General features: G+C 36.0%; 10 protein-coding genes and 1 long non-coding RNA gene across 16 annotated transcripts; 5 read left to right on the plus strand and 6 right to left on the minus strand.

Annotated features, from left to right (window-relative positions):
- Nucleotides 1-3852: 3852 nt before the first annotated feature.
- Nucleotides 3853-7984, minus strand: LOC109161720. Of its 2 annotated transcripts, none has more exons than XM_019310208.1 (5): nucleotides 7459-7984; nucleotides 5881-5993; nucleotides 5407-5781; nucleotides 4608-5292; nucleotides 3853-4294 (listed from the first exon to the last, which is right to left on the minus strand). In XM_019310208.1, the coding sequence occupies exons 1-5, from the start codon at nucleotides 7688-7690 to the stop codon at nucleotides 4230-4232; spliced, it is 1470 nt and encodes a 489-aa protein (XP_019165753.1). In that variant the 5' UTR covers nucleotides 7691-7984; the 3' UTR covers nucleotides 3853-4229. The 2 variants fall into 2 exon arrangements, with proteins under 2 accessions (XP_019165753.1, XP_019165754.1); XM_019310209.1 differs by lacking the exon at nucleotides 7459-7984 and adding an exon at nucleotides 6343-7433.
- Nucleotides 7985-11166: 3182 nt separating this feature from the next.
- On the plus strand, nucleotides 11167-13733 carry LOC109161730 (nascent polypeptide-associated complex subunit alpha-like protein 1). Its single transcript, XM_019310221.1, has 4 exons — nucleotides 11167-11336; nucleotides 12317-12395; nucleotides 12739-12866; nucleotides 13256-13733. Exons 1-4 carry the CDS (start codon nucleotides 11277-11279, stop codon nucleotides 13586-13588), a joined length of 600 nt encoding a protein of 199 aa, XP_019165766.1. The 5' UTR covers nucleotides 11167-11276; the 3' UTR covers nucleotides 13589-13733.
- Nucleotides 13734-14711: 978 nt separating this feature from the next.
- LOC109161726 (probable E3 ubiquitin-protein ligase RHC1A) lies at nucleotides 14712-16739 on the minus strand. The gene is made up of 2 exons (XM_019310218.1): nucleotides 16579-16739; nucleotides 14712-15870 (listed from the first exon to the last, which is right to left on the minus strand). The coding sequence occupies exon 2, from the start codon at nucleotides 15798-15800 to the stop codon at nucleotides 14877-14879; it is 924 nt and encodes a 307-aa protein (XP_019165763.1). The 5' UTR covers nucleotides 15801-15870; nucleotides 16579-16739; the 3' UTR covers nucleotides 14712-14876.
- A 3781-nt stretch (nucleotides 16740-20520) lies between these two features.
- LOC109161723 (3-oxoacyl-[acyl-carrier-protein] synthase III, chloroplastic-like) lies at nucleotides 20521-23373 on the plus strand. Of its 3 annotated transcripts, none has more exons than XM_019310214.1 (9): nucleotides 20521-20699; nucleotides 20778-20854; nucleotides 20991-21139; nucleotides 21274-21410; nucleotides 21587-21692; nucleotides 21911-22029; nucleotides 22507-22571; nucleotides 22635-22860; nucleotides 23006-23373. In XM_019310214.1, exons 1-9 carry the CDS (start codon nucleotides 20679-20681, stop codon nucleotides 23225-23227), a joined length of 1122 nt encoding a protein of 373 aa, XP_019165759.1. In that variant the 5' UTR covers nucleotides 20521-20678; the 3' UTR covers nucleotides 23228-23373. The 3 variants fall into 3 exon arrangements, with proteins under 3 accessions (XP_019165759.1, XP_019165760.1, XP_019165758.1); XM_019310215.1 differs by having other exon boundaries at nucleotides 20521-20622; nucleotides 20715-20854; XM_019310213.1 differs by having other exon boundaries at nucleotides 20521-20854.
- Nucleotides 23374-23427: 54 nt separating this feature from the next.
- On the minus strand, nucleotides 23428-27094 carry LOC109161725 (putative methyltransferase At1g22800). Its single transcript, XM_019310217.1, has 11 exons — nucleotides 26905-27094; nucleotides 26746-26826; nucleotides 26491-26569; nucleotides 25815-25956; nucleotides 25622-25691; nucleotides 25355-25419; nucleotides 25179-25257; nucleotides 24824-24911; nucleotides 24071-24135; nucleotides 23855-23944; nucleotides 23428-23713 (listed from the first exon to the last, which is right to left on the minus strand). The coding sequence occupies exons 1-11, from the start codon at nucleotides 27028-27030 to the stop codon at nucleotides 23594-23596; spliced, it is 1005 nt and encodes a 334-aa protein (XP_019165762.1). The 5' UTR covers nucleotides 27031-27094; the 3' UTR covers nucleotides 23428-23593.
- Nucleotides 27095-29422: 2328 nt separating this feature from the next.
- LOC109161722 (angio-associated migratory cell protein) lies at nucleotides 29423-34100 on the plus strand. Its single transcript, XM_019310212.1, has 13 exons — nucleotides 29423-29469; nucleotides 30102-30347; nucleotides 30472-30596; nucleotides 30692-30745; nucleotides 30910-30951; nucleotides 31343-31462; nucleotides 31625-31770; nucleotides 31850-31997; nucleotides 32094-32177; nucleotides 32575-32690; nucleotides 32851-32909; nucleotides 33427-33517; nucleotides 33645-34100. The coding sequence occupies exons 3-13, from the start codon at nucleotides 30491-30493 to the stop codon at nucleotides 33870-33872; spliced, it is 1194 nt and encodes a 397-aa protein (XP_019165757.1). The 5' UTR covers nucleotides 29423-29469; nucleotides 30102-30347; nucleotides 30472-30490; the 3' UTR covers nucleotides 33873-34100.
- Nucleotides 30871-50117, minus strand: LOC109161733. Its single transcript, XR_002050950.1, has 3 exons — nucleotides 50033-50117; nucleotides 45531-45542; nucleotides 30871-30881 (listed from the first exon to the last, which is right to left on the minus strand). It is a non-coding gene; the product is annotated as an uncharacterized LOC109161733 (long non-coding RNA).
- Nucleotides 34880-39314, minus strand: LOC109161724 (3-isopropylmalate dehydrogenase, chloroplastic-like). Its single transcript, XM_019310216.1, has 7 exons — nucleotides 38943-39314; nucleotides 37133-37453; nucleotides 36890-37051; nucleotides 36732-36806; nucleotides 36502-36611; nucleotides 36348-36420; nucleotides 34880-35415 (listed from the first exon to the last, which is right to left on the minus strand). The coding sequence occupies exons 1-7, from the start codon at nucleotides 39132-39134 to the stop codon at nucleotides 35224-35226; spliced, it is 1125 nt and encodes a 374-aa protein (XP_019165761.1). The 5' UTR covers nucleotides 39135-39314; the 3' UTR covers nucleotides 34880-35223.
- LOC109161718 (histone-lysine N-methyltransferase, H3 lysine-9 specific SUVH1-like) lies at nucleotides 42248-46818 on the plus strand. 3 transcript variants are annotated; one of them, XM_019310207.1, is made up of 4 exons: nucleotides 42248-42402; nucleotides 42491-42594; nucleotides 43027-45310; nucleotides 46501-46818. In XM_019310207.1, the coding sequence occupies exon 3, from the start codon at nucleotides 43153-43155 to the stop codon at nucleotides 45253-45255; it is 2103 nt and encodes a 700-aa protein (XP_019165752.1). In that variant the 5' UTR covers nucleotides 42248-42402; nucleotides 42491-42594; nucleotides 43027-43152; the 3' UTR covers nucleotides 45256-45310; nucleotides 46501-46818. The 3 variants fall into 3 exon arrangements, with proteins under 3 accessions (XP_019165752.1, XP_019165750.1, XP_019165751.1); XM_019310205.1 differs by having other exon boundaries at nucleotides 42249-42402; nucleotides 42968-45310; XM_019310206.1 differs by lacking the exon at nucleotides 42248-42402 and having other exon boundaries at nucleotides 42479-42594; nucleotides 42968-45310.
- On the plus strand, nucleotides 48307-50537 carry LOC109161721 (magnesium-protoporphyrin IX monomethyl ester [oxidative] cyclase, chloroplastic). Its single transcript, XM_019310211.1, has 5 exons — nucleotides 48307-48817; nucleotides 49263-49327; nucleotides 49425-49752; nucleotides 49888-49986; nucleotides 50086-50537. Exons 1-5 carry the CDS (start codon nucleotides 48356-48358, stop codon nucleotides 50347-50349), a joined length of 1218 nt encoding a protein of 405 aa, XP_019165756.1. The 5' UTR covers nucleotides 48307-48355; the 3' UTR covers nucleotides 50350-50537.
- A 169-nt stretch (nucleotides 50538-50706) lies between these two features.
- LOC109161693 (esterase CG5412-like) lies at nucleotides 50707-55366 on the minus strand. Its single transcript, XM_019310182.1, has 7 exons — nucleotides 55083-55366; nucleotides 53658-54028; nucleotides 52038-52187; nucleotides 51650-51742; nucleotides 51462-51560; nucleotides 51109-51382; nucleotides 50707-51024 (listed from the first exon to the last, which is right to left on the minus strand). Exons 1-7 carry the CDS (start codon nucleotides 55156-55158, stop codon nucleotides 50858-50860), a joined length of 1230 nt encoding a protein of 409 aa, XP_019165727.1. The 5' UTR covers nucleotides 55159-55366; the 3' UTR covers nucleotides 50707-50857.
- Nucleotides 55367-56230: the final 864 nt, after the last annotated feature.

The raw sequence follows: 56230 nt of genomic DNA on the forward strand, positions 1-56230 counted from the left end.
TTCCCATTCGTACAATAATTTTGCGTTAAAATTCTATTCTAATATTAAAAAAGAGTGTAATACAATCTATATCTATACTATGTATAAAAACAAAATCCTGAAATTTTAACCTCCCGCCCAATTCCTAATAAATCTCTCTTCTTAATAAAATCTACTGATTTCTACTTTCTCATTCGTTCAATAATTCTGCGTTTAAATTCTATTCTAATATTATAAAATAGTGTAATACAATCTATACTATATATAAAAACAAAATCCTGAAATTTTAACTTCCCGCACAATTCCTAATAAATCTCTCTTCCTAATAAAATATATTGATTTCTACTTTCCCATTCGTACAATAATTCTGCGTTAAAATTCTATTCTAATATTATAAAATAGTGTAATACAATCTATACTTCTATACTATATATAAAAACAAAATCCTGAAATTTTAACTTTCCGCCCAATTCCTAATAAATCTTTCTTCCTAATAAAATATATTGATTTCTACTGTCCCATTCGTACAATAATTCTGCTTTAAAATTCTATTCTAATATTATAAAATAGTGTAATACAATCTATACTATCTATACTATGTATAAAAACAAAATCCTGAAATTTTAACTTCCCGCCCAATTCCTAATAAATCTCTCTTCCTAATAAAATATATTGATTTCTACAATAATTCTGGGTTAAAATTTTATTGTAATATTATAAAATTGTGTAATACTATTCCTATTCTTATCTATATCTATTTTATATATTAGTGTTGCAAAAATCGTGTCGCTGGCCGCGGCGAGGAAGGCCGGAATTGGCATCCTCAGCGGCTGCCTCGCCGGCTGAACCGGCCTTTAATTTTTTATTTTTTATTTTTTTAAGTTGTAAATTGTCAAAAGTTCGGCAAGGCATAACTTTTGACTCCCTTGTCCGTTTTGGACAAATGTTTTTTTGAAATTGCGTATTTTTTCGAGATCTATCCACCGCAAACTGCCGTAGGCGGTTTGACCCACCAATTTTTAAAAAAAATACTTTATTAAAGAGTTTTTAAGAAAAAACTATGAGAACCTTATGTTTTATTAATGAATTTTTAAAAATTTTAATTAAACAATTGTCCCGTACATTATTTAATAATCTTTCTTTATAATTGGTCAAATTATTTAATTATGGTAAATTTAGGAATAATTAATGATGGTAATAGAAATCCTAGAAGAATATAGAATTGAACAATATTTAATTATTGTTATATTATTATTGTGACTCACGGAATACAAGAGTTAATGTCATTTTTGGTCCTAGACTTATTGGGGCATTGACACTTTTCATCCTCCATAATAAAAATTGTCACTTAGTAGGCACTGTTATTGATCGTTGGACAGTTTTGATCCTCCGTCAATGACGCCGTTTGTTGACCGTGAATGAGAAGGGTTACGTTTTTCTGTCTTTTTATGTTCTAATCCTTGTATTTCTCCATCCATTGGTCACTGCTACATCCATTTCTTCAAACTGAGGTTATCCGCTTCAGTCCTTTCTAACATTAAGAAACCATCTTCACCCAACTAACAATCACAAATTTTACATTTGACATCAATCTCAAGATAATGGAAACAAGTGCAGTTGTAATAGAAAGGGCGTTAGTCCATGCCTGTGGAAATTTTGTCAAGCATACAACATAACTAGCAAAGTCAGGAATATCACCCAACCTCTCCCTTAACCTTTCTGCATCAACTATAATAGGTATGTCCCTACTCTTTGCCTCCTACACTACAATCAAAGCAGTCCCATGCAGTCTTCCATCTAAGTAGACAATATTTACTCCAAGCGCTGAAGACAATTTTGATTTGGGTATGTAGACCCTCAGATATCATGGGCGGATATCCTGGAGTGAAAATGCACATGCGAGTTTTTTTTTTTTTTTTTTTTTTTTGGTTATCAACAATGACATATGTGAATGGTGAGTTTCCTCCTTTGGACACCGCCATAAAAGATGTATCAACACCATCCCTTTCAAGCTCATCAAGTATTCATTCGCCATGCGAGTCATCAGCAACATTAGATATGATCCTTGGATTAAGACCAAGACAAATTTTATCATCCGGATTTTATCAACGCATTGCTAGTGTTACCACCTCCTTGAACCTCAAAGCTGGTGCTCCGAATTTTATCATCCGGGTTGGGGAATGAAGCTATAGCAGCCAGGAAGTCAACACCGGCCATTCCAACACCTCAGACAATGTGATTTTTGGGGAGCGGCGGATTCCACATTTTCAGCTTGAAACTTCAATGAATTTCAGGTAGAATAACAGAGTTTTTGAGGTTGTGCACCAAGTAGTTGTGGTCAGAGAGAGAGAGATGTGAAGGATGTTTGTGGTCAATATGGAAGGGAGGACTTACAGGTGCAAATTCTACATCACGCCATCTACAACTACAACTGCTATTTACCATAGGAGGGTTCGCCGACCTGCTGCCCTCTCTGCTTCGCTGGAACCAAAAACCACCGGTGAAGGCCCCAACCTCGCCGGATCTGTTGCTGCACCGCCAGATCTGCCTTACAGGTCCGTCGCCGGAAGGAGTTACTGCCTCGTATGCTCGCCGCCGTACCCACAACTCGCCGGAGAAGAACCTCGCTGCTACTCACTACCGACGGTTACTACTTAGCTGCCAAGTCTCGCCATCTCACCTCACAGGAGTCACAGCAGCGCTGGTCTAAACAAGATTAGAAGAATAAGACATAAAAAGACAGAAAAGCCCTTCTAATTCATGGTCAACAAACGACTTCATTGACGGAAGATCAAAACTGTCCAACGACCAATAACAGTGTCTACTAAGTGACAATTTTTATTATGGAGGATGAAAAGTGTCAATGCCTCAATAAGTCTAGGACCAAAAATGACATTAACTCCGGAATACAATACAAAAATATTTAATTATGGTTATATTATTATTGTGCCCCACGACCATTATATACTAATAGTACTTGAAAAGAAACTAATAATAATAATAATAATAATAATAATAATAATAATAATAATAATAATAATAATAATAATAATAATATAAGTGGTAATAATAATAATATCTAAAAGTAATTAAGTGTTAATAATAATAGTAAGAATATTAACGTAAGAGTTGTAACATAGAATAAATTGTAATAATTAATAACTATAGTCTAGGATTAAATTTGGAATTGTCAGGAAAGATAAACGACCTCTGGTGAAATTAACTCTTAAATAATTATATATCGATTTAAATATTCTTAATATATTACAACAATTCCATTCCGTGCATCGCACGGGTGAAAATACTAGTTATATATACAAACAAAATCATCAACTTTAATTTCCCGCCTAATTTCTAAAAATTTTATTCTGATATTGTAAAATAGTGTAATACAATTCCTAATAAAATAATTTAATATAATATATTATTTTCTATCTTTCTATCCGTATTACAATTTTACATTTAAATTTTTATTCTAATATTAATTCTCTATTAAATTTACTAAATTTCAAACTCCCATTAAAACCCTGACTTAATTATTAAGATTTAAATAAAAAAAATACTTTAAAAATGCCTGTTTACTGATAACCCTGACTTAATTATCCCTTCATCCTTGGCGTTGGTTTGTTGCCTGTTTAGTAATCTATGTTACAAACGAACATAAGCCACTCTCTTGAGGAGCATAAGCCATCCTTTAAGCATCTTCATCCACACCACCATTCCGTGCAACATTTGAGGAGTATCAACTTGATGCCTTACACTCTACCCTCAATGTCTCAAATGAGGACAATTACACTTGGATTGCACAAATGATATATGAGTATATGATATAGCGTTCAATCTGAATGAACACTGAACAAAAGCTAACCACTGGACATGGAAGGTCAATGATGGAAACAAAAAGGGCATAGTTTTATACATTTGCTAGTTTCATTTCATTCCCTCCTTACATCTTACGTAGAAGACAGATCATACATAACAATTAACAATGCATGTCATGTCAGGCCCGTCACCTCTGTGACTTTGACCTGAAAATCCATCTACCACCTTAAGTTTTATCACATATTTACACGCACAAAATACATATATATATATATGGTATCTACTCAAAAGTGAGCTGAGGGGCATGCCGCATCATCGCTCTCACATTGCCTTCAAATTTCCTCCATTGTGTTGTACTGAACTCCTTCCCCGAATATAGGAGGTGAATTTGTTGGAAAAAAAAAAATTTTTTGCTTCTCTTTCCGCTGCTATAGATGTAGTGCAAGTAGAAATGGAGGAAGAGCCCATAAATTTGAATAAAGAACTGTGGATGCTGCAAGAAGAAGAAGCGCATCAGCTTAACAATCACACGGAGAAATGAAAGAAAACAGAATAAAATAGAATTTTGTTATACTGCCTGTAAGGCCAGAGACTTTTTTTTTTTTGGTCAGACCATAAGGTGTCCTGAGCTGGCTTTAATTGTAGGAGGCACCTTTAAGCCCGTACCATACTCAGACTAATCCATATTCGCACCGGGCCAGTCCAATTAAGGAGCACACTTTGGCCAAATTGGTTTTGCCATTGGTGAAAAATGAGCATTAGCTTCATGCTGCCGTCACTTTTCTGATAAAGATTACTGTACTCACCTGATGATGGGATGTGCGAAACTAAACGCAATTTGTCAGGAGGCTCTGCATCAGAATTACTTCCTGACGGGGGATGAACACGGGTATTAACTACATTTGGCAGTGGGCTCGGTGTAGGAACTTCATGTGGGCTAGGTGCTGGAGCCTCTCCATGTGGTTTCAATGAGGAAGCGGGAGCAGCATTTGGTGCATATACTGGAGGTGCCATATGATTTTGTTTATGTGTTTTACTCGGAGGCCTCCCCTTTGGGCCAAAAGGACAAGCGGGAGGCTTGACTTGATGAATCTTATGTAAGTGTGGAGAAGGCGCAGGGGCAGGTGCAAGCACCGGTGGTTTCTCCCCGCTCTTCCCAGTTTTCGTGGAAGGTGAAAATGCAGGAGCAAGATTAGTATGTTGGTTGTGGCTATGGTGTGGCAGAGGGGCCGGAGAAGGTGAGGGGCTGCCAGCATCGGGACCCCCAAGTAAGCGCGTCCAATTTGAAGAAAGGCTCACTTGTTTAACTCTACCAAAAACAGTGTTATTGAGGCCAAGGTTTTTGGCATGAGGACCAGTAATTGTTTGAGCCAACTGCTTCATTCTAGACCTTGAAGGCTTAATCCCAACTGCTAAAAGAACTTGAGACCGAACAATGGTGGGAGGATCAATAGTTGAACCCCTTAGATTTGTCAAGCTGATATACAAGTTCTGCACGAATTAAAGAAACAAATAAAACTGTAATTATCATGCCATTTATACCATATAAAGCTGATATTTTTTGGTGCATCTTATGGGGGATGAAAACAAATCATATTGACAGACCTCATATGCAGCAAGATGCAAGCCCGAAGTGAGCTGCCCCCGTAGCTCATCAAAATTATCTTGTATTTCCTTAATGGAAAAGTTCAAGGTGAAGTTGAAATGGAACTGCTGATTTTGCATGAGGAATGCACTCTGCGTCGGGCTCACAGTAATCCCTCCTTTGAACTTCAGCACATCAAAAGATAACGGATCCCCAAACAAAGATGCAGTAGTCAAGCGCAGATTTGATTGATGAACAAGTATAGATTCAAAATTGGCCCTGACTAAACTCTGAGCTGTCGGAGAGACCCTCATAGTTTTGACATCAGAATCAACAGCAAAGATAACTGTTGTTGTGTTCAATCCGGGTGAAGTTTCAAAAGATATTATATCGACCTGTTATAAGAAACCCCCGAGATGAGAATTGGAAGAAATAGCCAAAACTGACAAGTACAAAAAGGAAAAACAAAAGAAGGGTTGCAGGGAATACTATACTTTTGTCTGAGCAACATTTATTTCATCAAAGATATCATCTTCAAGTTGCAAGATATAATCTTCCAAGAACCAGTCTGGTTTATCGAGCATGAACCTAGCTACTATGTCATAACCTGGAAAATAGTACAATACAAAAACAAATTACTACACAAAAATGAAAAAGCAAATACCTTCCAAATTTGAAGAAAGGCAGATGAAATTCAGGTCACAGTGGGAATAAACTTCATGAAAGAAAACACCATTAACGGTCATAAATTCGTATCCAATCTCATTAGCAATCTACAGATAATTATCACTTTGTTTGACATGTTTTTTTAAAAGAAAGGTGAAGCAATAAGAACATTAACTACTTACATCCAACATCATCAGGAAGTCATTTATCATTATACCTTAACATCACCAGAGCGGAGAACTATGCATTAAGGTTACAGGGCTCCATACCACATTATTTGTCTCACTTACCTTCTTTCATGAGTCTGACTTGTCACTTGTGCTCTAAGGATGTCTTCATGAGGAAGACTGAGCGGGATTGAAATATTACATTACTTTTTTCTGAAAGGAGTGGGTTAAATATTGATTTTCACCATATCACCACAACCAAGAATTCTTGGAGAAGAGTACCACGATCATTTAGTCATGCAGATATCAAGAACTGCTAACATGATAAAATTATTAAAAAAAAATGATATACCTTATTGCTTGCACTAGTTAGTTAAATCCAGCTTTATTATTGGCATTCAAAACCTGTGGGAGTGAGCATACACCACTCGGGGAACCTAAAGAGTGCCCGGTTATGCACTGCTAATAAATCCACCAGTGAAGGCAGAAGAAGTTCTTGTAATATCAAGTATTAAAAAACAGATAAACTATCCCTAGCTGATTATTGAGTGTCAAATGAAACTTAGAAGCCAATTAAGCAAAGGGTCAAAATGAAATTTCGCAAGACAGAAACTGCGAAAATGTTTCAAATTTGCGTGATCTATCCTATTTATGTTTAAACTTCCACTCACAAGATTTAATGGCAATGCAGAAAAATTAATGTAAAAAAAGCTTTAATCCTACATTCACATGTCAATTTCAAATTTCAAGTTGGCCAATTTTCACTTTTGGGAAATCAACTGAAATCATACCCTGTTACAATATTACCCTCAAATATAGCTAAAGGGGGGAAGAAACTGAGCAAAACCATTATAAAAACTATCCTAGTCAATTCCATTTCTTGAAGCCCAGCAAAATGCAATCCACATCTAAATTCGTTACAATTTGGAAATAAACTGCTAAAACACCGACAAGGTTTATCACTTCAAAACCAGTAAAATTGACCTAATTTATCCCACTAAAACAAACTCAAAATTCAAAATGCTCTGCTTAACCCAGAAAAGATCAAGAATCCAACAGCAAAAATGATCACTCAAAATAGCAAGTAAATTAAATGAATAACTTAGCTCGCATTTGTAATTTAAATAAATACCCACTTACCAAAATGAAACCATTTTAAAAAAATAAAGGAGATCTGTCGGTATAGCGTGAAGTTCTGGAATTGATAGACCAAAAAATGGAGAGAAAAAAAGTGGGTACCTCCAAATCTGGAATCGGGATCCGGAGGCTCAGGATTTGGAGAGTGGAAGAATGGGAGCAAGAAGAGGGCAGAGAGAAAGACGGCCAGAGCAAGCAGAAGAGCAAACACACATCTGAAGCTCACCCACAGCCTGAATCTGCTGCAGCATCTATTGTTGGCTGCATTCGACCCCGTGCCCTGCTGACCCACTGCTGCTGTCGGCAATGACTGCTCTTCATCTACCTTCCCCATTGGGAGGAACAGTTGTAATGGTAATAGCAGCAATGCGGGTTTTTGTTAGTCTCCATAGCTGTTGTGGTTTGGTGAGAGAGTCTCCATCCCCATGCCTATCTTCTCGACCCTTCCTTCTCTTTCCCTTTTGCCCTTTTGTGTGTTGGGAGAGAGAGGGGAAAAAAGGCTTTTCTTGGTGAGAAACTAAGAATAACAGTCGTTGTTGGGTTAGAAATGAAGTTGGAACTAAGAATGGTAGAACTGTAGAAGTAACTCTACTGCTGCTAAGTGCTAATCTTTAGACATAAACTTCAAACTTGTATCTTTTGTTTTTCTCAATTGTCATGAAACACACGCCTTGATTTGCCTCTTATAACTGACAATTGTTTAATGTTTGATATAGACCTCCCAATTTTGAGTGGGTTAAACGGATCACATTTTCAATTTTCCTATACTAAATTAAGTTTTTTTTAATTATCCCATCCACCTTTATTTTCAATTTTGATATTCACATTTATTTTTGATGAGTGACTCTCACTATTGAAATTAAAAACTCCCTAAATAAAAAAATATTTCTATGGTGAGCTTAAGTGATATCTTTCCCACTATCAAGAACTTGCTTATAAAGAGAGTAGAGATTGATCCTACTTGTGTCATGTGTGGTCTTACTCACGAGTATACTATGCATTCTTTAGTGTTGTGTGATTTTGCAAGCTCCATCTGTGGCGTGAATCCCACCTTTCAATCCCTAATATTATGACAAATATTTTTCATTCTTGGTTTGATGAAGTTATGAATATTCTAGACACTAATGAACTCATGTTTGCTGCTATTCTATATTATATTTGGAGAGCAAGAAATTGTGCGATTTGGGATACTTACCTTTCGACGCCGAAGAAGTTTGTGGCGATTGCCACTGCCGCCATGCACACTTGGCGTCGGGTGCATCCGGGCAGCGGCCACCAGCCAACCACTGTCGGACCAGCCGAGACTGTTGCAACCCACTCTGCCGATCCGGATCATGCAGTTGCACTATCGTCACGCACATGCCGCTTCGACGCCGAATATCACCCTTCGACAAGCAAAGCCTCGGTTGGGGTGGTGATTCTCGACGAGAATGGGGGTTTTCTTGCCGCCTTCAATGCCAATCTCCAGGATTGTTTCTCTCCGTTAATGGCCGAGGCTTTCGCATGCAAGGAAGTCTTGTCTTAGCTGAGGGATCGCGGAAAACGGTCTATAGAGCTTCTCACGGGTTGCCTAACTCTTCAGCATTATCTGTCTTCCACAAGTGTTCCAATTCGTTCATACGCCGGCTATGCCATTGACAGTTGCAGATCTCTTATTTCTTATTTCAATTATTGTCTAGTCAAGTTTATTCCTAGATTGGATAATTTACTAGCTCACACTTTAGCTTCTATAGCATTTGGTCAGTCTACTGCTATGTATTGGGATGATATCCCTCCTGACTCTATTTTAGCTTATCTCTAATATATACCGACTTAGTTGCTTTAAAAAAAATCAAATTTTAAAAATTGAGTTTCATTGTTTCCAAAAGGTTGAATCCCCAACTTCAAGGGCACCATGTTCCGGCCTGACAGAGCATTTGGAATGATATAAATCATGGTAATTCAACTGAATACAGAGGTTAGACATTTGCTTATTGTGCACAATAAATCCTCCTACAAATTGAGTTTCACGTCTCTCCTTAGGCAAAAAGAAAAAAAAAAAATATTTGAGTAAACTTTTTACTTTGTGGTTAGATGACATGACATTGTTGTTATCTTTTATAAAGAAGATTCAAGTTTATGTTGAATACCCCTGCTTGTAGTAGGTTACAATAAATGCAGAAAGAATCCAAAAAAAAACAAAAACAAAAAAAAAACAAAACAAAACAAAAAGAAAAAACAAACTAAATCTATTATATTCGCAGATAAATCTTGCATTATATGATGTTGCAATGCAATATTTATCTGTCTATCAAAATAGGTCCGTTTACTTTAATTTCATGTCTCAGAATTTATATACAGCATTTATGAGGCATTCTGATAAATTATAGTCAAGTCAGTTGACTGTATAATTTTATTTTATTTTTTCAAATTTAGAAAAATGGAGACAAAATTTGGTCTACTTGTGAATAATAAATGAAAGTAAAAAAAAAATAAAAAATTATTAAGATTTTGGAATTGGTTGTGAGCTATGCTTTCTGATTTATTGGTTTACCTGCAAATGAGTTAGGCTCACAATCGAAATCGAAATCGAAAAGGAGGTTTTAGTTGGTTGAGCGTCCGCCTCAAAATAAATACAAAACTTGCCCTACCTCAAAGTCTCGGAAGATTTATTAATATTTGTTTTTTTGGAACTTCACACCTTAATCAAATTAAATTTCAACTAATCAACTTATTTATATACTATTTTTCCCTAATGAGTTAAATTGTAGATTACTCCTTGAAATTGAAGCAGAGAAAAGTACGATTTGCAATTTAGAGTTATACTATGCATACTCTTAACTTGTATATCCTTGTATTTTATGATTTGGTAAACAAAAATTAATTATTTTCATCAGGTGAGTCAACATAAAAGTGTTTACATCAAGAATTTGTAAGACTGCTTATCTAAACGGTTGAAATGTAAATTATTCAAATTACCATTTTTGACAAATAATACTCAATTATGATTTACATTACATTGTGGATCTTGATTTAAAATGACATTTAGATTATGTATATATAGTTAACAGATTATTATGCGCATGTAAATAAATTAAAAGCATATAAAATGTTAACTACAAACATATAATAATATGTTAACTAGTTAAGATATTATATGTATGTAGTTTATATATTATGTGTGTATAGTTAGTATATTATGTTTCATCAATTTATTTACATGAATATAATTTATTAACGAAAAATACATAGGCCCTGTTTGGTAAAATAATCAGTCTATAAGTCAATTTTAGCTTTTTCACTACTATTAATTGTTTGATTTCGTTAAAAAATCAATAAAAATGTTTGGTTAATTAGTTTTTTGTAAATCCAAAATGCTAAAATTTAAAAAACTGTTTAATTCAATTTTTTTCAATTAACTTTTAAAAAAAAAAATTATACCAAACAGCTATCAGCTAACAACTAATTTACCAATCATATTTCTACAATTAGCTAATGTTATCAATTAGTTATACCCTCTAATTAACACAACCAGTTAAAAGCTAACAGTCATTTTACCAAATTGGCCATAATATATTTAGTACATGCATATAATTGTTGGGCCATTGTGGACTTTAGTACATGGTATAACAATTGCACATTTCTTGGTGAATACGGGATGGCCCAAATAAAGGGTATAAGAAATGCACATTTCATGGTGAGTACGGGCTGGCCCAACTAATATAATTGGGCTTGATTCGTATACTAACATTTATCGGACAAAATGGTGATTTTCTTTTCCTACTCCAACCAACAGTCCACGCGCGTCCTGGCTACGTGGTCACCGCGTATATAGATAGAGATCCAGGCCGAAGGGATTACTGTTACTAGGGTTTTAGGATCGTTGTTGTCTCCATCCTTCCAGTCTTCATCTGCGCTCTTGCCCACTCTATCTTGTAACCATGACTGCTCAATCCCAAGAAGAGCTTCTTGCCGCGCATCTCGAACAGCAGAAGATCGAGGTGAGACCTCACTCTATTGCCGCAAGCTTCTGTATTCATGTTATTGTGTGTGTCACTTAACCCTAAGAGTGAAAAAAGGTTGAATCTGGAGGTTTCCGCTACTGATTTAAGAGCAATCTGTTAATTGGGTTCGATTGTTTGGTATATTTGATGTGAATTGAATGTCATTTTAGTTTTCGTTTGATTTGTTAAAGTAATGTTTGTTTTACTGTCACTCCATCCTTAACTCAAACTCCAGACCAGATGAATCTCAATAGTAGTGAGATCTTGGATGAATTCAGAGTATAGTTGGGAAGATTGAATAAAAAGATGCAGTTGTTTATTTTGTTTGGAAAATTATGATCTTTTGGTGAAGCTATTAGGGATATTTAACTCTCTTCTTGCTGACTGGAGGTGGGTGGTGAATGATTTTAGTAAAATTTTCTCCCGTTTAGGCTTTCTCTTGAACCAAAAAAGTACTGGAAAGGATGTTAGTTTTTAAACAAGTAATGACCTTTCTTAAGTTGTAAATGGGGAGTAGAAAGAAAGAGTCAATGATTGTTGTGTGAAAATTTGGGAGGGTGTACACAAATCTGTTATAGTATCTGATATCAGATTAATGTAATTTTAGTTTAATTATTTGAGCACTTATTATAACAAGTGCAAATTTTGTGCTCCACTTTATGATTTTGCATAGCAACTCACTTGTGTAATGGATTTTTTGAGAACCAGATGTTAATATCATGTAAGTAAATAAATACAAAGGAAAACAATGCATCATAGCACTCTGGCATTGTGTGCTCAATGATCTTCTTCAAGGATCTTTCACCCTTGTAGTTGCAGTGAATGGATGACAACATTATGCATCCTTTACAGGAAAATATAGACATATCAGATCTCATGAATGACCACTAGTAACTTTGAAAGTTTAATTTTTTTTTTGACAATATAGGCCTTAGGTTTAATTTTTTAAGATTATGTACTGAACATACCTCATGCAGACTGAGGTGCCAGTTGTGGAGGATGACGATGATGAAGATGATGATGACGACGATGATGATGACAAAGATGAAGATGAAGGTAAGAGTATGATAGTTTATTGACTGTTCATATCTATTTCAGCCTGAAGTGAGAATTTCACCTTCCTCTGGGAAGATAACATACTTTTTAAATTTCTTAATATGCAGTTTGACAGCTTAGTAGTGTTTTTATATTGGTTCATGTAATTTAATGTTGATCAGTATGCTTTGTTTCAGTATATATATTCATTCTCACCATTTCTTTATTCCTTTGTAGTTTATGTATAAGATAATGTTGGATGTATAAATCATTCATTCTCACCATTTCTTTATTCCTTTGTAGCTTATGTATAAGATAATGTTGGATGTATAAATCTAAGTTAGTTGTCTTTCATGGTTGGCAGAACACGGAGATGGTACTGGTAGGTCAAAGCAGAGCAGGAGTGAGAAGAAGAGTCGTAAGGCTATGATAAAGCTAGGAATGAAGCCCATTGCTGGCGTGAGCCGTGTCACGGTCAAGAAGAGCAAGAATGTTAGTTAATTATTTACTTATTGAAATGACATATACTCCCCGTCCCATTTTACCTGTCTTACTTTCCTTTTTGGTTTGTCCCAAAATAGTGTCATATTTCTAAAATTGAACATAACTATCACTCTACATTTTTCAATTTACCCTTTTGACTTTTCAAATTTCTAGAGGTAAGTACAATTGTACTTTGTACAAACAACACATACTTTTGAGGGACAAAATTGGAAAGTTAGTAACATTTGTTATGTTGTATTAAAAACTGTGCAAAAAGCAAGTAAGACAATCAATTAGGGACGGGGGGAGTATTATTTACTTATTGAAATGACATATTATTTACTTATTGAAATGACATCTTTCTTGGTGATTAATTCTTATCTCATGTTATTTTTCAGATTCTATTTGTCATCTCAAAACCAGATGTTTTCAAGAGCCCCACATCAGACACATATGTTATATTTGGTGAGGCGAAGATTGAGGATTTGAGCTCACAATTGCAGACTCAAGCTGCTGAGCAATTCAAGGCTCCTAATCTCAGCAATGTGGTGTCAAAGCCTGAGCCATCCACCGCAGTTCAAGATGATGAGGATGTAGATGAGACCGGTGTAGAGCCCAAGGACATTGAGTTGGTTATGACCCAAGCAGGTGTTTCAAGGGCAAAGGCTGTCAAAGCTCTCAAGGCTGCTGATGGGGATATTGTTTCTGCTATTATGGAGCTTACAAATTAGAAAATCCTCTTTTAGTTCTTTTTATAACATTCTGAGTGATATTTTCTTTTTATTATATAATGTGTTTGGATCCTTGAATTTTGAACTCATGTATTTCTGCCCTTGTGTTTGATATCTATTATGGTTCTTGTCTGTTGGTAGAGATGAGTTTGAGCATGAAATTAAATGTTATGGATTATTCTGTTGTTTGTCCCTTGTTGGGATTCTTAGTCCTATTCATAGTACTCAATCAAAGAGGGGTGAATTCAATCAAGATTTTTTATAAACTTTTAACCATTTTAAAAGTTTGGTGGTATCTGATTTAGATTTTAAAAAAATTCTTTAAAAGTTGTTTTAAAAAGAATTTATTAGAACTTTTATAAATAAAATGGTAAAATGGTTGTGGGATAATGATATTTGTAATAGTTGAACATTAAAATTTTTTAAGGTTTGTTGAACATTATGTAAAATTGTGGAAGTCATTTAAAATTTATCTATCATTTAAATGTTTTCAATGTATGAGACCGATTAAAGGAGATGAAGAGTTGAAGAGCTCTTGTAGGCGTAGGCAAAGTGTACTGATCGGAAAAATTACTTCATTCACAGAACCAAAAAATAGAGCTCTAGGATTCTCATTTATTTGTTCAGTCCTTTTATTAACTTTTAAAGATGGAAGTCACATGCTTAATGAAACAGATCAGACTGTAATGCTCAGTTGATCACATGTATACATGTGCAAATGATTCGAAAGGTAAAGGATTAGACAACAATTTTTGCATGTAAAAGTCCAAAATGTGATTCTAATCTAATACTATTATTCATATTTATATTTCTTCAAACTTAAATGGAAAAATTGTGGATAAGATTGGCAGCCAAAGAGCTTGTCTCTGAAGCAATGAAGGTCCCTTTTCAATTTTCATGCCATCGAGCCTTTAAATCTTGATACACAAGTAAGAATGGGAATAGTTTGACCATATGCTTTTCCCAAGAAAGTGGCCTTTGTTCATCAAACATTGCCTTATTTGTCTTTTTGTGCTGGCACATATTTGACACCAAATAAATGTAAAAGCAATGAACAACATGAAAGGGAAAGGGGAAAGGATCAAACAAGTATGAGTTTAATTTAATTTACTGGGAATCAAGATGAAATGACAAAAAGAGAAAACACATGTATCCATTGACAGCATGGGAACAAGGAGAGTTGTCTCTACCATTAGAGACTTCGTTCGACTAAAGGTACAATATTATTATCACAACAAAGAATTGAATGCAGTATACAAGAAAGTTTGATGCTGACCAACCTTGCTAGCTATTCAAATGGCCAATTAGAGTACTCGCTATAATGACTATATTCCTGGCTGGTCTCTATGTTGGTTTCAGGCACTGCAACTGCAGTATGGCGTGCATGAGAGCGAGACGAACCAAAGGGCCACAGGAAAGACCATGGTCTCCTCCTCTCTCGCTGGTTTTCGCTAGTGCTCTCCCTCCTACTTTCCCTTCTGTCAAATCTCCTACTGTTGCTTCTATTCTGACTCCTGGAGTTCTGACTATTACTTTCGCCCAATCTCTCGGGACCCAGCTCCCGGCGACAAACTGGGCATGAATTGCGTTGTTGTAGCCATGGAATGATACAATCAGAGTGATATAAATGCTTGCAAGGCAGTTTTCTTACTTCTGTCCCCATTTCATATTTCTCTTTACAAACAGGACAGTGAAGATCAGACCGGATGTGTTTCCTCGATATCTTGACTGTAGGAAGGGATTCAATTGAAGATCGTGAGGCCGGGGGAGGAACAGTTCGGTTGGTACTGATGATATCTTCGAAGAATTCTTCCACTCCCGGACCAATAAAATAATCGCCACCATGTTCTCTTCTGAAACCAAGAGCCTCGTTGAGAAACTCAAGAACTCCTCCATTGTCGGGTATCATTACTGGCATATCACCACTGAAGATCAGCAATGGATTCCACGAGCTATTGCGCTCAGGCTCCCTATCTGATATCCCCCTATTGCCAGAGCCACTACCTCTAACTGATCTTTGCCTCCTCAAGAAACTCGAGATAGCTTCCATGAACCTTGGCCTTTGGTTCTCGTATTCAGGGTTTGTCGTCGTTATCTCATCAAGCTCTTGCACAAACCCTCCATGGCAGTTCGGGCATGCCACGTTTTCTCTTGTAAGATATACCGGTTGTCTACAGGTATAGCACCAATGGCTGCATCTATCACTTGACATCCTTATTCCTTACTCTCCCTAGCTCAGATTTCGCTTTATCCAAGTTCCTCTCGGCCCCAGATGTATTATCCTATCGAGTTCCATCAAGATTAAAGGGAGTGGAAAGTTGAAGAACAATACAGCCAGCACAAAACATTACAATACTTGAAGCTACTAACACACATTATTCACTGTCTTGATCCATCCCAGATGGCATCTAGTTCAGTTAAAGATCATAGATTATTTTCTTTTTCAATAAATTATTCTTCCTAAAGACTATAGATAGATTTGTAGAATCATATCTAAAGCAGATGTAATAGCAATTACTAGCTGTTTTCAGTCATTCATGAATCACGGCACCAATCACACCAGAAACTCTGTACTTTTACAGATTCAAAGAAGCTAACAAATATAAAAAGAAATGGAAAGAGGATCAAGATTCAGCATTTGGAATAAACCAACAAGAAAGGTTATAAACAGAAGATTACAGTATCATCTACAGCACTTTAGGATTAATTAAATCCCGCAAACTTCAGTAGCATTTCATTTCACAAAAATGCATCAACCCATCACCCAAAGACCAAAGCTTTTTATGCCTTCATAACAAAACATCAACAAATCTGAAAGCTTAGAGGCTTGATTCACTAGTTACTTCATTATCATCGGAGTACCCATTTTGCACCAAATCTAAAGAATAACCATATACTAAGAGACCCACGAAAAAAAAGAGTAAAGAAATGAGGGAAGTACTAAAAAAAGAAGAGGTAAATGGCATATATAATATGGATAGCTATTATACCTTTAATTAAGATGCTGAAATTTCAAGAAGTAGAAGAACCCAGATTGAGAAAATGCATAGACACAAGAAGAGAGAGAGAGAGAGAGGAGATGAGTATGGAGATGTGAGAGTGGGACGCAGACAAAGGGAGTGAGAGTGTGAGTCGGCAAAAGTTATCGGGAGAGTAAGTGAGTAATAATGATGATGATACGGTTGTTTGGTGTTTATTAAGGGTCAAATAGGCCATCCAACCGCACACAATAATGCAATTAGGCCATTGAACTCAAAAAAGTAACAATTAGGTCCCTAAACTAACCCATTTCAAACAATTTGTCCAATTTACAGGTTTTCTCCTTTCTAACAGGTTACTCAATTTAAAATATATTTTAAAAATAATTTTTTTAAAAAAATTTAATCCAAATAAACTAAAATTATTTATTAAACAAAAACAAAAAAAAAAAAAAAAAAAAAAAACTTAAACTTCGTCCGCCGGAGACGAAGAACGTATCTTCGTCTCCGGCCATGGAGACAAAGGGACCTTCGTCTCCATGGCCGGAGACGAAGATCCCTTCGTCTCCATGGCCGGAGACGAAGATCCCTTCTTCGTCTCTGGCTGGAGACGAAGAGTCTCCTCGTCTCCATGGCCGGAGACGAAGAGTCTCTCGTCTCCGGCCATGGAGACGAAGAATGGATCTTCGTCTCCGGCCAGAGACGAAGAACGGATCTTCGTCTCCGGCCAGAGACGAAGAACGGATCTTCGTCTCCATGGCCGGAGACGATGATGCGTTCTTCGTTTCCGGCGGAGACGAAGTTAGTTAGTTTTTTTTTTTTTTTTTTTTTTAATAAATAATTTTAGTTTATTTTAATTAATTTTTTTTAAAAATATTTTTAAACATATTTTAAAATGGGTGACCTGTTAGAAAGGGGAAAACCTGCAAATTGAACAAATTGTTTGAAATGGGTTAGTTTAGGGACTTAATTGTTGTTTTTTTGAGTTCAATGGCCTAATTGCATTATTGTGTGCGGTTCAGTGGCCTATTTGACCCTTATTCCTTCATTTTTTAATCATAATAAGCATTGCTGTTTGCCTGTTTGGGCACTCCTATCCTATCTTTTTACTGTTTCTACGGTTCTACCCCAATTATGTGTGACTTCAATTGAATGAACATTTTAGAGGAAATTTCTATTTTTGTCCTATGGATCTTGTTAATTTCAGTCCTTGACTGTTAAAAGTGTTAATTTAGTACCTTAATTATGTAATTTTTGTTAATTTTGGTCATTCCGGCTAAATTACTGGCCAAATTTCATCGGAAAATTTTAATTGTTAAAATAATGAGCATTTTTTGATCATTTCACGTCTCTTTTCTTCTTCCCAAGCGAGCCCATCCCTTCCTCTCTCGTTTCCGTCGAATGAAATGAACTAAGATGATGAGGAAAGGAAGCTTGATGATATTAAAGATAAGGTTTACGGGGAGAAAGAAAGTCGGAAATAGGAGAGAAAGGGATGGACTCGCCGGAGAAGAATAAAAGAGGCACGAAACGATCAAAATACCCTTATTATTTTAATTATTAAAATTTTTTGGCGAAATTTGACCGGCAATTTGGTCGGAGTGACCAAAATTGACAAAAATTGCATAGTTAATGTACTAAATTAACACTTTTAAAAGTCAAGAACTAAAATTAACAAGACCCATATAGTCATATGACAAAAATTGAAATTTCCTCGAACATTTTATTATATAGAGTAATAGAATAGTCTCAAAATTTTATTCACTACTTCAATGGTAGGGTAATTGATTCTTTAAATAAAAATTGAGAAAATATATACTGACTTGTAAAGACTAATGTGTGTTTAAATACATGATCTTCTTCCAAAGGCTGAACCCCATCCCTAAGGGTCTCCCCACCCCGACAGAACATTTGGAAGGATGTAAATCATAGTGACTCAACTGAACATGAACCACAGAGGCCAAGGAGCTCCCCTCTTAGGGCCCCCACACCCCGACCCGACAGAGCATTTGGAAGGATGTAAATCATGGTGACTCAACTGAACATGAACCACAGAGGCCAAGGAGCTCCCCTCTTAGGGCCCCCTCACCCCAACCCGACAGAGCATTTGGGAGGATGTAAATCATGGTGACTCAACTGAACATGAACCACAGAGGCTAGACCGGTGCTCACTGCGCACAAGGAGCCCCCCTCACTTTGAGAGATTGCTCCCACACTGCCGCTAGTAAGACTCAATCCCTGATCATTCTTCCAAAGTTTCACCTCTATGACCAGTTGAGCTACATGATCCTATTTAGTCCTAAATTATTTGTTGGGTGATCAAATTGATCATTCTCTCACCTCAAGTAGCTATTAGAATTAACAGTGATAAATTGAAATGAATTTACATATTTATCCTTCTATCACCGTTAATTTTAACAGCTATTTGAGGGGACGGACTAAAATGACTAACAGACAAACAATTTAAAGACTAAATGGATTCACATTTTAAGTTACCTATTCTAATATAGTTGAGGGACTAAAATAGTCATTCTCTTCTTAGATGGATACGATTCCACAACATAATTTGCACAGATTATACAGGTTGGCCTGCGAGTTACACGGACCAACCTGCATAACCCACCACGACAAATTTTACTATAGACTATGGTCCATGTAGCAACATTGACCATAAAGCAAAACGATGTCATATCATTTGACAATATTGCTATGTTTTTTAGTTTCATTTTCCACGCACACTAGTTCTATTTAGTAATACTAAACTATCATTTTTTTAAAAATTACTAAACTATCATTTTAATTCTACTACAATTTCATTTGACAATATAATATAGGTTGTTGCATGCATGAGCTCTATTTTGTTTTATTTTATTGTTTCATTTCCCACACATACAGACTAGTTTAATTGTATAACGTTGAAGTATAATTTTAATTACACTTCATATTCATTTAACAATATATATGTTATTGTATGAGTTCTGTTTTTTAGTTTCATTATAGCAACATTAAAATATCATTTTAATTATATTACAGTTTCATTTGATGTTATACCTTATTAATTGCATGAACTCTGTTTTTTAGTTTCATTTGTTCACACATACTAGTTTCATTTTAATAACACTAAATTATCATTTTAACTCAACTATAGTTTCATTTAACAATCATATTAGACCATGGTCCATATAACGCCACAGTCCACTGTATAACAATTGACCCACCACCCCCACGAATTAGCCCGTTTTGACTGTTCAATTATTATTAAGGTTGATTTACTTGATCAATTTATTTGGGTGACATTTTTTCCTTTGTTTGCATACACTTGTTCAATGTTATAGCAACTTTAAACTCTAGATATTATTTTCAAAACCTTCTTAATTTTTTTAAAAGTATCTATTATTATGAAACTAATTTGAATTTAGTTCAGATCTTCATTTTTTTTACTTAAAATCGGAGAAAAATGGTAAATAGTATAGGTAATTAAAACATCCTTTTTCATCTTCAATCAAATGTCATTGTTCTTCACTTGAAACTTGAATGCATATGTTTCACGTTCAAGGAAAAAGGTGTGTATCAACATATATATGTACTTTGGGATAATCGCAGATTATATATATTATAGTATTTGATGAAGTTGAATTTGAAATTAATACGCAAACGATGGAGTTTAATTAGTTTATAGGTTTAAAATTAATACGGAGTAATATAGTACATTGTGGGTTTAAACGTGAAATATAATAACATAGTACATAATCGCAGATTATATTCATGTTATTTTAAACCTGAGGCATGTTGTTCATGTTCATGGGGTATCTCCTGCCTGCATGTAACAGTAATCTCAAACATACGTACACGTACAATTAAACTCTTTATAAAATCAGCAATTAATTTGCCCATATGTGTGTATATATGTATATATATTTCCTAGACTTTGAGAGAACCCAACAGCCACCTACTGTCACCCAACTTCTTCCTTAGTGTCTGTCATTCATTTCTCCTTCCTTCTCCATCTGGTCTCTGCAAACAAGCTAAGGGAGGAATTTATAATTCAATCAAAGGGTTCCAATTCAACCATTGTAGTTCAATTCTCTCTTAATTGCCCAATATATATAATCATGCTCTCTCATTGCTGCAATAATACATGGTTGCAGAAGCGCGTCTTCTCCTTTCTTACGCTTCCGGTTAACCCCATCAGCCATCGCGTCGACACGCCCAATAAGATGATTTTGATGGCGTCTTCCACGCCGGCATCCGCATCTCGTCCGGCTTCGAACACAGATGCAGGGCTCAGGTTAGTTATGTTCTTGAATCTTGATTTAGTTTTAAGTCGATCATGAGATTGTGAAGAAAGAAGCATGCAATGCATGCATGTTCTTGAATTCGGAGTATCTGAATATGTAAGCTAAGTAATGTTAATGGTTTTACAGTGTTGTTAACAAAGGCTGCAAACTAGTTGGGTGTGGCTCTGCTGTGCCAAGTTTAAGAATTTCGAACGATGATCTTTCAAAAATGGTCGATACTAACGATGAGTGGATCTCAACACGGACAGGAATTCGACATAGAAGAGTTCTTTCAGGTAAATTTATTTTTATATATTTATATGCTTGCTACTTGACAATTGTTTAATGTAATACTATCATATTCTATTCTTAGTAACTGGGACTGGGTAGGTAATCTTGTAATTTTTTTATTTTTTTTTGCTTTGTTTAGGCAAAGAAAGTTTAACATCTCTAGCTGTAGAGGCTTCAAGGAAAGCTCTTGAGATGGCTGAAGTTGACCCTGAAGATGTGGATTTAATTTTGTTGTGTTCTTCCACTCCAGATGAACTTTTTGGTAATGCCCCACAGGTATATATAATTGTGTAGATTCACAATTTTAATACTGTTAAACTGTATAGGCCGGTTTCAAGTCTTATCCTGGACATTAACTACATACATACCTTCTGTTTATTTACTTTTTCTTCTAATTAATGCTATTCCCATTATCTGATTTCCCAATGTCTATATATGTCTTCAACACTCAGATACAAAATTTGTTGGGGTGCAAAAGCTATCCATTATCTTTTGATATCAGTGCTGCTTGTAGCGGGTTCATGCTGGGATTGTTTTCTGCTTCTTGCTATATAAAAGGTAGATAATTATAAAGATTGAACATCATGGGATTTTTTTCCCAGAGCTGAAGAGAGTGTAATAATGATTATGGCAATGGATGGAAACAATGATATATATGTTCCGGCCTATACTAGAAAAACAAATCTTTGAGAATGTTCATATATTGTTTCCTTACATACTTGTTAATGCCCTTGAACTGATAATATGTTCATTAATTACTACTGTACAAAACACAGCTGGTGGCTTTAAGAATGTTCTTGTAATTGGGGCTGATGCTATTTCCCGGTTTGTTGATTGGTCTGATAGAGGATCCTGTATTCTCTTTGGTGATGCTGCAGGTGCTGTACTGATTCAGGTATTTCCAACATTCAAATCATGTTATTAGATAGATATAAATATACTAACATTAACTTTAATGGAACTTAATGTATAAGGAACCTAATCTTATAGTAGCGGAAGCTTTAGAACGATCTGAATATCTCTTGCCATAGTTGATATCACCATTGGAATTTGGAATAGTAGACCTGCACAAAAACGTTAGTGGTTTTGTCTACCCTTGGCTTCTTTCCTGAATACTAGATGATGTAGTGTGTTATGACAATAGGAGCTGTGGGAGGACCGTAAAGCTAACGTTTACTAAGCTAAACTGAATAATTAATATACTCCGATTCGTATTATATTATAAAATACAAGGAAAAATTCTTACAAATAATCCACCATGTTCAAAATCCAGGCAGGTTATGACATTGATTACTTTATTCTTTAAATTGTTCTAGGGAGGGACTCATGTTGAATCACATAACTCATGAGTCTGCATTTTTACTTTTTACAGGAGTGTGATATAAGTGAAGATTTTTTGTTTAGTTTTGACTTCCATAGTAATGGTGAAGGTTTAAGGTAAATGACGATAGTTTAAACTTTTAATTGAGATGGAACGTAATGTGAAGGTGGGTGTTGCAGGCACTTATGTTCTCCTCTAAAAGAGGATGGACCAAACCATTCTCCAACCACAAATGGTTCACTCAATGGTTTTCCACACAAAGGCGGCTTCTCTTATTCCTGCCTGCAAATGAATGGTAAGGAGGTTTTCAAGTTTGCAGTTGGCGTCGTGCCTCAATCCATCAAAGCTGCCTTGGGGAAGACAGGTCTTGCTCTCTCTGACATTGATTGGTTACTTCTTCATCAGGTTCAAGTTCTGTTCAGTTTTCTTCAACTATTTTCAGTAGCTTTGGCTATCATTCATGAACTGAACATATCATCATCATCTATCATATTTACAAACTGAGGATTTCTGGTATAATAAGGTTTGTTGATAATGTTGGAATGTGAAGGCAAATCAAAGGATTATTGATGCAGTGGCGGCGCGTATGGAGTTCCCGGCAGACAGAGTCATATCAAACTTGGTGAACTATGGAAATACCAGTGCTGCTTCTATTCCATTGGCATTGGATGAGGCTGTTCGAGCTGGGAAGATACAGGCCGGCGAGACAATTGCTGCTGCTGGGTTCGGAGCCGGTCTAACCTGGGGTTCTGCAATTATCCGGTGGCGCTGACCCATTCTCCGGCCAACCGGCTGGCCACCAGTGCTTGCTTGGTTGTCTGTCAGTGTAGATTAAGGGAGAAAAGATTGTTGTATTCAAATAATGTCTTTTCAATCCTTAGCTTGTACATGAGCGTATTGTTTGCCAGAATCAATAAATTCCTGTTGATCACCCGTAACTGTTACACAGACTTGTAAACAACCAAAATGAAATATTATTTATGAAAATGCATTAGGTCAAGTGAAAAAGGGTTTGTGTTGTTCACGGGATACAGAAATTAGTAAATAAATACTATGATTTATTTGTGCACCTATCAAAATCTGCGGAGGTCCACAGATCAGAATACATTTATACAACACATGTGGATGGTTCAACACTTCAGGTATTACTATTGCCACCAAACTGCTTCTGAATGTCCTGAAAGGATACTGTGGCAGAGCCTCTACACTTGGCCTTCTGTTGAGAAGGATGCTCCCTCCACCCAGTCATGTATATGACCTTTAAAAAAAGATCAATCAAATTTGGGGATTCCAAAAACATCGTATGGATTCCACAATTCCAGTGCATTGGCAATAAGCCAATAACTACAAAAAAAGATCGGTCAATTTTACAAAAAATTGAAATGGCCATTATAGTAACCTGGAATGTTGCTGGAATGGTGCCATCATCTGCAGCAAACATCGATTCGTAAATGGCTGCTGTAGCAATAGCTGTGTCCCTCTTCAAGATCTATAACCCAAATGGAAGTTTGAAAGCATTAAATGCAGACAGCATAAAAATGGGATCTTTTTATCACATTTTTCAATTTTTTTTTTCTTGGGATGAGGAGGGAGGTTGATTGGGTTGAAAACATACATTGCTTCTTTGTAAGAGGGCATTAGTTTCACCCATAGCACGAAGATGCTCTATCAGCTCCAAAGCTACCTCAGCATAGAGATGGGAAGATGCATTCAGTACAATAAATGTAATAGGAGAAAAAAGATGAATTAGACATGATCAGGAATCACCTATACGAATAGTAAAATTACGTTCCACTTTGCTTGAAGATTTTTCATGGACTAGGGCAATTGTAATCAATATGCAATTTCAGGTTCACTATAAATTCCACAGTTGCTGTCAAATTTACGATTGAACTAGGGCATTTATAAGCTGTAAGCAACTTCACATCACACATTCATTCACTCTTTGTGCTTTTACATGTTTTTTCGAATTGTGTATAAAATTTTTAAACAAAACAAACTCCTGAGTTCTGCAGATTGCGTAAGCCAATGAGAGTACAAAAAGAGAGGAATTCCTTATGCTCAAAAACAAAGTTAACTTGCAGCGGTGCACACCACAAGGGTCCAATATCAGTTATTCACAATTGTCATTTCAATGGACAGCCTATATGTTAATTGATTTAATGACTAACAAGATGACACGCTTTCTCAATAATAATTGGAAATCTTTACAAAAGGAATAAGAAGATAGATGACAAGGAGAAACAAACAAATTTTCAAATCACTGTGTTTGCAAACATTAACTCATGTTTGTCGTAACATAATCGTCCTACTCATTAACATGAATTTAAGTTCAAAAATAAAACCAACAGCAAGATCAGTGACTCACCACTCTTATATCTGACAACATATTCATCAACATCTACACCAGGAAGAGTGAAGCCTGCCCTGGTCAAAAGGTTTCCAGCATCCCGCACCTATACAAACAATTCGCGAGACATGGAAAATAATAGATCTTATTTTCCCGAAGAAAAAGTTGACAATGTGTTACTATTGGAATATCATTGAAGTAGCAATAGCACCTGACCACTACCTGGATCTATACTAGGACAAAATATGGCACACAGTGTTTATTGATAATAATCAATAAAAAGGATTGGAATTCAAGATTAATAATCTCTCATATATCAACCAAAAAACTGGAATGGAATGCCAAAGAGGAGTCAACAAATAGAGAAAAATACATGTGCCAAAGGTGACATCCGTGGACTAATGCCTCCTTCACGTTCCATTTGAGCTACAGTACATGCTATTCTCAGTTCCCTACATATATATGGAGCGAGAGAAAAAGAATGTCAAATGATTTAGAAACAGCATACTTTTGTTAAAAAGTTAAATTGACTTAAACAACATAAACAACTTTAATGTTTCTCCACCAAGAATTGCTGCCAAGAATAGACCATCGGGCTTCAGTGCTAATCTACACTGCCATAGATGCAAAAAAAAAAAACATGAAAATATAAATGCCTGATAATTTCCAATGCAGAACTTTTGTAAGCAACCTACCGATAAAGTTGATAAAAGTTGAAAACAAGACTCTAGGTAAAAGAAAGAATATCAACATAAAAGTGAACTGCAATCCGCTTTTAGAAAAGCAAATAAATATAGAAAATCAATAAGCTCATACCTGGATCATAGCTCCAGGAAGATCATTTGTCCAATGTAGTCCCAAGCTACTAATGACGAGATCCAAGGAACTTTTACCTCCAAAATATAAAGACAATGAATAATCACTTCCAATAACACACATTCAGGTGCACAAATTCAGGTGAAGTGTCATAGCAAAGATTTCTTAATCCATTTTATACTTATAAACACACCTTTCTTTGATAGGCAAAAACTCTTCATCACCAACAATAAATGATGTTTCAACATTCTCATTGGGGTTATCTTGCTGAGCATCTTTACATACTTTGATCATGTCGGATGATGAATCCATCATAATTAGTTTTTCAATACCGCCTGGGAAAGAAAAAGTAGTGCACCTATTATTATACTTTGAATTTAGTAGTATGTTCAAATAAAGGCAGAAATCATTACTGAAGGATGAAGGACCAAAGGGTCACCATGAGGCAGTATTACATAGTTATCCAAATATGAAAATTATCATACAATGATATAAAACATGACTTTTTTGGAGATCAAGACTGTCTTTCTGCAGGGAAAAGAAACACCTCACATTCATCCTTGAATATGTTAATGCCGTTAGAGCATAGCCAATGATGTGAATTAATTTTCTTATATTAGTAAGTAATGAAACTTAAATGCTTCAGCCTTAGGTAGACAATAGATAATCCAAGGAACACATGTATTAGGATTTAATAACTGATACAGAGTATAAATTTGCACAGACATATTTCTCCAAAAATCCATTACATGCATAAAAATACTAATTTTATTTTCAATAGTTCCATTTTGTCAGAATCAAGATACTGTCACATATAACTAAACAGCAAGGAAAAGTATAAGAAACTCAAGTAAGATTTTATGTCTTACCACGCCCGCGTAACAAGCGCCTAACTGCTTCATGGGAGCCCCCCATACACAATGCTGTAGGAAATGCTTTTCTACAATCCTAACAAATGCAGAAGGACAAATCATTCAACATCTATAAAAGCAGAGTGATCAACCACTAACTCATAACAAGATAAATTTTGCAACACTGGTAGACTTACAATTGACAGCAGAAAATGAAACAACAATACTTAATAAAACTAAAAAAGAAGAGACACTTAGAAACTTAGCACTTACCTCCAAACGATCAAGCAAATTCTCGGAAACATTATCAAGCAAGGAATCGTTGGGGCGCATCAACCATGCCGCTCTATCACGCTGTTCAGACATGGAAAAAATCCAAAAATTCAAATTAAATGAAACATACAAATAAAATTACCGGAAATATACAGGTACCTGTTTGCGTTTAAGCTGGCGATCGAAGATTCTAAGTTTGGAGCTCTGCAATCCATCGATGTTTTCAGTGCAGTATGATCTGAGGCCCCTCCGACATAGAGCTATGGCGTTCGCGCCTCTCCTCATTTCCGGTGACAGTTCGCTGTTCAGAAGCACTACACTGTGCTGGAGATTTTCCCGAGTTTGATCTTCTGGCCCATTGATAGGAGCCGAGGCCCAAGTTTCATTTGGGTTTCTTCACAACAAGAAGCTAAGCCCATAAAAAGTGATGTGTGTGTTCTAGAGGGCAAATTATGATATGCGCACGACTCTAAAACGGTGTCGTTTCCCCTGAAAACGATGCTGTTCTAACTAAAAAAAAAAAAATTGTTCAAAAGGCCATTAACGGCGTTAACAATGTATTCGGTATGAAATTATGAATGTACAGTTATGACATTATGAATGTACAGTTATAGAATTATGAATGTACAGTTATGGAATTATGAACATAGAGCTTCGAAAATTATGAATGTTCGGTATGGAATTATGAATATACAGTATGGAATTATGAATGTACAATTATGGAATTATGAATGTACAGTTATGAAATTATGAACACAAAACTCTGACATTATGAACTTACAATTATGAACATAGAGGCATAGAGCTTCGAAAATTATGAATTTACAGTTATTGAATTATGAATGTACAATTACGGAATTATGAATGTACAGTTACGGAATTATGAATTTACAGTTATGGAATGATGAATGTACAGTTATGAAATTATGAACATAAAACTGTGAATATATGCTCCTATAACGAAGCGGTCTGAAATTTAAAAAATAAAATAAAAAATAACGGTGCCTGACGGCACCGTTACCGTGCCCATGATGCACGCTGGGCACGAGTCCACAGCATAACGACTCGTTCTAGAGTTGTAAAAATAAGTTAACCCGTTTTGTCAAAATTTATATCATAAATTAGGTTATGTTGTAAAAACAAGTTAACTCGTTTTGTCAAAATTTATATCATAAATTAGGTTCTATCAATCGTTATACCGTGCACCAGGGCGCGCCCAGCAATGTACGCCTCGCGCCTCCCAAAATGACGTCATTTTGTTAAGTTGTTCAAAAAAAATCATTTGTTTCGAATGCACTTAAACTCATAACAGAATACACATAATTTAACATAATACATAATACATATAAACTCATAACAGAATACACATAATTTAACATAATACATAATACATATAAACTCTTAACATAATACACATAAACTATAACATAATACACATAAACTCATAACATAATACACATAAACTCTTAACTGAATACACATAAACTCTTAACTGAATTCACATAAATTCATAACATAATACACAAACTTTTAACTGAATACACGTAATGGGGTTTGGTTAACATAATACACATAAACTCATAACTGAATACCCATAAACTCATAACACAATATACATAAAATTTTAACTGAATACACATAATGAGGTTTGGTCTATTCAGATGGACGGAGTGAAGTCAACATGACGTCAGCATGAAACGCGCGCGTTTTGTCCCTGGGCGCATATTGCTATGTGCGGCGTGGTGCACGATATAATTTGGCAGGGTCTATATAGCATTATATTATAAACTCTGAATAAAAATGATGAGATCCAAAATTCATATTTGTAAGGTATAGAATTTCATAATACGAGACACAAAAAAAATCACAATACAAGATGTATGTACATGTTATATATTTACTTATTTTTTAAAATTTAATTTGTGTGCATAATTTGTGTTTATAGACACAGAATTTCACAACTACAAGAAATATAAATTCATAACATAATGTACAATTACTAATTTGTTCTAAAAAATCATATTATTAAAGTATAAAATTTCATAACACAATACACAAAAATTCCAACATTAGACATATACAATGCACAAGGGTCCACATTGTGAATCCTGATCATAATATAAGGATTGCGTTTTGTCCATGTGGGGTTTGCTAGTTTTATCTACATTTATCATTTATTGCCGGTAAGGATCTAGCTCACTGATTTAGTATGTAGTATTTGAGAAAATAGATAAAGATTCGAACCTCAGCAACGGTGGTTTAAGGATTATGTTTAAAATAGACAATTCTTTTGAACACTATATATCATCTCAAATGCTCTATTGAGTCCGGAGAGCTTTTGCAATTGAAGATTCAACATTTTAAAAGAAGAATTATGTTTTGTCCGGTCAAAAAAAAAAATTAACTTACCCGAATATTTAATTTTTTTTTTTAAACATAAATGCTAAACGCCTAAACCTAACCTAAAATCCTAAAATCCTAAAATACATGATCACTAATCATTAAACCCCACCCTTTATCCCCTAAAAACCCCTTCCGCCGGTTGCGGCTCTACGAGACTACGACTCTGCGGCCGTCCCAGACTCCCTCACCGTCACCATCCCAGACTCACGGTCTGCCTCTGCCGGCTGCGGCTCTACGAGACTACGACTCTGCCTCTCTGGTCGGCTGCGGCTCACCGTCACCATCCCAAACTCCTAGTCTGCTGCTCTGCGATTCTGCCAGGTAATTCCTCCATTCTCACTTTGGGTTGTTTTCAATCTTTGCTTCTTTTCTGTGTTGATTAATGCTAATTTGGGTAGTTTTCGGTGTTTACAATTGCAGCTTTGTGTTGATTAATGCTACTTTGGGCTGTTTTCAGTCTTTATTCAGATTGAGCTCTGCAAAGGTTTTGCCACTTTCATGTTGTTCAGCATTAATTTTGCTATTTTTCAACCCATTATATATTTTCAGAATTTCAGTCTCTTTCAGAAAAAAAGCTTTGCTATTATATTTCTTCTCTAAATTGATGCTTGGAATCTTGAATTTCGTGGTAATATTGGTCCTGTCCGGTTGAATTTGTTCTGTTTGCTATATATATGCTAGCTAAAGGTTGTGTATTTGCTCTAATTTAGTTGGCATAGTAATTTTACACCTAGTTATCTTAGTTTATTAAAATTTTCCTGCTTGGAATTGCAAACCATTGAATTGCTTGAAGAATATAGACTTTTTTTTTCATTGGCATCATTCAAAAAACGGGGCCGGGATTCCCCGGAACGGGATCTATTTCGGGGACAGGACTCCTCGCCCCGCCCCGTTGCCATCCATAGCTGCCATCCGCCTAAAATTCCATTTCCCCTGACGCCTTCTGTTCACAGGGATCAGTAATCACAGCTTCACTCTTCCTCTCTTCTGCCAACCTTAGAAGCGACACAGCTCCAGAATTCCCAGAAACGACGTCGTAGTCCGTGTCTCCGTGAGTCATTCCGGTGTGTCCCAGCCAGAAACGACATCGCAGACTCGCATCCGTCGCCAGCGTCACACCCAAAAACGCATTCCAGATTTCCAGTGTGTCGAGCATCTCCGTCGCAATCCGTCCAGTACTCCAGTCCGTCCACAGCCAGGTAAAAATATGTTTCAGTATATATTTCCAGTATAATTTTATGTTGTCTTGTTGATATATGTTTCAGTATTTGTTTCACAGTTTCAGTACTTCAATTAATTATACGTTCCAGTATATATTTTCAGTATTTGTAGAGGCTAAACCATGAACCCTAGCTCTCCTTACCGCCACGAAGAACAAGACGACGACGGCGACGATGTGTTCCTTGACGAAAGCGATATCATACAGGAAATCCCCGTGGATGAAGAAGGTAAAATTTTCCCCTGTATCCAATCTCTTTTCACTATTTTTTTTCCTGTTCTGAAATAATGGTTGATGAACTGAAGTGGTTATGTATTGTAATAGAGCTTCCAGATGCTGATGATGAAGATGGAGATGATGGTATTGAAGGAGCAATAGGTGCTGCATTTAAAATGAACTTATGTTTAATTTTACTCAATTTTGTGGTTATCCAATTGTTTTGCGTTCAGATTTTATACTTGTGTGATTTTCATTTGATGCACTTTTACTTTGTTTTCTTTACTTGATTACTAAACTGGATCCATTTGGCATGATGATTTCAGATGAAGAAGATGATTCAGTGCATATTTTCACAGGTCACAGTGGTAGGCTACTTTGCTGCTTATTAGTTTGAATTAGATGGCAATTGTGGAAACCTTTATTCAATGTAACCTCATATTATGCAATGAGCACTGGCTCTTGTTTCATTTATGAGCCATTCATTGCAGAACTGCTCATCAGTATAGTGTTCACCTATCTGAACTGAATATACAATTATGAAGTGATCATCATTCTTTAAGTAAATATTCTAGTATATTTGTCATCACAATTGAATTTTATGTTCGTCGGAAGTCATGTAGCTACACAAACCCAACTAATGGCCTACCAACCGCGATTAACTTTGTAGCTTTTTTAATCAGTGATATCTAAATTGAAGTTATGTGACTATTTCAGTAGTATTTCTTATTATGAATGCTTCTGTATCAACATTTTTAGGTGAACTTTACGCTGCATGCTGCAGCCCTACAGATGCTACCTTAGTTGCAACAGGGGGTGGAGATGATAGAGGATTTATGTGGAGAATCGGTCAAGGAGATTTTGCTTTTGAGTTACAAGGTGCATGCCAATCTGCTGATTATATACCCTTGTTTGATTTTCTAGCATCTTTATATGCTTGCCAGCTTTGTTAATATGCATCTGCCTTCATCAGATCATCATAATGGTTGTTAATTGTTATTTGGTATTTCTTTACTGACGTATTTTGGGATCTTGTTGCAGGTCACAAGGATTCAGTATCCAGCTTAGCCTTCAGTTTTGATGGAAAGCTGCTTGCGTCTGGAAGCCTTGATGGACTCATCAAAGTTTGGGATGTAGCTTCCAGAAATCTGAAGTGTACACTTGAAGGTCCTGATAAGGGAATTGAGGTGGAATTTCTTCCATATTGTTTGTAACAATTTCTGTGTTTCAGAATTAGCTTTTTAAACTTGAGAATTGTGGTTTCAGTGGCTCAAGTGGCATTCGAAAGGGCATTTGATCTTGACTGGTTCAGAGGATGGTATTGTTTGGCTGTGGAATGCTGACAAGGGTGCTTCTCTTAATATGTTTACAGGTCATGCAGAAAGTGTGACCTGTGGGGATTTCACGCCTGATGGTACTCTCGTTTTGTTCTATGAAATTTATTATTGTTTCCATTTGGGCAAAGTATATTCCAAGTGCAACTCTGATGTTGAATCCTTTCTTGCCAAAGGTAAAACGATTTGTACTGGCTCAGATGATGCAACTTTGAGGATTTGGAACCCAAAGAGTGGTGAAAGCATTCATGTTGTGAGAGGTAAATCTTATTAGTATTTGTCAAGAGCATTGAGTGAGTGAAAAGTAAATGCACTTGCATAATCCATAATTTAAAAAATAAAAATAAAATCAGTGCCAAGTATGCAGGAGAACTTCTATGAAAGTGTTATGAAAACAAATTCCAACTACCTTACCTCATAAACTGCACCTTATTGAAAATGATATACTGACTAGTGTGAAGGACTTTTTGGTGCATATATTGAATTCTTGTTTCAAAAATAGTTTCCAGTGGAGTTGTGAATTTGTGATGGTTGAGGTGGGTAAATCATCAGGAGCAACAAACGGCTAATTTCTCTTGCAGTTGAGGTGCCTTGTTTCTAGATTGACCAATGATTTGTTAGCTGATTGGTAATTATAACAAATCTTTACCATTCTAGGTCATCCATATCACACAGAGGGGCTGACATGTTTGGCAATCAACAAAGATTCAACACTTGTTCTCACGGGTTCAAAAGACAGCTCTGCTCACCTTGTGAACATTGAGACGGGGAAGGTTAGGAGTCCTACCATGATAACACCACTGGAACCTTCATTCCCTTCCAATTTTGATGTATTCATATGAATAGGATTTTTTGAAGTCATGTTCTGGAATAACACTAATACATGCTCTCTCTTTTTTTTCTTTTTTTTTTTTTAAAAAAAAAAATTCTCAGGTTGTCAGCTCTTTGAATGGTCATTCAGATTCAATTGAATGTATTGGATTTTCAGCAAGGTGCAGCCTAGTCTTGACACCCCTATTGCTCTCTATCTCTCTCTCTCTAGGCCTTTTGTGAATGATTTGTTCATTTGTCTAATAAATTAAAAGTTAAAAACAAGATTTAACACCTCAAAATAAATATTAGTAGTAGTAGTAGTTGATTAAACATGACCAGACAAAACCATACGTCCTCATTGGTTGAATTGCAATAAATATTAGTAGTAGTTGTAGATTAAACATGACCAGACAGAGCCATACTTTCTCATTAGTTGAACTAATAGTTGACATGATGAGGCAGGATTGCTTAATTTCTTTCAATAGAAGCCTACTCAGGATTGCTTAATTTCTTTCAATAGAAGCCTACTTTGTTTTTTAAAAAATAAATTTATAAATGTCACTCTGTGATTGGCAAAGAATCTTGAACTTTGTTCTATGCATAGCTTGGGTATGCATTATGGCCTTATTTTCATTTTAATAGTAATAATATAGACTTCAATGTGATTGGTGAAACTTGAAATGACCGTCTTGGCAGCTCTCCTTGGGCTGCAACTGGAAGCATGGATCGGAAGCTCATTATTTGGGATGTACAACATTCATTGCCTCGATGCACATGTGAACATGAGGTTTGTTCGAACTATACATGAACTGACTTATATGATTCTATTATTCTTGCGTTTGGCATCAGTTTCTGTAGGAGTAAAGTTCCCGGCTTGGATGATCTTGTTGTTAATCTTTAATTAATTTGTGCAGGAAGGAGTGACATGCTTGTTGTGGTTAGGCACATCGAGATATGTGGCTACAGGTTGTGTTGATGGGAAAGTACGGGTATGGGATAGCCTTTCAGGAGATTGTGTGAGAACTTTTAGTGGACATTCTGATGCCATTCAATCACTAGCTGCATCTTCAGATGGGAACTTCCTTGTTTCCGTTTCAATTGACGGGACCGCCCGTGTGTTCGAGACACCAGAATTCATGTAAGAAAACGCATCATGACAAACTGCTTTTGCCGCGCCTGTAGTGGAGTATTGTTTGTTCTTGCAACTGGATTCCCTATAACTGAACTGGCTTTGTTTGTTTCTTTACTGATCTGATTTATACAAAAACAAAGAACCAACCATATGGTTTGTGTTTTAATTAATGGAGCCACTTCAAAAAGCATGATGATCCTGTTTTATTAATGATATGAATATTTGCAGTGTCTCAAAATTCTGGTTTGCTAAAGTTGTGTAGCAGATTGGGAGCAAACTCTTCCTCTCTTGTTGTCTTACATTATTATTCACAATATTACAATGTATTCCTCCGTAACTGATCTTTTTTTTTTTTTTAAACCAACAAAACCTCATATATTAATTAAACTAAAAGGTCCATACTGGCAACACAAGAAACAAAGCTCGAAATACAGTCCGAATAATCAACTATGCCCGGACTCGAATTATCCAAAGACTTCTTTGGGGCTAACATATTCCCATCCCGTCTCACAAAGTTTAAGCTTACGAGAGCCAGCTGGTTTAAAAGTAAACAAATATCATGGATGATAAGGCCAAATGGAGCATTGCTGGGATCTCCGTAGACGGCCATTGTTACAAGCTTTGCATCAGTCTCCACCACCACTCGCGTCCACCCCTTCTGCTTGACCCAACTCAAAGCCTCCCGAACCCCTACTCCCTCCGCCTCCCATACCAAAAACAGACCATCCATCATTTCCCACCCCATCCCTATCATGACCCCGTATTCATCCCGAGCTACCCATCCAAATCTCATTCGGCCATGCACATTGTCCATTGCTAGTTAAAATGAATTCATTGAATTCTTCCCAAAAGGTTAAATCTCCAACCCCAAGCCCCCCCCGCCCCCCCTCCCCACACACACCTCGACCTGACAGAGCATCTGGGAAGATGTAAATCATGATAACGTTTTAAGACAATATAATATTTCACCTACTGCACAAGATTACTAATAAAATTATAAACAAGTGACAATTTCCATTTATAAAGCATAGATTGTTGGAAGCGATTACTCAACGTGGTGATGACATGAAATGATAGAACAATATTCCCTTGCAATTGTTGCCCTGATGAGAACAAATCAATCTACTTTCGTGCAAGATTGCGAAACATTTTTATTCTGCCACAGTGCAGATAAAAGTTGAAAGCTTATGGGATGTTACAATTAACAGTAATATCTATCTGCTTCCATATTCCCAACGAAGCATGGCTATCTCCAGCTTCAAACGGTTAAACTGCACATTTGAAAAACCCAATTGACTTGAACCTATCGAAAAAAAAAAAAAAAAAAAAAAACACTCATGATATATACGCATCAGCATCGTTCAGAGATGGTCACAGATTGCATTTGTAAATTCAGTAGTTGATGAGTGCCCCCCAAGGTCAGCAGTTCGGTACTTTCCATCTGCAATTGTCGTCAGGATAGCATCCTGGATATGGTCAGCTTTATCATTAAGCTCCAGATGGCGTAACATTGCAACACTGCTCAAGAGCAAGGCAGTTGGATTGGCCATGTTCTACAGAGATATAGCAGCAGTTAAATGACTAACTACAACTGGGCACAAAGCTTCTATACAAAACATTAAAATCAGAATATTTTAATTCAGTCCCAAGGCATGACCTATGGTGAACACTATTGAAATCTTAGTCATGGCACCTATAAATCATCATCTAAGAAAATTCAGTATCTAATCAAATGAGAATACCAACATGACTAATATTTTCTTTGTAAACATCTACAGTCTAAATACTCTCAAATTTAACGGATAGACTATTATGACTAAATGGAAAAAATTCAACATATATGCAAGGTTCAATCAATCAAGGTATAAAAGGGGCCCAAATGAAAAAAATAAAATTTAAAAAAAAAATGAAGGTTTATTTTCACCTTCTTACTAAGGGTGTGTCTGGTTCATGGTTTACACTTTACACACTAGGAATGAGAATCAAAATCATAGTTAGTGTTTGGTTGACAACTTTTTAAAACATAATTATGAATTTTGATTACCCCTTCAATTAAATATCTCATTGTCTAATTAAAAAGGGGTATCATTTTATCTTATTGGTAATCTAATTTTTAAGTTTGGATTAGACTTAGATTTTTGTTTTGATTTTTTTTTTGTTCATATTGATGCTTTTGATGTCATTATATTAGGATCAATTGCCTTGATTTTTGGTTTTTGTATTTTTAAAACATTTATGCCCATAGGGTTATATACAACCAAACATCAATATTGGTAATCATTCCAATTCCACCCTACTACCAAACATGCAAAATACTTTCACCAAAACCCATTACCATTACCAAGTATTTGATTCCCATTCCGATTTCAATTCCCATGTGCAAACCAAGCACACCCTAAGTACTAACACAACTGAGAATAACAATTCCAGAATAGGAGCATCAGTGTACCAAAAAAAAACTATGTACAGTAACAGTAATGCAAACCTTTCCAGCAATATCAGGTGCTGAACCATGCACAGCCTCAGCTAGAGCAATACCTCCCTCACCTATATTGCAGCTGCACAGGAACTTAAGTCTTAGAGATACAAGGCAAATTCAACTTCACATGAGGCAAAGTCACCAAAAAAAAAAAACATACCTAGCTGTTAAACCCAAACCTCCAATCAAACCAGCACAAAGGTCACTGATAATGTCTCCATAAAGATTGGGCATCACCAAGACATCAAAGAGAGCTGGATTTTTCACTAGCTGTATGATGAAACAAAAATAGTTTTACCAAGGTCGCATACTAATACATTGCATTCATTTTCAATAATCTAGATGAACAGAAGAAAATCTTTATTCACAATACAAAGTGATCATAGATACCATCAGACAGCAATTGTCAATGACAACTTCCTCATACTTTATCTCAGGGTATTTCTCTGCAACCTCACGACAACACTGGAACAATAAACTGAAAGTTAGTTTATGAGTGATGGATGCATTGTGCCTTAACAAAGAAAGCATATGAAGTGAAGAAAAACCTTGAGGAAAAGGCCATCAGTTTTTTGCATGATATTGGCTTTGTGAATAGCAGAGACTCTTTCTCTTCCATTGGTTTTGGCATAGTGAAATGCATACTCTGCAACCCTCAAACTTGCTTGACGTGTTATGATCTTTAGGCTTTCAACCACCCCTCTCACCACCTGAACAAGAGAAAATAAGTCTTATCTTATCTAGATATACATATCAGATATATTTGTGGCATATTCTGCAAAGAAACTCACTTGATGTTCAAGACCACTGTACTCTCCTTCGGTATTTTCACGAATAGTGATAAGATTCACATCATCATACCGAGTCTTATACCCAGGAAGGCTGTTGCAAGGTCTGACATTGGCATAAAGATTGAGCTCTTTCCTCAACGTAAGGTTCAATGAGCGGTGACCCTTTCCGATTGGTGTGGCCATTGGCCCTTTTAAACCAATCTTATTTCTTCGTACAGATTCAAGACTCTCCCAAGTAAGAAAACTCTGGGTTCTAGGGTCTATTTCCGTCCCCACATAATGTTCTTCCCATTCAATTGGCACATCAGCAACTCTGAATATCTGCATTATGCTATATTGATTTAAGATAACAGCATTTAACCTCACATTTTTTCAACCAAGGAATAAGGAATCTAAAAATGGGAAACATCTTTAATTTAAAAGATCATGGCTGAAGCAGCTCTACTATATTTCCCTTTACTAAAATTACATACATCTGTGGGAAGACATATTCTAGGTTTTTGAATGGTATTAAATCTGACTAAATAGCTTGAGCTTAGAGTTCTGCATCTCACTCCACAGTCAAAAGCCCCAGGATAGAGCAAGGAAGTGAAGGCAAAGAGGAGAATGGGAAGATAAGAACTTAGTGTGTGTTTGGTTCGCAAATGGGAATCGGAATCGAAATGGGAATCAAATACTTGGTAATGGTAATAGGTTTTGGTGAAAGCATTTTGAATGTTTGGTAGTAGGGTAGAATTGGAATGATTACTAATATTGATGTTTGGTTATGTATAACCCTATAATGGGAATAGAGGTTTTAAAAATACAAAAACAAAAAAATCAAGGTAATTGATCCTAATATAATGATATCCAAAGCACCAATATGAACAAAAAAATCAAAACAAAAATTTAAAAGTACTAATCCAAACTTAAAAATATTACTAATAAGATGGAATGATACTCATTTTTAATTAGGGAATGAAGTTTTTAATTGAAGGGGTAATCAAATCCCATAGTTGTGTTTTAAAAAATTGTCAACCAAACACTAACTATGATTTTGATTCTCATTCCTAGTGTGTAAACCCATGAACCAAACACACCCAAGTCCATAAAAACTAGCAAATACTTAAAGTTCAATCTTCATAACACCAACATCTTGATAAAACATAATTATGACAGTCATTTCTCCAATTAGATTGTTGAGGATAGTCAAATGGAAAACACAACAAAAGGATTGTGAAGGCAGGGGGCATGGGCAGATAAGAACGTCATGTCCAAAAAACTAGCAAACACTTAAAGCTCATTCTTGAAAACCTGATGTCTTGAGAAAAGATAAGCATGGCACCTGTTATTCTATTTAGGTAGTTAACTTCAAATGAAAAATACATGACAGATTGAAAGTTTTACATTAGTTGCACTATACTTTAGAGGTTGAGAATATTAAAGCAACCACATTCTTTTGAAATAAGTCAATAACCACAATCTGGGCAAGTACTCGTTGCAAGTTCATGTACATGAGCTACGAGCCTACGACCAAGTAATTCTACTTGCACAGCGAACATTTCAAGTTCTGTTAGCATTGCAGCCTTTTCGGTTTTTTTTTTTTTTTTTTTTTTTTTTTTTTTTTTTTTTTTTATCACATGAAAAAGCCAATTCCATGGATACTCTAACCTGTGGGATTTCAGTTTTTACATGCTTTTTCACTTTCACGGAAAGAACTCTGACAAAATTTACCTTCAGTTTTGCAGTAATCACACATATTTGGCATTAAATAAGCTCCGGACAGCAGTAAAAAGCAAAATAGTTTTGGTAATTCCAATGATAGACGGACCTGCTTGACAGACTCGGCGATTTCGGGGCCGATGCCATCACCGGGGAAGAGAGTGGCTCGGATCAAATTGGAATTTGGCCCAGCCGCCGCTGCAGAAGCGAAGCTTCTATTGAAACCCCCGGCCGAAGCGACAGTTGAAGTGCTGTTAAGGAAGTTGCTTCGGAGGAGCCGTCTTGCGATTTGAGAAGCCATCGTCGATGATCGCCTGTGACTATCGATCAATCGGAGCACTTATTACCAGCGAGGAAAAAAGAAAGAGGTTCCGATTGGATTTTAATTTAATTTTATGAGAGAATATTGTTTGTGTGACCTTGCGTAACTGTAGCTCCTTCAAGTCTGCATTGCGTCGATCTACGGCGGAGAAGAGTCAACTGCTTCCTCTGATCCAATATTTGATGGCCACGTAGATCGCAAATTTGCAATTACAATTTGTTTGGTTCATATAAAGGATTTTTTTTTTCTAATTAATACTTTTAAATTGAGATTGAGATTATTTTTAAATAAAAAATAAAAAAAATTGAGATTGAGATTTGAGAATTCCATTCATACGAAGCATTTTTTTTCTTTTTTTCTTTTTCTCTTTTGAGTTTGAATTTTTAAAATATGTCACAGAGTGGCTTTCCCAGATCAGAGGATATGGATTTGAGCTTTAGTTGGGATAGTATTAACTCTTTGTCCTTCTGTAGATTGAGAAAATAGCTATGAACAAATACTACATTGTAACAGACTCACAAACAATTCTTAATAACATATAATAAAAGTTTTAGCTAGATATAATTGTTCCTTTATAAAATTATTAAAGTCTTCCTTGTACTAATTGAATACCTTGAGGTCTCTCCACCAAATTTCTCCATTCGCAATACAATGATTTTGAAAGAAATTATTAGAAATTTATGGGAAAAAAAAAACATACATTTAGTGTAAAAGAAGACCTGCATATGAAGGAAAAAAAAAAAAACAAGTAGCTTAATTTGACTATTGTACACTCAATTTTAAGTTTTAAATGACAAATTTACTTAAATACCAATTAAGGACCATTTACTAGAATACTACAATAGATTATGATCAATTTTAGCAATTTTGTAGGTTTAGTACTACTTGTGCATATGCATTTATAGTCGGGGACCATATTGAAAATTAACTTATTTTGTTAATATTTATTAAGTTTTAATTTATTTGTCAAGGTTATTCTTATTAACTTAAATAATAAATAATATCCGATGCAAATTGATTTTTGCTGCATAAAAAAATTAAAATAAAATATAACAAAGCTTGCATAAGTGGTTAATGACTTTGTGGTCTAGTGACACCAAGTTACTCTCTCATCTAACATATACTCTAATTCAGTCTAAGCCATTAGGTAAAAACTTGTGTGAAATCGTCTCACGGGTCTCACTCCGTGAGGCAGGTCGGATCTTTGATTAATACAACTAAATATTTGACTTATTAATCAAATATTTGACCAATTAATCAAAGTTTTGACACATCTCATAGATTGAGACATGTGAGACGATCTCACGCAAGTGTTACCTAAGCCATTAAAGCATCCACAATTCTTCTCACATATTTTCTTATTGAGTTAATACCCAAAATCGTCCCCGACTATAGTGGTTTTTCTCAATTTCGTCCTAAACAACTTTGGTGACCTAATATCGTCCCAGACTTTTGTGTTTCGCTCAATTTAGTCCCAGACTTTTGTATTTTTCTCAATTTAGCCCCTCATTTGTTATTCTGTCCATTTGGTGTTAAATAAATAGACAATTCAGTAATTTTAATATTGGCATCTCTTTACTCATAGACATGTGAACTGCGAAATCTTTTTTTTTTTTTACGAATTACCCCATAATTACTCCTAAAACTGCGAATATAAAATTTGATTTGCAGGTCCGGGAGTAATTCTAGGTGTAATTCGTACAAGAAAGAGGAATTTCGCACTTCACAAGTTGAAAGTAAAGAGAGATCAATATTGACATTACTGAATTGTCCCTTTATTTAACACCAATTTGACGAATAACAAATGGAGGACTAAATTGAGCGAAACACAAAAGTCTGGGACGATATTAGGTCACCAAAGTCGTTTAGGACGAAATTGAAAAAAACCACTATAGTCGAGGACGATTTTGGGTATTAACTCTTTTCTTATTTTGTAGGTTAACTTTTTCACATCACCATCTAATCTTCTCTCTTGTTTGATCTCCAACCCTTTCCACATTTTCTACTTATTTTGTAGACTCTATTCTTTCACATCATCTATTATTTTATTAAATTTACTGTAATTTTAATTTTAAATTTTGATTTTAAATGAAAATAAATTGAAATAAATAAGTAAAATTTGAATTAAAAGATAAAATTTCAAATACATAAATAAAAATAAAAAGTTAGTTATTATTATTTTTAGAATAAAAAAAAAAACATTTGTCTCACTGGTCTGGCCCACCGCTGGAGACAAAATTATTAAAAGAAATACAGAAAACGTGTTGGTGGGGACCAGTTGTGCCCACCAACATGCGTGCGTTACGTAGCAGTTGTCCCTTGTGTACTTACGTCTATGTGACAGTTGTATACTTGTATCTCGGGATTATCAAGAAACTTAAATGTATTATGAAGTGGACCTCAATTTCAATTATATTATAAATGCTTTGTCGATAATAAAAATAAATCAAAATAATTACCATACAATAATACATTACAAATACATAAATACAAATAAAAAATTAGTTATTATTAGTATCGTTATTTTTATCTTTAGAATTTTAAAAAAATCATTTGTCTCACTGGTCTGGCCCATCGTTGAGACAAAAGAATTTGAAAAAGAATACAGAAAATATGTTGGTGGGAACAGTTGTCCTCCACCAACATACGTGCATTACGAATGCACGCCCACAATCTTCTATTCTTTATCCGGAGAGATAGTTCTTTTCGAAGAAAGAGATCTCCTCCCCTCCATAGCAGTTTAACCCTATCGATGCACGACACGTGCCCGATACATGCACCATCGTTTTTTTTTTTTTTTAAATCTAACTTTTTCCAGATAACTCGAAAAATAAAAATAATGGTGATGCTTTTATAGGAGACCGATAACATCTATTAAATAGGTAAATTTTTTTTTTTTGAAGAAATAAAAAGAAGTTTTAAAGTTGAGAGAAAAGGAATAACAATTCTCGCATCAAACATGGTGTTAAGGTGTGAACCAAACTCCAGATAAGTTGTCCGTTTGGATGGAAGGACGGACCCACATGGACCTTGATAAAGAACGTGGGAAAGTGTGCTACAAATTACAATTCCATCCGGGAGGAAAGTACCGTAAAAACATTTCATCAAACTATTATTTTTAATCGCACTAACCGGCAGTGTACTTGGCAAACCCGTCAATTTCAAAGGAACACACCTCTCCTTGATCTCTCTCTCTCTCTCTCTCTCTCTCTCTCTCTGTATTCTCACTTCGCTCTCAAATCCTCAGGTACTTGTTTTTTCGGTTTTGTTTCCAGTTTGCTTCAATTTCTGATCCATTTTATTTTATTCGCTTTACATGTCATTTTCATTTCCAGAACACAGAGAACCAAGGAGATGCCGGCTTTATTTATTCTCACTTGCTCTTCTGTGTTTGCTACCGCTCTGATATGATAAAAGGTCGTCTTCAATCTCCACTTGGGTGAGCTTAATTTATGCTTTTGCATGTAATTTTTTTATTTTTATTTTTTTCTTAGTTCTAAAAGAGGTTTTTGAATCTGCGGTTTTGGTGTTTAGTTCACTTAGGGTTTTCCCCTTTCATTTCGTGCGAACCTTGGCTTGCTTGGGCTTAATTTATGGTTTTCTTACTTTCTCAAGTTCGAATCTGCTTTTTGTTGTTGACCTCAATTAGGGTTTTTTTTTTCCTGTTCATTTCGCTAGAGTTTGAACTTTTTTTTTTTTTTCTCTGTTTCCATATGTTGGCTGTTTCACTGATTTTCTTGTGCTTACATGTCTGGGACCAATATGAATCAGTAATTAAGTTATGTTCGCATCTCTTGACGATTTGTTGACAGGTCACATTTGGTCTTTTGCTGCACATTCTAATAAAAAAACATTTTGTTCTTCCAACAAGATCTGTGGCTGTACATCTGTTGTTCTGCATAGCAATTAGAAGTTTAAAAAGGGTGGAAGTTAGTGTTTTGGGGACTTATTGGAGCAAAGTTTGTGACTTTTGTTTCTGGATTGGGTTTTTGGTGTAATGGAGCAAGGTACAACATCAAACTCAGTTCCAGCAGCTGAGCCTATTGATAAGTCTAGGATCTTGGATATAAAGCCCATGAGATGTTTAGTTCCAGTATTTCCATCTGCAAATGGGATGTCAGCAAGCGGTGCTCCCCAACCTTCACCCTTTACTTGTGTTCCTCCATCTGGTCCTTTCCCTCCTGGAGTTGCTCCTTTTTACCCATTTCTGGCTCCAAATGACTCGGGTAGACAAACTGAGCAAACTCCATTTGGTTTTACTCAGCCTATTTCCCCTGTTCCTTTGAACTCATTCAGAACTCCGATGTCAAATGGTGATACTGGGAGGTCAAGGAGGACCACAAGAACTGTTGTAGAAGATGATGGTTATAGTGACCAGAGTGATCAGTTTGACTTTGGCGTTCATGTGAATGATGTTGAAGACACCAGTACTGCGAGGAAAAGGGGAAGACCTTCGAGAAAGACAAGGAGACATGCCCATCAAGGTGAACCACCTGCTGAGGTGGACTATGAACCTATTCTACATGGTTTCCTTGAATCATTTAAACTAACTGAAATAGATATGTTTAAAAAAGCTGATGGTGACAAGGATCTAGTTGGACGCATATTATTGGTTTATGATTTGTTCCGAAGAAAGATGACCCAAATTGAAGAGATGAAAGACCCATCTCCAGGATCTGCCAGACGTCCAGACTTGAAGGCTGGGACAATGTTGATGACGAAAGGAGTTCGTTCGAATCAGACAAAGAGGGTCGGGAATGTACCCGGGATTGAAGTTGGTGATATCTTCTTTTTCAGGATGGAGTTATGCGTGGTTGGATTACATTCTCCAAGCATGGCTGGAATAGATTATATGAGTGTCAAGTTATCTACGGATGATGAGCCTATTGCTGTCAGCATAGTCTCATCAGGTGGATATGATGATGAGGGGGATGATGGGGATGTGCTAATTTACACTGGCCAGGGTGGAGTACAGAGAAGGGATGGACAAATGTTTGATCAGAAACTTGAAAGGGGAAATCTTGCTCTGGAAAAGAGTCTGCATCGTGCCAACGACGTAAGAGTTATTAGGGGTGTGAAGGATACTTGGACTACTGGGAAGATTTATGTCTATGATGGTTTATACAAAATTCAGGAGTCATGGGCAGAGAAAAATAAGTCTGGATGTAATGTTTTCAAGTACAAATTGGTTAGAACACCTGGACAGCCTGAGGCTTATGTCTTGTGGAAATCAATTCAGCAATGGAAGGATGGTATTAGTTCAAGGACTGGGGTCATCCTTCCAGACCTAACTTCTGGTGCGGAGAGTCAACCAGTTTCTCTAGTAAATGATGTTGATGATGAGAAGGGACCTGCTTATTTCACATACATTTCAACTCTTAAAAACCCAAAGCCCTACGAAATGCCTAGTCATTCTTTCAGCTGTCATTGTCATGGTGTATGCCAGCCTGGGGACTCCAACTGCTCTTGTATCCAGGGAAATGGAGGTTTTCTGCCTTATAATGCACTAGGGGTTCTCTTGACCTACAAGGCTTTGATACATGAGTGTGGTCCATCCTGCCCTTGCCCTCCCAATTGCCGAAATCGATTATCTCAAGCAGGCCTTAAGGTCCGGCTCGAGGTCTTTAAAACAAAGAACAGAGGTTGGGGACTTAGGTCCTGGGATCCTATTCGTGGAGGTTGTTTTATCTGTGTGTATGCCGGAGAAGTCATTGATGCATCTAGGTCAGATGAATTTGGAATTGATAGCGAAGATAATTATATATTTGATGCCTCCCGGAACTATCAGCCGTTGGAAAAGGTACCTGCTGATAGTGGTGATTCTGCCAAAGTCCCATTTCCTCTTGTTATAAGTGCAAAAAACAATGGGAATGTAGCTCGGTTCATGAACCATAGTTGTTCACCCAATGTGTTCTGGCAGCCAGTTGTACGTGAAAGTAACAATGGTGCTTTTTACCATATTGCCTTTTTTGCCATCAGGCATATACCTCCCATGCAGGAATTAACCTTTGATTATGGGATGGTTCGGTCTGATAAAGCAGAGCAAATGAGGAAGAAGTGCTTGTGTGGATCATTAAACTGCAGAGGATATTTTTACTAGTCATCAACCTGGAGTTATGGGGGTTCTACATATCTAATATATCCTTTGCATAAAGGTTAGTAACCTCTATTCTCCTGTTCCTATTCAACAATTTTCTCCCATTTTAGCTGCTTATGTTGACTTCTCAGTGCTTTGTTTATTGAAATTGTATGAGTGGTGTTTCTATCCTGTGAAAGTTTTGGTTGCACTTGACTAGTTTGGATTTAAAGTACAGAACTATCCTCATTGAAGAAAATCTAATTAAGAACATTCCATTTAATAGAAAAGTAGAAAACAGGATGAATTCACTCTGCTTTCTCAATCTAAACTTGTAAAAAATATTTTAATGATCTTCATGAGGTGTAAAATAACTGTTCAGGTAAATCTTTTTGTAACTGATTGAGGTGTAAAATTTGTTATAAAAATGTTTTGATAAATGTTTTGTAGCCAATTGACACCTGAAAATGTCATTTAGTTGTAGAATTCTAGTCTAAGTGGACTTTTAGGTCCTTTTAGGATTTGGGGTTTATTTTGGGTTGGTGTCTATGCTGGTTATAGTGAAAAGTTATTCTAGTCTGGTTTGAAAATTGAAATGAATATAGTGATTTAAACTGAGATAAATGATACCGTGTTTGATGTTGCACCAACAAATTTATAGTCTCAAGTGTTTAGTAGTCTAGGCAGATCCATTTATAGTCTCTAGATACTTGTGGTTATGGGGGATTTCAGACACCATAAACATATAGTTTCTGTAAAGGAGTACAAAAAAGCATACTGGTTTCCAGCAAAAAAAGGTTAGAAAATTCTGATTTGAATCCCTGTATTCTTGAATTTTATTAAATTACTGTGGGTTCTTACTACTGAAAAACTTCTAGAAGTTGCAAAGGGCATGTGGTAATGCAGCATGTCACATTTTGTACATTGGTATTGAACTATTGATGCATGTCTCTTCTGGAATTTAAGAAGATCATGAAGTTGACCAGGACTAGAAGTCTTAGTGCTTCATGCGTGCATGTGTGTTTATTTATTTATAGCCTAATACTTTAGTAATTACAGTTGAGGCATGCACTACAGACTGCTTAAAAGGAAGGGAATTATTGTTGTGATTTATTTCTGGATTTGTTATTTACTCATTTTCCTTCCTTGCTCCATACCCTTCTCTCTCATTGCCAAGCGTAATAGTGCTGTGAAGAAATCTGATATCTTTGCTCCGGGAATTCACTTGTGAAAATATAATTGCTGATATACTGTTATTTCTTTTGACAGATGACAGGAAAAAGTTCCAGCAATGCCCTGATACATGGCCCGGAAATGTTGTATTATGTAGGTCTATAGACAAAAATGGTAGCGGTTGTTTTTGTGGCAGTAGCTTGTAGGCTTGCCGGAACTATGTATTTTATGTAGCTTTTGCTGATGACTAATATATTAGGATTGTATCATGTAGCACAGAACTCCATTGCACAGAGTTCTTGCTTGGATTTTTAATCTCTCGCCCTCTTCGGCTAGGCATTGTAACTTTTGCAAGACCGTTTTGTTTATCATGGGATTTGTTAGTTATCCGACTCGCAGTCTTGTTTTCCCTAATCTAGGGTTCTTGCTTTCTCTCAACTTTTTGATGTTCTTAAATGTGATTTTGCAGTTTGATATATAGGTTTAAACCCTAAATCTGAGGGCTTCTCGCCTCTTGCCATGGGGATGAGGCAGGGTATGAGTGCTTTGCTTTTTTTTTTTGGTTAAAATTTTTTCCTCCAGGTTGAGATCCTCTCTCAGATTCGAATTGAGTAATTGCTATGCATTATACCTACACTCAGCCTTTCGATGAGTTGTCTCGGGGGTTTTGCAGTTTGATACATGGATTGATGGAGTATTAAGATGTTTGTTTATGGAGATAAAAGTGTTGAGCATTCATATTTGTTGGATTTGGCTCATTAGTAATGTGAAGGAGAGGACACAACTTTGTTGAAAATACAACATTGTTATATATGGCATCAAACAATTTCTAGTATAGGGATAACCTTAGTCAAGTTAATTAGGTTGTTGATTTAATAACTATAAGGAATGATCAATTGACCTTTATGGTTTGAGCCGAGAAATATTCTTGAAGATACAAGATCAACTACAGAAAATTACTTGTGTCAGGCAAAATAACTCTTGAAATATTATTCTATTATTGTACCCCCAATTATTTCATTATAAATCCCATTAATTCTCATTATTTTATCAGTATTCTACCATCAAACTTGACTCTCCATTATTTCACCATAAATAGCCATTGTCCACCCTCAAATAGTCATTAATATAATCTACCATGAATGTCTTGCCATGAATACTATGTCCTCTACCACTATAAAAAGACTCTACAACCAACAAGGGAGGAGACCAAGCTCTATAGCTCTACTTCAAGCTACTCAAGTTCGAGAATAGTATTTCTACAAATTCTATACACTCCACAGACTCTATGAATTATTCCTAGCTTGAGTGCAACAACGTACATGCATCTCCACACTTCAAAACATAGTGAAATTCAATTTGATTCATCTTAAAAATGCATGTAATTTTTGTTTTTACTTCAATTTTCACATTAAACCCCTTGTGTCTTGTCCTATACATATGACTCTAGAACTAACATGCGCAATAAGAGAATTATGTGGGAAATAAATTGTAATTCCGTGAGGAAAGAATAAAGGTGAATGTTACAAATTTAAGATTGCTGAGCTAAACTGCATCAGCATTGGTGTTCCTTCCATTTACTCCACAATTATCTTATCAGCTTTGGATTGGTAAAGAATCTGCAACTCCAGATTCTACCCAAGTTAAAGATACTATACTACTACTGAATATTGTCACTGTGCAATGCTATAAAGATTTTTATTATATTGTGAAGAAGATTAAGTATAGATTGTGTACCAATAACATTGTGAAACGTACCATGAACAACATCAGCCACAAAATACACAAAATGACCATGTAATCAAGCTGGCCTGTCACAGTATGCCACATGTCAGACCAATATTTAATCCCATGGATTTCTTTGGATGAGATGATATTCCATCACTTTCATCCAATTATATATCCTCTCCAGCACCCATAGCTTCACAGTACACTCTACCCAGAAAAAAAAATGGCAGCAGAAATGGCATTGGTAAAGCCCATATCGAAGTTCGGCGCCACCGCCACTCCGCGGCTGAGCGGCAGCCGGAAACTGGCACCCTTCAGCGTGAGAATGTCGAGCGCCACCACGTCGCAGGCGGCGGCGGAGAAGGGGAGCAAGGCGTCGACGAAGAAGGGGATCAAGGAGACGCTGCTGACGCCGAGGTTCTACACGACGGACTTCGACGAGATGGAGATGCTGTTCAACACGGAGATCAACAAGAACCTTAACAACTCCGAGTTCGAGGCGCTGCTCCAGGAGTTCAAGACGGACTACAACCAGACCCACTTCGTGAGGAACAAGGAGTTCAAGGAAGCCGCCGACAAGCTTCAGGGCCCTCTCCGTGAAATCTTTGTCGAGTTCTTGGAGAGGTCTTGCACTGCTGAGTTCTCCGGCTTCCTTCTCTACAAAGAGCTCGGTAGGAGGCTCAAGGTGTGCCCTTTTTCCTCTAAATTACACAAATCTATCTTCCATTTTAGTATTCGTTGGACATTGAAACCTAATTGTAACTGAACCATTTGGGAATGCTTTTCCATTTTGTTTAAAAAAATGTTCTTTTTCCTATCTACTATCTATCTTTATGATTAAATATGAACATTATGGTTCGCCCAACGAGACTAGCTCAGTTGGTTCGACTGATCAACTTAAAGTCTTGCTCCAGCAAGCTGACCCGGGGGTCCTTCGAAGACCTTGACTGATTAGAGATATACTGACATGGTTCTCTTTGTTGAGTTGAGTATATAATCATTCATGTGCAAATCCAATTATAAGAACTAGACCAAAGGTCATGGATTTGAATCTCTACGTCACCTGATAGGCGACTATGGTTAATTTGGTTTGGTCGGACTGCTAACATAGTTTTGAAATGGTTTTGCAGAAAACAAACCCTGTGGTTGCAGAGATATTTTCTCTCATGTCCAGGGATGAAGCTCGCCATGCTGGGTATGCTCTAAACCTTGTCCTTTTTACCCAAATCCCACAAGGGTGTCTGAGGAAATTAACATTTTGTGAAAATTGTTTTATGGTTTGAAATTTGCAGGTTCTTGAACAAGGGATTATCTGACTTCAACCTGGCATTGGACTTGGGTTTCCTGACAAAGGCCAGAAAGTACACTTTCTTCAAGCCCAAGTTTATCTTCTATGCAACATACCTGTCTGAGAAAATTGGGTACTGGAGATACATTACCATATACAGACACCTCAAAGCCAATCCCGAGTTCCAATGTTATCCCATTTTCAAATACTTTGAGAACTGGTGCCAGGATGAGAACCGCCATGGGGACTTCTTCTCTGCTCTCATGAAGGCACAGCCCCAGTTCCTTAATGACTGGAAGGCTAAGTTGTGGGCTCGCTTCTTCTGTCTTTCGGTAAATATATATAATGCTTAAACTACGTTTTTACTCTAATATATATTGAGTAGTCTCTATTGCCTCTGATATGGACAATTTCGAGTATTTGTTCTGAAGAAAAGAACGACCTCACTTTTCTTACATTAAATGCAGGTTTACGTGACAATGTATCTCAATGACTGTCAAAGAACTGCTTTCTATGAAGGCATAGGACTTGACACTAAAGAATTTGACATGCATGTTATCATTGAGGTGAATTTTGTTCTATTTAACACAACTATCTAGTTAAAAAAAAAACATTGAAGTTTAGCAGTTGAAACGCTTGTGAAACTTCGTTTTAATTTGTTGCAGACAAACCGAACCACAGCTAGAATCTTCCCTGCTGTGCTTGATGTTGAGAACCCGGAGTTCAAGAGGAAGTTGGACAGGATGGTGGAGATTAACCAAAAGCTGCTTGCAGTTGGGGAGACGGACGACATTCCTTTGGTGAAGAATTTGAAGAGAATCCCTCTGGTAGCCGCGCTCGTGTCTGAAATACTTGCTGCCTATCTCATGAAACCAGTTGAATCGGGTTCTGTTGATCTTGCAGAGTTTGAACCGCAGCTCGGGTACTAATCAAACTCTTTTCTTCCCTTGTGCTGGGTTCAAATTGGGAAACTCAGCCGGTTTTCTTTCCATTGTATTGAGAAATATTTAGTGCATGATGAAACTGGAGAAACACTGTTAGAACATTACCTTGTATTTTCTTGTATAATTCATAGTATGAGTTTCTGAAAGTGTCTGGCCTCACAGTTTTCTGTTGACATCAATTTGGTCTGGTTTACATCAAAATGACTAAGGATACAAATTTGTAATCGTCACGAGTCCGAATCTCAACTTTCTTGGTTTGAGCCGATCGGCTATTAGCAACTTAGACTGATTTACTTCGATTGAAGTTTACACAGTACACACCCTCTGATTACGAGTTTTTTCTCAAATAGAACACATTCTTCAATTTAGTATCAAAGCCAATCCCAGACAGAGTTCCCCTAATATTTATAACTCCACAGCATTCATAATATTATTCAAGTTTTTAATAACATATCTGAAACATTAATAATCCGTATACTACATAAATTTTCAATTAGGTTTCCGAGATTAATGATATTTCATTCTTGGACATCTGTAGGAGATCTGCTTCTCCATTATTCTCCACTGTCTCATGTTTTATAACATCATCATCATCATCATCTAGGGTTTCATCCACAATTTCCTTAGTCCAATTCCTCAACTTCTCCACAGCTTCTTCATCTGTTAGCAAGCATGATTGGATCAAACTATCACTAATACAAATTGAAGAATGTAGATTAAAAAATTAACAGGTAGAAAGATTACTTAGCCTGGGCACAGTGTGGCCCTGGGGATGGTTGATGATGAGAGGGTTGTGAAAGGCGGTGGCCAGCTCCTGGGAAGGCAGCTTCAGCCAGTCCTTCTCTCCTATGAAATGCACCGACTTAACCTTCATGGGGTGTTTGTATGCAACCTGGCAAATGGTTGGCTCACGAAATTTGGAACCTGAAATGGATACCAGCAGTTTAAAGGGTGGATGATCTTTCAGTATCTTCCCCTCTGCTTGATAACCTGCCAAAAGGGCTGCTATGGTTGCTCCCTGAAACATTATTAATTTCATCAAAATGTCTTTTTTTTGCATCAAATTTATGTATGATTTTAGTGGGATGGGAACATGCCTGGGAGAAGCCTAGCAGGCCATGGAAAGGGCCGTTGCTTGTGATGTACTGACACAAGTAGGAGATGCACTCTTCCAAGTTGGTATATTCTGTGAAATCCTGATTATATACCCAATCAAAAACATATTTTTATTATATTTTTCTGGTGATTTATTTCTTAAAATAGAAATTTAAAAAACGGTATGTACCTCGTTGAACTGAAACCACTCAAAATAAGGAGGTGGAAATATGCCTTCTATGGATGATTCTCCCCCTGCTGGAAATATTCCATCTGGAAATTCCTGCAAAATCAAATATTTTGTTCTGAGATAATAATCATTCTTTTTATAAAATTTACAACAATAACAGATATTGATGTATGTTAATAATATCAAATACAATTATATATGCTACTTTTATCGTATCAGACCATCACCAATATAAAAAATATTCATAGTATCATATATAATTATATATGTTATTTTTATTATACTTGTCATCACGATATCAATAATACTCATTGAACTGAGTACATTTTCTAGGTAAAAAGCATCATATAAAAAAGAAAAAGTTAAAGGATGGGATAGGTGGTGGTACCATGTGAAAATGAAGAGCAAAGATGGACGGATCCCATTTGCTGATTTGTTTTCTTAAGAAATTGCCACTGGTTCTGAATCCATGGAGGCATAGTATCTTCATCTTTCTTGCCGAAGCTTTGTTCTCCATTGTTTTCTTAATATATCCAAATCAGACCAAAGTGTATATAAATGTGTAGCTAGGTAAGTTGAAATTGAAAGATATATTATATAACGTCCATTGTCAAGCTGACTACACACTTCAGTTTCTACCCACCGCTTAGGTGATCGAGTTTGGTAGATCAAATGGCCAGCAGACAAACACGTGCCATCCCCCACAAGCCCACAAAGAAATGCTCAGTATTTACTCGAATGGGCAGCTCAACTGGTGTCTGGTGGCAAGGGTGAAATTTGTCACAACTCAAAAGAGACTCACCAGTGTGGGAGCGACCTCTCAAAATGAGGAGACTCTTTGTACGCAGTGAACAAAAGTCTAGCTTCCAAATTGTCAAGCCGCCGAGCCAGGCCGGGATGTGGGACACCAAGGGTGAACGATTCCCAAATTTGAATATTTATACTTTATGTTTGTGAGCTCAAATATATAAAATTCTTCCCAAATTACCACTTTAATTTGGTTAACAATTTCATACATCCTATCAACCAATATCCTTAACCGAAGTCATTCTAGTTTGTTTTAACTGAACTTCGGATGATCACTTTAGGCAAATTAAATTATCAATCTAGCTATTGCAATTCAATCTTTTGACACTTATAAATACCCAACTCAAGAAATTTAGATGGTTGATCTCCCACCATTTTCAAACCTTCTAATAAACTTCATTTTAACATCTTTTCTTGAAGGATTTGAGCTAAGAAAACCATGTTTCTCCTTTTTTATTTATCCAACAAAGATTTTCTTCCATTATACCTAAAGTTTTACTTCTAATCATTCTTTTTTTTTAATCACTTTTAATCATTATCTAATCTTTCAAAACTTCATGTATACAAACTTATAAAGATTTTCCTACACACTTATCATCCTACAACCTTTCTAAGTTTAGATTAAGTCTTGCTTGAGCTTAAAATATAATATCCATATTATATTATAGAGGTTCAAATCTATATACTATTAGTTGAGTTGAGAGATAAATTGTTAAATGTATTATTTGCCATCTTTATTAATTATGGTGTAAACAGTTGGGTGCAGGGCGGATCGATAGTGCAGGCAGCTGCCCCCTCCCCCACCCCACCCCCTCTACCAAATCCAGTAGTCTATGGAATATACCACCAGTGACTAGCCTCTTCATCAAAAGGAGGCCAACTGTTTAGCAGCAGCAGCAGAAGAAGAAATCCTGCATCAAATGTGACAACTATTCGGTGCAACAACTGCATTTGTTTATATAAAGACAACATTGTATAGTCAACTAGATTAACCCCAAAAAAAAAAAAAAGGTAACAACTTGAGATTACAGGAGTGAGAGTCAGAATACAAATTAAATTATCAAAAGAGGGGGGAAAGCATTCCACCACCCTTGTGACACAGAATTACATTCGCTCAAAATAAAAGGAAAATGATAAGTAGCAATCCATTATACTAGCTGTGACCCTGTCCATCCAGTTTTGGCAGATGTTTGGGAAATCACTTGGCCATCATAACCTTAACAAACTCCTCGTAGTTAATTTGACCATCGCCATCAACATCCGCCTCCCTAATCATCTCATCAACTTCTTCATCAGTAAGCTTCTCCCCGAGATTTGTCATCACGTGGCGAAGCTCAGCTGCAGAGATGAATCCATTCTGATCCTTGTCGAAAACCCTGAATGCCTCCTTCAGCTCCTCCTCAGAATCAGTATCCTTCATCTTCCTGGCCATCAGGTTTAGAAACTCCGGAAAATCAATTGTTCCGTTACCATCAGCATCAACTTCATTTATCATATCCTGGAGCTCAGCTTCAGTAGGATTCTGCCCCAATGACCTCATCACAGTCCCAAGCTCCTTTGTTGTGATGCAACCTGAACATAACTATCACTGTTAACTTACTAAGCATGCCAATACCTTCACAAATTTCACAAAGCAATTCACAACAGAACTAAATATGCATGTGATTGCCCGCCACTTGTACACTAGTAAAACATCCTATCAAAAATCTTAGGTTCATGGAAAAAATTGATAAGGAATTGAATTTAAATTCTATGTAAAAAATTAATTTGGAATATTAATTTCACTGCTTGGTTGGTGAAAAATATGTTGTTAGAAATAATGAGTACAACAATACTAAAGAATAAAGATATATAAGGGTAATATAAAAAGTCATGTTATAACTTTTCTTAAATGTGAAAGTTTAAATACTAAACAATAGGAAAAAATTCATTTTCTTCCAAGAAATTCATTTTCAATTGGAATAAGTTCTCTATTAACCAAACAAGGTAAAATATATTTTTCCAAAATTTTGAGAAGAAAAATTCTAATCAAACATGCCATTAGAGAATGTTTCAGCAATTAAGTATTTCTCTGTTCAGATCAATCATAAATATCACATTATCTACAGTGCAAACTGCTACATGACCTATAAACATAACTCCAAAAGGACATTGATAGTACTGCACTGTAGCTGGAAAATGTACAAATAACTGTATTTTCAAAGTGTTATGATAAGTAAATCAAACAACTATACAGATGCATATAGTTTAATGCAAATTAAAGAACCATTGAACAAATGAGACCGCGATTTGTGCTAGCAATACTTCTACATATCTTTGCATGGTGGCGCCTAAGAGTATATGGTTTGAAGATGTAAGATCCCGAGGTTATACTCGTTCATCAATTCATCATATGCTATGAAATCTTAACAGTTTATGATTTCGCTAATCAAACCTAATTCAGTGGAACAAATCCAAAGGTGATGCATATTTCTGTTACCAATCAAATCATAATGCCAACAAAAAGGAAAATACGAAGAAAGGCGAAAATTAACCAGATCTGAGCACACACGCGAACTGTAAACACGCAAATGCATAGATAAACAGCTAAAAACACATATAAAAACAGCGGGGAGGAGAATCAGACCATCGCCGTCCTTATCGAAGAGGCTGAAGGCTTCCTTGAACTCAGAGATCTGATCGTCGGTCAGCTGATCCGCCATTCTCCTTGCAGAAACTACGAACAGAGCGGAGGAGGGAAGCGGAGGGAGAGGCGGTTGTGGAATCTGGAGAGTGGATGAATCGTGAGGTGCCGGCCGGAGGTTCGTTCAACTTTATATCACCTCTGAGATGTATATACTGACAAGAGTGGGTATCGTTTTTATTTATTTATTTATTAATTCTTATTATTTACTATATTATTTATATACGGTAACGAGTAGACTTTTCAATGTCACATCAACTATTTATATTCAAACTCTCTGCATTACATTCGGACACTCACAGGCTTCTCTATTTTTTTGCTTCCATCTTTCCCGCTCTGCCCCTCCCTTCCTCTTCTCCATCCAATTTTTCTCTTTATTTTTTTTACCTAAAAAATTTAAAGCATAAATTATGAAATTTTATATTTACCTCATAACAATATGAAAATTTTAAATCTTATTTACTATAATTATTATAATAACTTTAGGGAACATTCATTTGTGAGAAATAGTCACATGCATTTATATCATAATATGGACAAATTTAATATCTTGTATCAAAAAGTTGAATCCCCAACCTCAATGTCCCACACCTTGACCATATAGAACATTTGTGATTATGTAAATCACGATAACTCACTCAGTGACTCAATAGATATGGTCAAATTGTCGGTGTGCACAAAAAATTTGTCCATTTTAGACAAATATAATATTTATTACTAATAGTACAACTCACACATTTGTTTGTAATAAATAGTCATATTATATAATATTCCGTAGTTAATTATATGTTTTCTGTAACTAACTTTTATTACCACTTAATATCATTTATATAATTTTTTTTATTTTTTTTTTGGAAATTATATCATTCATAATTGAAAATGAAGAAATTTAGCTTTTTCTCTACATATTTTGATCATCTTGGTTCTTGCTTTACTAAAAAACACTTTGCTCAAGCTAGTTTTTTTGAAAGGATTCAAGCTAGTTGATATATATATATATATATATATATATATATATATATATATATATTTGAAATCTCTAGTTGATATATATAAAAATAAAAGAGTGTTCTTTTAGAATTTGAAGCAAG

This window comes from Ipomoea nil, unplaced genomic scaffold, assembly GCF_001879475.1.
Source record: "Ipomoea nil cultivar Tokyo-kokei standard unplaced genomic scaffold, Asagao_1.1 scaffold2926, whole genome shotgun sequence".
Lineage (NCBI taxonomy): Eukaryota > Viridiplantae > Streptophyta > Magnoliopsida > Solanales > Convolvulaceae > Ipomoea > Ipomoea nil.

Bases quoted from the DNA above. Each gene is read 5' to 3' on its own strand.
- LOC109161720 (XM_019310208.1), bottom strand. From the start codon at position 7,690: ATGGGGAAGGTAGATGAAGAGCAGTCATTGCCGACAGCAGCAGTGGGT. The intron at 5,994-7,458 runs GTACCCACTTTT...ACTATTTTCCAG, and splicing joins TCCCGATTCCAGATTTGGAG to GTTATGACATAGTAGCTAGG. The intron at 5,782-5,880 runs GTATAGTATTCC...TTCTTATAACAG, and splicing joins TAAATGTTGCTCAGACAAAA to GTCGATATAATATCTTTTGA.
- LOC109161730 (XM_019310221.1), top strand. From the start codon at position 11,277: ATGACTGCTCAATCCCAAGAAGAGCTTCTTGCCGCGCATCTCGAACAG. The intron at 12,396-12,738 runs GTAAGAGTATGA...CATGGTTGGCAG, and splicing joins TGACAAAGATGAAGATGAAG to AACACGGAGATGGTACTGGT. The intron at 12,867-13,255 runs GTTAGTTAATTA...GTTATTTTTCAG, and splicing joins CGGTCAAGAAGAGCAAGAAT to ATTCTATTTGTCATCTCAAA.
- LOC109161726 (XM_019310218.1), bottom strand. From the start codon at position 15,800: ATGTCAAGTGATAGATGCAGCCATTGGTGCTATACCTGTAGACAACCG.
- LOC109161723 (XM_019310213.1), top strand. From the start codon at position 20,679: ATGCTCTCTCATTGCTGCAATAATACATGGTTGCAGAAGCGCGTCTTC. The intron at 20,855-20,990 runs GTTAGTTATGTT...ATGGTTTTACAG, and splicing joins AACACAGATGCAGGGCTCAG to TGTTGTTAACAAAGGCTGCA. The intron at 22,861-23,005 runs GTTCAAGTTCTG...TGGAATGTGAAG, and splicing joins ATTGGTTACTTCTTCATCAG to GCAAATCAAAGGATTATTGA.
- LOC109161725 (XM_019310217.1), bottom strand. From the start codon at position 27,030: ATGAGGAGAGGCGCGAACGCCATAGCTCTATGTCGGAGGGGCCTCAGA. The intron at 26,827-26,904 runs GTACCTGTATAT...ATGTCTGAACAG, and splicing joins GCCAGCTTAAACGCAAACAG to CGTGATAGAGCGGCATGGTT. The intron at 24,912-25,178 runs GTATTTTTCTCT...TTGTTTGTATAG, and splicing joins GGATGTCACCTTTGGCACAT to GTGCGGGATGCTGGAAACCT.
- LOC109161722 (XM_019310212.1), top strand. From the start codon at position 30,491: ATGAACCCTAGCTCTCCTTACCGCCACGAAGAACAAGACGACGACGGC. The intron at 30,746-30,909 runs GTGCTGCATTTA...TGATGATTTCAG, and splicing joins TGGTATTGAAGGAGCAATAG to ATGAAGAAGATGATTCAGTG. The intron at 32,178-32,574 runs GTAAATCTTATT...TTACCATTCTAG, and splicing joins AAGCATTCATGTTGTGAGAG to GTCATCCATATCACACAGAG.
- LOC109161724 (XM_019310216.1), bottom strand. From the start codon at position 39,134: ATGGCTTCTCAAATCGCAAGACGGCTCCTCCGAAGCAACTTCCTTAAC. The intron at 37,454-38,942 runs GTCCGTCTATCA...AGCATAATGCAG, and splicing joins TCGCCGAGTCTGTCAAGCAG to ATATTCAGAGTTGCTGATGT. The intron at 36,612-36,731 runs GTATCTATGATC...TTCATCATACAG, and splicing joins TTGACAATTGCTGTCTGATG to CTAGTGAAAAATCCAGCTCT.
- LOC109161718 (XM_019310207.1), top strand. From the start codon at position 43,153: ATGGAGCAAGGTACAACATCAAACTCAGTTCCAGCAGCTGAGCCTATT.
- LOC109161721 (XM_019310211.1), top strand. From the start codon at position 48,356: ATGGCAGCAGAAATGGCATTGGTAAAGCCCATATCGAAGTTCGGCGCC. The intron at 48,818-49,262 runs GTGTGCCCTTTT...ATGGTTTTGCAG, and splicing joins AGCTCGGTAGGAGGCTCAAG to AAAACAAACCCTGTGGTTGC. The intron at 49,328-49,424 runs GTATGCTCTAAA...TGAAATTTGCAG, and splicing joins GATGAAGCTCGCCATGCTGG to GTTCTTGAACAAGGGATTAT.
- LOC109161693 (XM_019310182.1), bottom strand. From the start codon at position 55,158: ATGGCGGATCAGCTGACCGACGATCAGATCTCTGAGTTCAAGGAAGCC. The intron at 51,561-51,649 runs GTACATACCGTT...GTATATAATCAG, and splicing joins AGTGGTTTCAGTTCAACGAG to GATTTCACAGAATATACCAA. The intron at 51,383-51,461 runs GCATGTTCCCAT...ATAATGTTTCAG, and splicing joins GCCTGCTAGGCTTCTCCCAG to GGAGCAACCATAGCAGCCCT.